Below are 72,089 nucleotides of genomic sequence, written 5' to 3'. Positions count from 1 at the left end.
TTCCCAACTTTGACTTTTGTCTTTGCTTTGGGTTTAGATGTTAATTCTTAGGTTTTCTTGGTTTTGTCTACACTGGTTTCTTGACATATGAATCATCTCCTGATCCATTTTCAATTTTACCTACATGATCTGCAGTTTTTCACCTCTTCATCAATACAATTTTTGGATGTTGTTTACATTGATTGCACTATTATTGTTATTTTTGTTTATTGTCATTGTATAACATCACTGTTTCACCATTTTTTGGGCTTCATTGTTTTCTACTTAATTGTTATGGCTGTGATACCCATTGACGGTCATGAGACTCACTCCCTGAATCTATTATACTGTATAATGTGATGTATATATGTGTGTATGTACAGTATATATACATATATATATATATATATATATATATATATATATATATATATATATATATTATATATATATATATATATATATATATATATATATATATATATATATATATATATATATATATATATATATATATATATATATATATATATATATAATGTGTGCTGGCTTCTGACTATTGTCCAAGCTTTGGATTCATTACTTAAAAAATAACAATTTCAGGAGAGTTCAGTTAGGAAAATGACAAGACTGTATGAGGCCCTGAATTGTGACCAAAAATTTGGGATTTTGTTTCAAACTCTGCTGATGTACTGTTCGTGTTACCAGACTTTTCTTTGTGTCTTCCTTTTCCCAGTCAATTTTCACTAAATTTATTCTTTAGACAAACCAGTTTCCACCTTACTCATAATAGTGGCTAGTCCAGTTTCTCTTAACCTTAAAATGAATGCTGTTGGGTTGATGGGAAACTTGAAATTGTACTGATTTGATTGTACGTATGTACGTACGTACGTATGAGAGTGCCTTAGAATGGGCGTGTATTTCATTCATTCCGGTTTATTGCATATTTTGTGTCCATTCCTGCCAACTGATTTTAGAAAAGATATGAACAGATCCATTTAGCTAAGAGGTCTGCTGAAGAAAGTGTGGCATGCAATACATCAGGGATAAAATCCAACTGAACACTTGGAGGGAAAGTGGGGATCTGAGCACTGGCAATGACATCACAATGTATTTATGCTCATCCAGGTTAAATTACACCACCAGAGTAGGGGAAAGTCTGTAAGTATACTAATTATCCTAGAAGAGCATTAGGCAAGACCAGCAGTAGAGAAAAGACAGAGAAGGAGAAAGACAGACAGCAATCACCTAGGATACTAGAAGGCAGCCAACCCAGCATGTGGCAAGAATGACAGAGGGAAGGTGGACCACTGAAGGGAGATTACCTTCTGGCCAATAGAGGACAGCACATGATCCCAACTTGAGAGGGAATTTTGTTTTCATTTTAAAGGTGTGGTCCAAGTCAACTGCTCAGAGGCCATTTTTGTATCTCATTCCTATTAGGAGGTGGAACGAGGTCCCCAAGTACAAAATGTTAAGTACAGTTTGCTGTATAAATTAGGCGCACTAGAATGGTAGTTCTTTATCTTTTTTGGTCTTGGTACCCAGTTTTACTTATTTTTGTTCAGTGATGACTCTTTATTAGCAGTAATCCTAATGTAAACTAGCCAACATTTTGTGGCATACATTAACAGTAAATACATATTCAACATTTAAATACCATTTGCATAATAGATGAAATACACATGGTACTCATCTAAAATAATAACGTGGCGAGTGTTTAATACTGAATCAAATTTAGCAGCTAAGGCTTTGGATGTTAAACACCAATGTTGTAGGTTCAGTCCAAGCCACTTAACCTGTTTGTACTTTAATTGTATAATACACATTAAACAACTTTGCTACATCTAAGTCGAAAGGTGTTATTAAAAATAATTGTTTTAGCATTTTAGTCTCACATTGCCCAGACACCTGGATTTAATTTAAGCCTACGGGCCTCTGTGCAGAGTTTGGATGTTCCATACATTTTTGAGTGGTTTTCTTCACTATACCTTGGGCATCCACACAAATTTTAAATACATGGTGTCAGATTCACTGAAATCTTTAAACTTCTTAAATTAATGTGCAACCCTGATCACCTTTAGCAGGATACAAAACCTGAGTCATTAGGACTATGTTAATTTTACAGGTTTAAACAGGCTGTTATCATTGTCACCCAGGGAGTGTCTTGGGAACCAGCAGTGCCTGAACTTGACACAAGATGTTCTACAAGGCTTATGTACTCATGGAGCTTTATGTTTCTCCAAAGTTCAATTAATTTTTGAGCTTTTGTTTTTCTCTCCTCTCTACACCTGACCATAATTAAGCATTTTAATCATATTTTATGTTGCTTTTCCATGTAGTCATTTTGTCAAAATTTATTCTGTTTTGCTTTTCTAATGCTGACTCACAGTCTTTGTTCTACTTAGCATTTAACAGTCTATACAGTGAGCTAACCTACTGTGAAGAGCATTACGCAAAAAATAAAATAGAGTTGAACTGAACTGAATTGCAAAATGAGATATAGAGCATAATGAAAAACCTTGGCAGAGAGAGTAGAGTACTCTGTCTGCCTGTAGACTTCTATTCCTGGACCACCACAACCATAATTAAAAGTGACAGCATTCCAGGCCCTAGGCTAACAGTACTGATTAATGATTAACTGTGTACTAAAAACTGAAACTATGCGTAAAAATCATAATCCTCTGAGTATGAAGAATGAAAAGAATAATTTAAAAAAGCGATTCCTGTCAATATGAATTTATGTACTTTCTTCATTTAGTAAATACATTTTAATTTGATAAAAAAAACTGCACAATCAACAGCTTTCCTATGTTGCTTTCTGGTGATGTCAAAGAATATTCTCAATCCTGTTCAGGGTCACAGGGAGACATATTTAGAATCACCACCCATCTTTGGATGTGGGAAAAAACTGCAGTATCTGTAAGAAAATTGAGACAGACAAAGAAAGGACATGCACACAATACACAGAAAGCAATCCAGCACAGGATCTGTAAGGCAGCAGCACAAACCACTGCTCCACCAAGCTGTCCATGAAGTTGCACCGCAACATTTTTAATACAAATATGCAGGCATCTCCCTCTCTGACTAAAGCACAAATAAAGAGGGTGTCCTGTTCGAATTTCCTAAGATACTTTTAACCATATCCCATTACTCAGATTCTAAATATTTTCATTTTCTTCCTGACAATCACTGTTTAAACATGTTGTGTTAATGCAAAGGACAGTTTAATTCCTTAAAAACATCAACCAAGTAATGCAATTAGATATTTATAATTTAAAGACCTTTTTAAATTTGCTAACAATTAGAACAAGGGTTTTCAACATCAGGTTCAACTCAATGGCTGCAGGTTTTCATCCCAATTGCCTCTTTAAATTGGACTCCTCAAATAATTATCCAAGCTGTTATATTCTAGTTACTGAACTAGACATATTAAATTATTACTGGATAAAGCAACCATTTATGTGTGTTGGAAATCCTTTTTATCTTGCTGTTTAGCATTGTATTCTTGTTTTTAATGTTCAGGGTATTTAAATCATTATTTGTTAATAAGTACACAAGTGGATAACACTGAAGTTGAGTTTAGTGTCATTTGCACCCATGTCTTCTTCTCTGTTCATTAATTCTAAGCAGTTAGTTATTCAGTTAGCAGCTTTCATGTACAAATAAGAGAGCAAAATCACAACAGAGGGTGAATTGAATAGAAAATAACAAAAACAGAGTTAAACATTTAAAGTGATGACAAAAAATACATTTTATAAGGTAAATGTCAATCCCACACTTATGCACTTTTCTGAATGCAAAATGTGAACAGGAAAAGAGTCACCCAATTAAACAGTAGAATCAATTAAAGACAGCACGACTGATTGTGAAGCTGGTTGGGATGAAAACCTGCAGCCACAGAGACTGAATTTTAAATCCCCTGAGTTATAAGACAACTAAATAAAATACGTAAAGACTTTCTGAGAATAGTTTAAGGTTAATTATCCTCATCAGTGGCTTCTCAATAACAGAGGTTTGGGTCCCTCCCTGAAAAAAAGCCTAGGCAACAGAAGTCTTCCTAACATTCCCATATTTAGCATTTTCACATGTTTAATGTTTTTTTAATGCTATTGTTGACTGAAGAAGTGTGAGTCATTTAATGCCATGTTCACACAGTAGTTAAAAGTGACTCTCCTGATTTCCTTTATCCTGATTTTTGCCTCATATCTGTGATTTTTTTTTTTTGACATCTCAGATAAATTTTGTTACTGATCCAAATCTGTCTATCCTGAATGTGTCCCACATGCATAAAATCATTAAAACAGTTTTGTCAGACAGAGGCAAATTAAAAGGTGCTAGTTGCTTGTGTACTTCACATAATTTCAGTGCAGGACATGTGCAAATTCATCAGCTTGTGATGGCAAGGAAGGACTGGTGAGAGTGATATAGACATTTTGGAGGAAAAACAGGTACAGCTATAGCAGCATAAATACTTTCTAAAGAATTTTGATTCTGTTACATTTTTTACTAATCATACTGATAAAATTTGTCATACATGAGCAAAAAAAAATAAAGAAAATTTGAGGTGCTGTTTGAATGTAGCCTTCTTTGGTTTCAGTTATTAAATGTAAGGTTGTACGCTGTGATTTATAACAATGTTCCTCTCAAGAGCACGTCAGTGTCCATGACAAGGAATAATAATCGGAAACAACAAAAGTAAAAAAAATAATTCAACAGATTAAACAGACCCAATCAAACTGGATGATAATTATGAATCCTAAAAATAACTGCAGTGAAAATACATAGAGACATCCATGAAAACAGTGAACTTAGATTCACCAACGATATTTGTTTAGCCTAATAATATACAAAATAGATTTTTTTTGCAAAGTTAAATATAGTTTTGAAGGTATGGTGAGGGGTTCCTTTAGATCTGAAAGTCCCCAACCCCAAATCTGGCATCCACTAAGCCAATGACCCTCATCAGTAATTAAGTAGGAAGACCAAAACCATACAGGTAAACTTACACAAAAACAACTGATGTAACTGAATAATTAAATCCTTAATTTCAACCTACTTTCTGAATATAGAGGAAAAATTACAAATCAAAGTATTTACACCAAGAAAAATATCACTTTTAATTATTAAATTACCTCATTTTTGAAAAAAAACAAGAAAAAAGGGAAACTGAATTAGTTCTCAAAAAATGAAAAACAACAACTCAGTACAGAATAATCCATTCAGTACTTCCATGTAAATTTCACTTTAGTGATAACCGCAGGGAATCAGTCAATTAAATATTTTACAATGAAATACAGCTGAATGTATTGTGTAATAACATACAATCAAGCTCATTATCTTATATAATATGTATTATGTACACAAATAAATGTAGATTAAAATGAGCAGGAAAATAAATTAAGCTATCAAATTCAGTAGTGTTTATTTTAAAAACTAAATACATTGGGTCAAATGAAGTAAACAAATGTCATGGACTGACAGCTTGGTACAGGGGTGGCTTAATCACTACATCCACATCAACCTTTACATCTCTTTTGTGTTGTTTGTGTGTGTGTTTGTGTGTTCATCACGGACGAGGCTACAGGGGTGCCAAGCAAGCCCCCCGAATTCAGAATTAAGGCCATGTCCAAAAGTTTTTATTTTTTACTTATGTTAATTGCTAATTTTCAATTATTTTAGTCTCCCCACTGCCAATGCCCTTAGTTCAACTGTGAATAAAGCAAGCTGGTCTAAACTTTAACGTTGCCACCCCTGAATGGCTTATTGCTTGCCCAACCAGTTGTTTCCAAGCCCATCCACTTTGCAGTTTCTGGCTTTGCCACTGCATCTAGCTCTGGTAGGGCAAACAAGCTGTCAGCTCCCTTCACTCACAAATTTCTTTTGAGTTTGTGAATGTGCTTGTGCAAATGCTCACACTTGTGTGTGCCTCTGTGAGGTGGTACATGTACATTTAAATAAAGGATGCATCTAAAAAACTTCTCATGCAAATATTTTGCAAGTCAATAGACTTGGTCCCATGACTAAACAGAACAAATTATAAAAATCCTAGTTAAATTAAACAATATTCTGCAGTTATCATTAGACATAGGCCAAGCCATTAATGATGATATTGAGATAAGAACTGGACAATACTTGTTTGAAAAATATAGGTCAGTATTTCTGGAAGTTATCATTGTACCCAGGTTTCCACAGACACACACACACATACACATAAACAAATATCAAAATAAACATACAGACACCATGCTAAAATTAACTTTTCTCCAGATTTTGAACATTGTAGAATCAGAATCTTAACTTAAAAGTGAATTTTTGAACCCATCACCAAACTTGAATGTAAAGAAAAAGTAATATTTACATGGAAGTGAAAAGACGATTCCTTAAAATTGTAGAAATACCAAAAACTGGATTGAAGTGAAGTTTAAACGTAATCAAAAAACCTAAACCAAAAAATCAGATGTTAGCTAGAATAACAGGGCCCAGTGTTTGCACAGTGCTTAGAAGCTTGTGACTTTTCCAGTGCTTTTCAGTCAAAACTTTCATTTATATAATCCTAGAGGGTCAGAGGCAGTCTGTAAGGCACTCCCTTGAAGGCCAGTCACCTAATGGGACTTACACAATGACTCACTCCAACTGGTCCATGAATTGCTCTGTTTGATTTTGGGAGGGCTTGTGTGAATGAGGGCTGGCAATCAATGAATGCTCAGCCAGAAGTACAATGCATTTAATGCAGTAAGGAGGAATAAGGAACATGGGGGCTTTGGACCTTACATGTCTCATGTTTTACGTACTGTGACAAATTGGAAAAAAGAAAAAAGGAAAGGGCCAAGATTACTGCTGAACTTGCTGCAGCTGTAAAGCCTTTGTACAGTACCGGTACAGCACCGGCTCCATCAGGCAGCATGCTATTGGCTGTCAGGAAAGGGGGAGAGCATGACTGTGCTGGATGCTAAATGTGACATGGCCAGCGAATTTCAATCATTTAAATTGACATGGTCTGGTGGTGAGATCAGCATCTGTGATTGGCAAATCTGACATATCCCAGGACTGCAAGTCTTGTAATATGACATCCGCCTAATTGAGCTACAAATAAAATTAATTAAGCACAAAAGGAAATTGGTGAGCCCAGTATACACAATTAGACTCCATTCTTAAGTGGCTTCAAAAGCCAAAATCAAAAATAAATTATTTGTAGTAGCAAATAAATATGGATTGTAAAGCAGATGTTTAACAATTCAGTACTGTTCACTGACTCGTTCTATGATCATGAACAAGTCATTATACCTGCCTATGATCCAATAGTAAATGCTGTAAGTAAACCATTGTACTGTGCAGAATTGATCCAGCTTCTTAATCCCACTCTGTTCAATGCTTGTATGGACTGGGTGTTGGGCAAGGTCGTGGGGTCCAGCGGCTGTGGGACATCTGTTGGTAATGAAAGATTCACGGATCTTGACTTTTCTGACAATGCTGTGATCTTCGCAGAGTCAATAGAGGCTCTGATCAGGGCAGCATTTACACTGCTTTAGGGATTAAGGTTAGGGACTAAGATCTTATCCCTTCTCAATCAGTGGTATTCAGACCATCTGTCTGTCTTTAGGTCTACCACCTCTCTTTCTCTCCCTCTCTCACATACTGTATTCAGACACCATTAGAGTAGTCCAGGATTCCTACCCCCTAGTGTCCTGAAGAAGTATTGCCCTGTTCTACACATTAAACCACTGTCGCTCAGCTATGGGGTAGCAGCGCAAACAACTGCACCACCATGCTGTCTAACAAATCTCCAAAATTTGCACATGGAGACAACTGATAATTGTAAATTTTCTCCATAATGAAGTTGATTGTGCTCAGCAAATGGATTGTAATGCGTAGATGGTTCCTGCCTTTCACACAGTGTGGGATAAATTGCACCTCTCCACTACCCTGTAATAAAAAATAGCTTTAGAAAACTAAAATATTATCATAACCACCATTGCAAGAAAAATCCAAAGTACATGTACTCTTGCTATGTTTTGCCTACTCTGGTATGCAATGCACTTTCGACTCCCTGGCCATTGTTTTAATGATGAAGAATTTTATTAAGCCACACATAACTCTACAGCTAGCTGGGCAGCATCTCACAGTCCCCAAATGGCAGACAGTCCAGAAGGTACAGTATCTGAGACATATGGTCCTTCAGTGGCTGCAAAGGTTGAGAGGTACATCAAGAGCAATTAGGAGAACTTCTGTCTGGGTTTCCCTATAATTGAAAAAGAGCGTCCCCAATACCAGAAGTGAATACGAGGTTTGGCAGGACGTGATCCCAGCAGATGAGTTTAAAGACATTTAAAGCTGAGAGCTGAATTGGGGAAAAGGCTTACAGCATGAGGCAGGATCCAGAGTTGTGACAGAAACAGAGAGGAGATAAGAAATTAACTTAGTTGGTGGCTAGGTGGTGGCTAGGCTGCATAAACTGTTCAGGAAGACCCGGAATATAAGAACAGCTTTTTTGCACTTATTTATTTTAGTGTATTATATTTTCCATGCTTCACTCCTTTTTATTTTTTATACAGCAATATATATATTTATATTTTTTATGTTTAGCCACTTTCAAATAATTGCAGGTGTAGTTGTCCCTTTGCTGTTATACTCTAAGAACATCTAGTCTTTCTCATAGCCTGCTCTTCATTTAAGGTCAAGCTACTGAAATGCACATTGGTGATCTTTGAGCTGCTGTTTATAGTATTATGACTTGGAGGCAGTCCATCTTCTTATCAGTTAGGGTGTGCCAGGAACAGAAAAAGAAATTTACTAAAGGTACTGTGAATATTTTTTGTGAAATGCATAAGTGAATATTAGGTGAGTTCAGCTTGCCAAGAAAGAATTGTAGCTGCTGTCATTTTTTAAAAGATTGCTTTAGAGTTTTGCAAGAAATATTCAGGCTTCAGTTAAAGGTCATTCCAAGGTAATTATACTGGTAAATAAAATTCACCTCTTCACTTTAAATGACATTTCCTCCAATCAGGAAGTAGTCTTCCTGAAATTCTTTGCCGTCTGTGTGTTGCACAAATTTTATTCAGACAGTTAATGCTATGTATTGCTTCACTAGTCTAAAAATAACGTGGGCTGGACCATAAATGTGTTTATAATCTGAGAGAAGAATTAAAAGAAGAGCAAGGTCATCAGTATATTTAACACCATTGTAATTGCCATAATCTCTCTGACTATAATTTTTATAGAGAATAAAGAGTTAGATAAACAATATACAACCCGTGCAGTTAGTGAAAGGTTGCGTCAGCGTGTGTCTGCAAACACAAAACAGTTGAAGATTACTCTCACACTTAAAAAAGATGTAGAAAAAGTTTCAAGACACAACATTTTGGTTGTGTAGGTTTCATAAGGTGAATGACATTGGAATACACTATCAATTTAAAAAAAAATTAGAAAATCTCATCTCTTTCAAAGGATGAATTATATCATTGTCTACGTGGAGTATCCACATTTTCCATGTCTGTGTGTGTTTCTTTGCAAGTTACTCTGGTTTGCCTCTCACATCATAAAACATGTGTTAAGTCAATTTACTGTTTTGTGATGTATGCAATTACAACATTAGAAAATGTTTGACAAGGAAGGTCACTTAGCACACAAAAAGCTCGACAATCAATCCTATTAAGCTAATTTCTCCAAAATAATATCAAGTCAAGTCACAAGTTTTGAAGGTCCCTAAAGTCCTACTCTCTGTCACACTATTTTTCAATTTATTCCTTATGTCTGTTCTCTGGGGAAAGAAAAACAAAATATAAATCAGTGGACCTTACTCGAAAATTGTGCAACATATCATTGAGGCTTCATTGCAAAGTAGAGTGAGCCACCATAAAATTATCTCATAAAAAGCATAGCTGCATTACAGGCTGTAAGTGACACAAACGAAAGGGATGCATCCCCTTCTTCTTCTTCTTTTGGCTGCTCCTATTAGGGGTTGCCACAGAAGATCATCTTCTTCCATATCTTTCTGTCCTCTACATCTTGCTCTGTTACACCATCACCTGCATATCCTCTCTCACCACATCCATAAACCTTCTCTTAGGCTTTCCTCTTTTCCTCTTGCCTGGCAGCTCTATCTTTAGCATCCTTCTCCCAATATACCCAGCATCTCTCCTCTGCACATGTCCTAACTAACACAACCTCACCTCTCTGACTTTGTCTCCCAACCGTCCAACCTGTGCCGACCCTCTAATGTCCTAATTTCTAATCCTGTCCATCCTCGTCACACCCAGTGCAAATCTTAGCTTCTTTAACTGTGACACCTCCAGCTCTGTCTCCTGCTTTCTGGTCAGTGCCACCGTCTCCAACCCATATAACATAGCTGGTCTCACTACCATCCTGTAGATCTTCCCGTTCACTCTTGCTGATACCCGTCTGTCACAAATTACTCCTGACACTCTTCTCCGCCCATTCCACCCTGCCTGCACTCTCTTTTTCACCTCTCTTCCACAATCCCCATTACTCTGTGTTGTTGATCCCAAGTATTTAAACTCATTCACCTTCACCAACTCTACTCCCTGCATCCTCACCATTCCTCTGACCTCCCTCTCATTCACACACATGTATTCTGTCTTCTTTCTACTGACCTTCATTCCTCTCCCCTCTAGAGCATATCTCCACCTCTTCAGGGTCATCTCAACCTGCTCCCTACTCTCACTACAGATCACAGTATCTCAGGAATGCATCTCCTAATGAAGGGCAAGTTCATTTTTTTTGCAGAATAAGGGAGACATAGCTCTTTGAACTTGAATAAAGACGATTTGTTGGGACATTCAATAATCTAGGCATTCAAACGTATCACATATTTTAATAAGATCTATGATACTTCTCAAACTTCTTAAATGTGAAAGTCACATTTTATGGATTTGAAAATAATTTTACTATAAAGTGAAGTTAATTCATGACTGAAGCAGTAATCACTTTACTTCTTGACATGGGTACTTATAGGAATATGAAAGAAAATACACTATCATGTAAATGAAACAGATGATATACCACATTTTAAGAAGTAAATAAATGATATTGTCAGAACAAGACTATAAATAAACCAAATTAGGCTGATTGATGCCTTGCTTGTAAGTCATCGTATGTTGTTACATTCTGATATTTAAAATGTTTTTATTATTTCCACCATTCATTTTTAACAAACAGTTTCACTGAACCGATGAATTCATTTAATTCTTTAAAGCTGAGAGAGTTTGCCATGAGAAAAGTGAAGCTATCTAAGTACCTGGGCAAGGAGACCTTGGCCTACAGAATAGCTAGAACCTCAAAAATAGGAGACTTCATGTCAAAGAAGAAGACTGGGATCTGTGTAGTCAGACATAAGAAAACGATTGTTTTGTTTCTGAGTGAGAGACATGTAAATGTGAGGCAGCAAGTCATATTTTCATGTAGAGATATCTTTAAATCAATTTGAGATATTTTTAAAGCAATTCATTTAAATGATATAAAGATATCTCAAAATAATAATTTGGCATGCCAAAGAACTCAAAGGCTCACAAACACAATGAATGTAGGCTGTTGCAACACCAATAATTAGATTCACTAGCATGACCGCTTTATCAGGACAGTGCTGGTTTTGCTCAGTGTCCCATATTCTAAACCTTCTTTTTATATCATAGGGCTGCAGAGAGGAGCAATCTCTCATATAAGAACTATGTACAATCTTTTAATGGACTGTCTATTAATTACAGGGCATACATATAAGCATCACCACACTCATTTAGACTGGGCAAACTCAGAATTACCATTTAACCTAAAATGCATATTAAAAATACAGACTCCACACACATAGTGGCCAGGCCAGTAAAGTTAAAATGACTTACTGCCTCTGCTTTCATTCTCACTTGCTCCTACTCCACACACTTATTTTCATTATGATCAAGATTCTGGCCCCAGTAGTTTGCAAGCACCATCTGGCTGCTGTGCTGTACACACCTAATACTTAACGGATACTGGTGCTGTCAATCTTTTTTCCTATAATTTAATCAGAGCCTGCAATTTGCTTCATGCTCAGCAGATGTCTCTGCACTTCTTTTTTCTCTCTGTCATGTCACCTTCATGATCAATTTGCCTATTCAGTTTGCTGTAAGAAAGATAAGAACCCTAATAACTTTGTTGGGGTTGCTCGCAGCCACATTTCAAGAGTAAAATACAGGTTGTTGGCAGCCGATGCCATAACTGTCCTTGTTCATCTGCGATTTACTTCACACTCAGTGTACAACAAATGCTGGGGCTGTCCTTCGTCCTCTTCCTATCACACAAGCAGTTCCCACAATTTGCTTCATGCTCAGCAGATGTTGCTGGTCTTCTTTATCTCTGTGCCATATCACCTTCTGCCATCAGTTTGCCTTTAGAAAAATGTGAGTCCCAATAACTTCTCTGCTGTTGCTGCCAGCCACATGTTGTGCTCTACCAGCGCATATCATGCCATAGGCTTTCGATTATCTATCTATCTATCTATCTAAGACAAGATCAAGGTTGTAGTCCTAGTGGTTCACAAGGCATGACATAACAGACAGAAACAAACCGTAGCATTTTATGTAGATACATAGATAGTTGTGGATAGATTCATTCAGATACCATTAACTTTCCATTATTGCTGAAATGATAGATGTAAACATCTACCCATCTGATATCACTCTCAGTTTTTGTCCACATTAACCCCTCACAATTCTTGCAAAAGGAAGTTCACATATATGCAGTTCTTATTCTCACAAAAGCTAGTATTTAGTCATAACATTCTTCCATACCTAAGTCCTACAATAAATTTGTTTTCTTCTTGCTTTGGAGGCATGTATAATTAATTGTAGAACCACGCTATTTTTTACACATGTAGTTATCGTTTCTGTTTGGTTTGTTATTCTAAACAATCACCATTCTTCCTTAGGCTTTGTACTATGCTGTTTTTCTGGAGTTTTTCACAATAACTGCAACGTTCTTTCTATTTTTAATTCTTAAATGTATTGGAGACTTTTTTCCGGCTGTTCTTTTAATTTAATATGCGTGAGTCTATTAATACTGGTGCCGTTATTTATAATCTGATGGCAATGTACCAACTGATTCGTTCACTTCACAGCTGCAAACTACAACTCCCAGGGTGCACCGGCTTCGACGCCGCTGTCCATAAGACGTGTTCACAACGAAGGAGGTTAGTTTGTGTGCCAAATGAAGCCGTCCCTTAGCAAAGAAGGTGAAGTGAGCGAAGCGGCTGAAGAAGACTTTACCTTCTAATAAATGTTACCGTAAGGCGTAGCAACGTTTGGTATACTTTCACTAGGATAAATAGCAAATGTAAAATGGGGGAAAGACAAGAGTCGGGCCCTTTAACCAACCGTAAGAGGAGATCTACAGTTTCAGGAGGGAGAGTAAGTTTAAAAGGGAACAGTAAATCGGGCGGAAACGGCACCAGCGAAAATGGTCATAGCCACGGCGGCAGCAAGAAGGCAAATGACGAAAAGACAACACACAGCACCACCAGGAGTGGGAAAGAAAAGGGCAGAAGCGACGAGGGCTACGAACGGCTTGGGTAAGGCTGCGCCTGCATGTCCTGTTTTAGGGTTTGCACGAATTACAGATGCACGCCTTCTTATTTAGACGGTCGTCCAACTAAAAGAGTCTGCTAGTGTTTCATTTATAAATGTTAAGGAACGCTAAATCGCTATACACGAGACTGTCTCTAAAATGTGTGTAACCTTAGACAAGTGGCTTACACGCCTACTTTTGTAGAGCGTCGGTATTTCAAACCAGAACCACAAGTACGAAAGAGAAGGTGAGGTATCATTTTGGAACTTGTTGCAGATCTCCGATAAAATCGTTGAAATTCAATGGTTTAAATAATACTTCTTTCATGTTTGGTTTTACAGTGTCGCCCCTAAATCGGTGCGTTAATGGCCATTCTTTTACAGGGTCAAGCTTTTTGGGCATCGTGTCTAATAGTTATGATCCTCTGCTGCTTTGATATTTGCTATCACCCGTGTGCCCTTCCGTATCTGTATTGCCCCATTCGTATGACACAATATTCTTCATATTTAACAAAATAGTTTGTTTTAGGATCTGTTACTTGATCTTGAGTATTGGAGCAGCATCATAGGAAAAATATGTAAACACCACAAAAAGTAAATGAAACTTCAAAATGTCATGTGCAGTATGCTTTCTTTGTGCCCGGAGATTATAGTTAACTCCATCTCTATACTGTAACAAAATATGATCAACAAATCTTAAGTCAGTGGCAGTCCCATCATTTTATAGTACATAGCTAGAGTGGTGATTTTTATAAGGCAACATGCTACCTCCAATGAACAGCCCATAATGAAAAAGAAAAATCCAAAATTGAATTACCAGTAACACAAGTACAAAGTGTGAAGAAACTGAAATTAAGCTAACCAATGGAATAAAGTTACATGCATTTTGAACCCACTTGCTTCATTGTGGAAGGGTAAGGGACTCCCTTACCTTCCCAGTGATGTATTGTGTGTGCTTTGTGATTCAGTCCTACTTGCAATCGATGGTTAACCTATCCTTAATGATTGTTTAAAAATCCTTTTAAGAGTTGTGTTTTTTTTTTTTTTGGCAAGAAAAGCAATGCATGTGAGAAATGTTCTAGAAAAACATGGATGTAAAAGAGTGTGTAGGATTTTCAAATTCCAAGATGCACATGGTAGGTTGACTGATAAGTGTAATGTGCCCATTATGTTTGTGGGTGTGGGTGTTATTGTGTGCTAAGAGGGGTTGTTGCTGCCTTGTGTTCCGTGCAGTCAAAGTAGGCTTCTCCTTCCTGTAATTCAAGAGGTATGTGTTATTGGTTCAGAATCTTGATATTTAGATGGTAATAAGATCTGATTAAACAAGTTAATTCAAACTGAATGAACTGATATTACATTCATAATTCTGCCTCCCTTACCTTTCATTATTTACTCACTTTTCATTGATTTTAATTGAGTATCACTGTGGCAACAGGCTAAATGGGACAAATAAGATTTCCGTATCCCCAGCAGCAGTAGCCAGTTTCTCCTAAGAAATTGATGGATGCTCCTAGACTTAGTTTTTCCATTTAACCTCATGTCTTAGTTGAACTGCTGAATCTTTTCCCATGGAACTTAATGAGATTTCCAAACAATTGTAACTCATTCTGTTGCATAAAAGGAGCAATGGCTGTACTATTTACTTCACCCATACTGTCCGGGGACTTCACCCTGACATGGAGAGTAAAGTCCCCTCAGTAATTGTGGACTGGGGAATCGTTTGTCTGTCACATTCTGAGCTCATTTTGAAGAAATAACCTCCATTTCACCACAACATGGTACAACATTAGCAGTATACTCTAGTGCTGCACGTGGAACAATTGCTGCCTCTATTTCTAGCACAGAGCAAACCACTCTTTTCCAAGAAAGCATTATTAGGCACTTTACCACCACTGGAACTTTTTAGAAACTCGGGAACAGTTGTAACATTCCTATTACAGGAATTCTGGCCGTTTGTAGTTTGTGATACTCTCTTTTCTCTCTCCTTAAGCTCCTAATCCAGGGTATGTACATGTTGTTCAACCAGTAACTATCATGGGTGGAGCTGGGGTGATGGGTTGTGTTGATTTGTTGTCTACAAGCACTGGCTTCATCTTACAAATATGTTACTAGTTTAGACTTAAGAGAGTTATTGATTAAGGTGGATTATAGCACCATAAACTGCATCGAAGTTATAATCTCCCCGGTGAACTCCCGATTGCGCCAACTTCGCACCACATTGCTCTTTATAGCCGCCTTCATGGTGTACCATGCAATACAACATGTTGAGACAATAATATTCCCCCGTGAACTCCTGAACATGCCTCACTTTGCATTGTATCACTCCTTTGCACATCACATATTTTGTATAAAGGTTATAATTCCTGTTGTGTGGTGGTGAGGCAACATATGAAAGTGGCCAGGCACCACGCATGGCCCAGGGCCTGCTTTGCACAGGAACTTATTGGTTCCTGAAAACAAATTTCCTGCGGTGGGAAAGTGCCTGTTTTCTTCACCTTTTTATGGCATAATCGGAACATGGCTTTTATATCCAATTTATGAGTGTCTCGGCTATCGGCACATGCTCTCAACCTCTCTCACAGCTTAGCTTTTGTATGTGTTATCTTGATCTTTATTCTGTTTAGAAAGTGCAAACATGGCTGTTTATCCATAGAATTGTTTAACATTTTCTGTGCAGTGCTGTAATTCATTCAGGGGAAAAAAAAGCTTTGAAGTCTTTCTCAACTGGCTCTGTCCTCTTTGAACTGTTTTGTTTTGAAATAGTAATCTGTGAAACATCTTTCAAAGTTTAGACATTTGTGTATGCTCTTTTACCATCTAATATTCCTGGCTTTTTTACTGCAGTGCTTAATTCTGTTGAAGTATTATTATTTAATTAATAAGTTGCTTTCAAAATACCGTAGAAGCTGTGATATCTAGGAACTTAAAGAGCAGAAAGATGCTAATTAATTATTAGCCATTTTACACATTCAATTTTAGACAGTTTATATATGAAGTTATTTGGGCAGGATTGAGAAACAATACACCCACTCACTACAACAACAACAACATTTATTTATATAGCACATTTTCATACAAAAAGTAGCTCAAAGTGCTTTACATAATGAAGAAAAGAAAAATTAAAAGACAAAATAAGAAATTAAAATAAGACAACATTAGTTAACATAAAAAAGGGGTAAGGTCACTAGAATTATGCATGCAAGTTGTCAAAAAATATGAGATCACATTATTAAAACCCACAATGCCCCAGACTGAAAGGAAAAAACATTATTTTCTAGCTTATACTAGAACTTTTTTCCATATCAGCCATGTAATAATACTGTATAACGCCATGAAACTCGGGTCTAATATGAGAATATTGCGTAGTGCTTCACGCTGTGAATTTCTGATCATTCAAACAGCAGTAGTATATGCAAGTCAGTGAGTTTTTTTTAAAATTCAAGCACGTTAATGTAAATATTTCATTTGTGGAAGACTTTCGCTATTTTTTTTTCTCCCAAGTGATTTTTTTTTTATAGTTCTTGCAGATATGTCCATTTATACAGTGACTTGTCATAATACAGCTCCCAAAAACTCTTAACTGGCCCACCATTTTAGCTGAAATTTAAATATTGTAGCATGGCGATAATATTTGGTTGACGTATTGTCTTATGTTTTTAATTCTGTGCCTTTTAATATAAATGTCTCAGACATTATCGTCTGGCGGTAGGCATTTTTTTTATCATGTACTGCAGAATGTTGTTTACAGTACTTTTCTAGGTAAACCTAAAGCATCTAGCTGCAGAGATCTGTCCTTAGGTGCCTTGCATCTTTTTCCCTTTCAGCTTCTTGCCCCAGTGTGCTCATGGAACCCTTTTAGGTAGGCTGTCATCAGAAAGCTTTCATTTATAGTAGAATGAATATTCTTATTTATTTTTTTTAATGCATCATATATTCAGTTTAATGCTGTTCAGTCAAAACTCAAGTATTAAAGATAAGCATTGTATTTCATTAATGGTTTTTACAGCCATGCTTGCCCCACAAGGCAAATATAAAATAAATGCACACCTCTTCTTCATTCATTATGTGATTTGGGGATCTGGTCTTCTTTAGAATATCATTTCTTTACACTGCGCTTCAGTACTGACATTTTTCCTTAGATAATATGCAACAATTGCAGCCCTTGCCCATTCTCTCACCTTAATAAAAGGATGCATTTGTTTCCATCCAGTTGCTGTGTCTCTGTCATTCCAATAGATGGCACATGAAAAACACTGCTTTTAAAAATCCCATACCAAATGGAGTATAATAGAGACACATGCATTGCATGGTGCACTGCAAGTGTTAATGCTGAGGTCTATGTTGATGTTGGTCTATGTTGATTACTATAGCACTGCTTATATTTAATTAAATGGATATCGGATGATCACTGGTTGCTTTTTTTTTTTTTTTTTTTAAACCATATGCTCAGAATAGAAAGTGAACATGAGTACTGATGGTGTTTTGATTGATTTTAGTAGCATTTCAGTGGAGCTAAATAAGTACGAATGCAGAGTAAACATTGAGTATTTTTAGTTTGTAAAAATATAACCATTAAAAATTAGAATTTAAAATTCAAAAGAGAAACTGGATCTTTACAGTGCCATTTTTTTTACATTCATTCTCTTCACACTTTACGCCAGCGTTTCTCAACCTTTAAGTATTTGCGTCCTGAGTTTTCATTACAGTTTTAATCGCGCCTCCCTAAGGTTTTTTGAAAGGAGCCCACTAATACCAATTTGTTCTTTTTTAATTAATGATCTATCATAGATGCATATTTTATGATACCTACTTAACTTTTATCTGCATTTATCTAACTCTATATTTATTTAGTATCTGAATTTAGTTTAAGTTAATTTGTTTTGATTTCAATAGATGTATTTTTCATATTTTCGATTCTTGTTTTCTTTTTTTCCACATCTTCGTGCCCCCCCTTTTTGTTACTTCGCACCCCCCTAGGGGGGCCTGCCCCACAGTTTGAGAACCACTGCTTTAGACCATCAAATTAAACAGGAGGGCAAGTTACTACATCATTGTACATCTGATAATATAAGGCACTTAAAACAACAGCGTACAAATTCAAATAACATATTATATGCTATTTACTTCCATCATGTATGGTACAATTTAAATTTATAGGTTTTAGTAAGATGATAACTGGCTGGTTTATGTGCTTAGTATGTTTGGATTTTATCTGATCTTTTTTACCATGTGTTGTCATCTGCCCATATTCTCAACCTTCCTTTAACATAATGACTATACAACAGACAATGCCCTTGAAAAAATTTCCTTTCCCCTGACTTAAAGTAACATGTGCTGTCAAATGATCCACAGTTGTTTTTTTGTTTTCGTTAGCATTCTAATCCATCTCTCAGATATCACTATCAATGTACAGTAGTTGAAGTTTCAACTTCTATGCCAGCATCACTGTACCTGTAAAAACCTCAACAAGTGAAGCAGTTTTGTCACTGTAGTATCTTTTTACATGTATATCAGTAGTCTGTTCCCTTTCAATGTCACTGAGCCACTATAATAAATAGCTTCTTATAACCATAATTTTAACAAATCTTCCTAAGCATGATCAAGTATGGATTGGTTAATTCATTTCAATGGCCTTATCTGTGTTGAAGCACTTCTTTCTGTTTGATTTTATTAAACCAAAGCAGCAACCATGTGAGTAGTGTAACTGGCAAGAACATATTTTTTGTTTAGTAATTTGTAAGGCTTGTGAGACAGTAATCCATAATTATTCATCATATGTATTCTTGATAAAGACCGCTTATGCTTATGGTTACAAGTGATAAAAGGAGATATACAGGGATAGATATTCTTTAAATTCCTATATGACATTTTTAAATTGCCTTTCACAAAGGGGACTCCTAAATAAAGACTAATGAGGCATAAATGTTAATTTGGAGTGTCAGTATGTAACCCTACAAAAAATCCACCTACACCTCATCATGTTAAAAGGGTGTCCAATGGTATTAATCTGCAAAATTTGCCAAAAGGCAAATACAGTGAGTATTCTCTATTTGCAGGTGACCTTGTTCGCTAAATATTTTCCTGTAAATAAACTATGCCTAATATCAAATCTCAGTCAAGACTCTTCTTGTTTGGCTTATGGCTGGTAGAACAATTTGCCCATCTCCATTCGAATTTTGACAGCCTTAATGTGTTTAAGAAGCATTTAAAGACTCCTTTGTTTCGGGAATTTCTATTAGGAATTGTTAGTAGCTTGTATATTTTTATGACCACTTAATTATGATGATCAATTTTGTAACCTTGTCCTGTAACACTTGTTCAGGAATGGTTTGAGGAATGTGATAGAGTCCAAGGTGTTGACTTGGCCTCCATATACCCCAGATCTAAGTCTGATTGACCATTTGTGAGTTGCGCTGGAAAAACAAGTCTGATCTCTGGAGGCCACACCTCACAACTTGCTGGGTATATAATTTTTTTTTTTTTTTTTTAAAATTATAAACCTGTTCCTATTACTCTTGACACTGTTTGCATTGTTGTACTAGGAACATTATTTCTAATTCATGGTGTTTTCTCCTTATTTCATGCAGCTGTCATAAACTGCAAGAATCCCTGCTTAGCTCAGCGAGTGGATACAGTAATTACAGAGGAATCCTTAACTGGTGTGTTGTCATGCTGGTGAGTGTTTATTATTTGTAAATGTACTTCTGTGGCATTATGGTATCCTACGCATATTTCAACTTGGAATCAGGCTTGCTCTGACTTCCTCAAATTATATTATTTGCAATTCCAACAAGTTTTTTTTTCTTATTCTTAGAAAATGTATTTATTTAATTTCATCACTTGCACATTCAAGTATAGGGTCTCAGTGGAGCTAGTGCTGACTTTCCCTGTTAAAATCAGTATTAATGTCAAGGAAGGGTTTTTGTTTGTACAACAGACACAACTTGTTTGAACAAAAGGAGGCAGTGTTATAAAGAAAAAGTAGAAGGAGAGAAGATCAGGTTCGTAAAGTGGCAACTCATTTATTTATTATATATATTAATCCTCTTTAATAAAATCCCTTTGTGCGTCCAGGTGTCCGTGTGTGTGTGTCTTCTGGTGAAGTGCGCATGCACGGGGCTTCTGGTGAAGTGCGCATGCACGGGGCACGGTGCGATGCTCGATATTACTGTGAGAGAAAGTTACAGGCGTTTTACCAAAATACAAACCTGTATTACTGCGAGAGGAAATTAAAGGTACACAATACAGTGACGCATATTACAGCCACATACAAGCCAGTATTACTGTCAGAGGAGATTAAAGGCATATTACCAATGCGCACGCCTGTATTACCGGCAGAGAAAATTAAAGGTATATTACGGACGTACAAGCCAGCGGACATACAAGACAGTATTACTGTCACAGAAAATTAAAGACACACAATACACGGCGGCAGCCCACGAAGAACGGTCAGCTCAGCAAGTAAACATCAACAAAAGAAAAATACGACCAAGAAAAACAATGAGGTCAAAGTCCCTTGCCATTTAATATAGACTGTTCCTACTAATGTTTATGCACTACTGTTCTAGCGCCCGTTATTGTAACGGGCTAAATGACTAGTATATTATAATATAAAAAAGTGTGTGTGTATATGTGTTCAGCTTGTACAATGAGGGCCGGTTTATACTTCACTCTCAGAACGCATGTGCACATGAATCATGGCTGTCGGGCATTCCCAGCGTTTATTTGATGTGTCCTCTGAGTACTTCCTCAGAAATTCACGCAACGTGTGCACGAGTTGCAGTACCAGCAAAAAGTCGGGGGGTGCAATATGATCAATGTGAAGTGAGAGTCTCTGTTTAAAATCCGTGTGTGAGAGAGAGGTGCTTTTGCAGATTGTATGGGATCAATGTGCGTGCTTCAATATCTGATGAATGCTTTGATGTAGTGAAGCAAAATGCCAACATACAAATGCATTTGTGGTGCTTTTATATTCAAGTGTTGAATATTCCCCAACGTAATCACATGATACATATTAAAGGTCTCACATACCATCATTTTTTAGCACCTTCATGAAAGCATCAGAATGAATGGCAGCATATTTGAGCCACTGAGAAAAAAATTAGGGACTTGGTGAAAAGGTCTGTTTTGTGATTAAAGTGGAAATTTTGGCCTTAATCTTTTTATGTTCACTTTAATCTCAGTTTATTTTTTCATTAAAGTAGAATGTCGTAAATGTTATCTTAAAACTGACCCAGTTGTTAATCACTACGTGCTTCTGGGGCTTCCTGCTGAACTGACAGCAGTAGCAGGTAGCAATTGTCTCACAGAACACATTAAATGTATGATATTTCAAGTCTGTGCACATTTAGAATCCTTAGGTTTATACTTGATATCACTTTCATGATGAAATGCATTAAAGTATGTACAGTATATTACATTTTACAGATAACAGTATTTATTACTTAAATGATTTAATAATTACACATGTGGAGGCGGCACGGTGTTGGAATGATAGTGCTGCTGACTTGCAGGGTGTCATGTCCCTGGTGTTCCCTACCTACAGTTTGCATGTTTTCCTGGTGGGTTTCCTTCCAAAGACATGCAGGTTTGGGGATTTGGTGATGCTAAAATGATGCTAGTGTATACATGAGCTTGTATGCACCTTGAGATGAGCTGATGCCCCGTCCAAGGATTGTTTCTGCCTCTGGCTCGATGCATGATGGAATGGGTACATCCCTGGATTGATGGATGTAATCATTAAACATCCATACTTTTCAGAGATATTATGACAAGGTGTCCTTGGAATTTAATGGATGTTTCAGGCAATTCACAACACAGGGAAGCCGAACGTTTACTGTCCGTGATGATATCTTGCACTGCCACCTGGTGGAATCTTCCAGATTTATATAAAGTACGTACGCAACTATAGACAGTACACCGCTTATGTAACAGAAGTGTCCACAGGATCATGTGTTGCGTGAAGTATAAACCCGGCCTAAATGAGTACTGTAAATGTCTCGCTGGTAGTCCAACTGGAATTTTTCATATCACATGATACTGAAAAATTATATTCTTTTGTAAACAGTACTTGGTAGAGAATAAATTAAAACATAGAATTAATAAAAGAGTTGTGAGTTCTAAAATGGGGCATGATTGTTGAAACAATCTGGATAATGTACTGTATATGTGTGTATATTGTGACTGTATTGTTTATAAGAAGCCAGGTCTGCTTGTTAATTTTCCATTTCTGTTCATTTTAAAATGTCCTTATGTTGGTTAAGAAGTTGAACTGAAGACAAAACTATTAACGAGTTTCTTGGCAGGATTCATCATATATGTCTTTGAGAAGTGTGCAGGAACTAAGCCAACACCAGCATGATTCAAAGTTGCTATATTACCTTTCAACAGAAACCACAGTATGTTTAAGTTGAACAGGAAGTAGCTTTAAAGCAGGAATTCTGTCACTTGCTTCCATGTACAGTATCAATCTTTTTAAAATGGTGGCATGGTAAATGAGAGAATGTTTTGGTTCAGCTTTGTGGTAAGACCTTAGTTTTCAACCTTTCTTCTAATCTTGAGGGATGAGGGAGCCGTATTAGTTTTATCAAACAGTGAGTTGATGAATTTTGACATTTTAAATGACACAAACTTAATGAAGCATACATTTCCTTTGTTGTGCATGCTTTATTTAGCTAATTCGGTGAAATGAAGCTGACATTATTGCTGTTTTATGTATGGTAATCTCCAGTTTGTGGGAGAGGAACTTGTTTTTAATGTTACAGTTTCTGGCAGTGTGTGACTCATTTGTTCATTTTTAAATACTATATGTATCAAGGTAATACAGAAAATGGCATTTTATGCAGTTATTGTTGCACATATACATGCGTTTTGAGTGTCATGTATTCACAAAGGTCTCCTCCAGAGTTGTTTACATTCACAGCCCACATACAGTACATCCTGTTGCATTTTGTACACAACAGATAACAGTGATGCGATTATTTATTTAAATGTTTTGTTTACTATTTTTTTTAGATGTACGGTTTGACCTATAATGTGATTCCAGTCTTGTGGTGCATGTGACAAAAAATATTATTAATGGACTGTCTTCCTATACATGAATTTTTGTAATGCAGGAGAAGTCTGTACATCTTTGGGTCACAACTAGGCTGAACATACCCAAATTTAACATTGATGTGCAGAATGTCACCTCAGAGCACACAGAGTATCCAACTTTGTCTTGTATGGGCTACAACAGCCAAAGATCATGTTCAATGCCAGGTTTGCCAGTGAATCACTCAAAGCACTTCTTCAATGGGCACAGAAGTATCAAAAATCAGCCGTGGAGAAAAATGTTGTTTGGTAGGACAAATCCAGGTTCCTTTTGCATTATGCTGATGGAAGGATCAGAATTTGGTGCAAGCAACACGAGTGTATGGAGCCATCCTGTTTGGTGTCAACAGTGTAGGCCAGTGGTGGCAGTGTAATGGTATGGTATGGGGAATGTTTTCTTGGCAAACATTAAAGCCCTGTTTACCCACTGAAGAACTTCAGAATGACAAAAACATCTGAACATTGTTGGTGACCAGGATTATCCCTTAATGGCTACAACTTATGCACACACTTGAATGGATTCTTCCAGCATGATCCTCTTTAATAAAACCCCTGTGTGCGTCCAGTGTCTGTGTGTGTGTGTCTTCTGGTGAAGTGCGCATGCGAGGGGCACGGTGCGATGCTTCAAAGCAGATGCTTCAAAGGCCGCCTGACTCGTCACACAAGACAGAGAGGGCGGGACCTATAAAATATCGCGTGGCCGATCCAATCGGATTTCTGGAAATGAGGTAAGACTTGAAACAAAAGGCATGAAAAATCCAAGCGGGTACTGAGATGCGGAGACCAGCTTCCCCAAAGAGGTGGGATTAGTGTTTGTGGTTGTGCAAGTTTTCACTCTGAGGATGTCAGATTTGCGATTAAGAAGCCTGGCCATGTAAAGTGTCAGTCGTTGAAGGGGTTTTCCTAAACATACGAATTTTCATGATATTACAATAGGATGACTTTTAAAAGTAGATTCATTTTTGCGCACATAAAATCCGTTGCTGGAGACCCCACACATACAATAATCAGCTGCACGCCAGCACAGATTAAAATACTTGCTGTGGAACTGCACAGTACTTGCTGGAGAGACGCCACAAGCACGATTATCAACTACACGCCACACATTACATCAGTTGCTGGGGAGAATCTGCTGATTGCCCACTGTTGTGTCAGAAAATTAAATGCATATTACGGACATCAAAGCCAGTATTACTGTAAGAGAAAATTAAAGGCATTTTACAGAAATACAAACCAGTATTACTGCGAGAGAAAATTAAAGGCACAAAATACAGTGACGCATATTACAGCCACGTACAAGCCAGTATTACTGTAACAGAAAGTATTACGGACTTACAAGCCTATATTACTGTGACTATCTACTAACAACATGCCACCCCAAAAAAGAAGAAAAAGATAATGAGCGTCAGAAAAACTCAGAAGAGCAAATAGATTTATAGAGGAACAGGAGAATGAGCGTAAAGAAAATTCTCAAATAGAATGCACTTCTGTTCTAGTGCCCATTATTGTAACGGGCTTAATGTCTAGTAACATATAATGTCACAAGGCACATATTGTCACCAATGGTTCTGATAACATGACTGCGAGTTTTCATTGTTTCAGTGGCAAACGCAATCAACCCAATGAAGGAAGCATCTTTGCAATGAGGTGACAACGCCTATGTGTCACAAGACTGTGCTGCCTTCTAATTTGCAGCAGCTGCACAATTCAAAAACCATCATTTCTGTATGGTATGGTTTTCCTGATATTCTTGGACAATGCATCTAGAATCTTGTAGAATCCAGGCCCAGACAAATTCCTGCTGTTCTGAAGGCCAAAGGCAGCACAGTAAGGTACTTGATAGATGCACCTACTAACCTGGCAACTCTGTATTTGAAACAGTTTGACAATGAAGAATTGCACTTGTGCCCAGTAATATATAGAGTAAATATTTATTGGTATCTGGTAATACCTGATAGAGATGGTTACCTGAACAGGTAACGTTTCTCACGTTTCCTGAGAAAAGCCTACCTTCCTTTCTGTTTTGGTAATAACATGCTACTGTTTGTTCTGAATAAGCAGATGGACTTGTACCTGGGAGCTATGGAGAAAGTGATGATTATTTCAATGATTGTTATATAAAATTGAATTAGCACAGAATGAAAAAGGTTAAGCTTTTTAAGATGGCGAAGAAAAAAAACAAATGCTGCTGATCTTTTTTGATTAAAGTGCTTAAAGGAATACTCTACTCAAAAGTGATATTTTTCCTCATATGTTATGTACCCCTTATAGTTTTGTAGTAATTTTTAATCTCCTGTTTTGTGGTAGAGAGGAGATGAATGTTTGATATAAAAACGGCCATTGATGAATAATGCTGCATAATGGGAAACAATATGAAAAATGACCTCAAAAAAAACAAAACATTACCAGTTACTTGTGTTGCATAACCCATATGTCAGCTATCTAGTCGTAAGCTTAAAATGTGCAAAATGCATGCTTTTTTTTTTTTTTTTTTTTTGATACAATGTTGCTAAATCTATGCATTTGGGAAAATCTGTGCAAATCATGCCGTTCTCATGGGACTGAGATGATCAATGAATGAGTGGCAGAGGCAGCTCTTGAATTCAGAAACTGTTTCTTTTTTCCCTCAGAATTGACAATTCTGATGTGAATAGTTTTGATTTGTCCTTCACAAATTGTGTCATTTAAGATTTAATAAATAGGCAACATATTGCATTTTTACTGATTTGTACAATTAGTCAACATCAAAAGCTATAGTTAAGTACAATAAATAATTACACCTGTACAAGTAATACCTTTTTGTTCAAGATGTGTTTGGCTTTTAGATTAAACAGAAATAGAATATTATTTCCTGTTTGTCCCAGCTTGACAGCTTATGGAGGTGCAAGTTAGGGATGCATGTAATTTGCAGTTATTATGGAAATTGATCTGGCTGATTGCTCTAGTAATGTTAATCCTGAATGTGTATAGAAGGGTGTAAAGGCTTGAACATTGAGTGTAAATTCAGTCATTTCCCACCAGAAAATAGCTAACTTGTTCCACTATAAATGTAATACCCAATTAAAGTTAAGTTTAACTATTGATTAAGTCATGATACTGTCAGAGATCAGTCATATTAAAAGACTTTGTGCCAATGTAAAGGAATGTATTTATATTTTAATCATATGAATGTGAACTTTGCTTAGAATTGGCATAGTACTGCCAACTTGCTACAATTCATAACCTCTGTTGTTGCTGAAAGTAAAAATAGATACACAATTGTATAAATTATTTATTTATGCTTGTGTTTTCATTAATTTATTCAATGCAGTGCACTTTCCCAGTTAGATTGTTTTTGCTGTGGTTGTTAAGGTTTGAGTGTGTAATGTTAAGCTGAATTTTTTATGTTGGTGGCTTCTATTACGTAGTCATGTTTGACACTTATTGAGAAGTAGTAAGATTTAAGAGGATCCTGCCTAACCAATCTGAGTGGTGTTTTCTTCTTTACACACACTTGAATTCAGCTGAATTTAGTGTGTGTTCCTTTGTTATTAAAATTGTTACCTGTTTTACTTCTAATCCAGTAATTTTACATTTATCAATATTTAAGTCAGACTGTACCAAAGAAAAAGTATATCCATCAAAAACAATTGGATTTTAGATATTGAGTAACAGTGTTCACAAACAGTAAATTAATAAATAAAATGTCACTTCTATTTTGTTAAAAAAAATATGTATGGCTTCTACAACTACTTTCACAACAAAAAGAAAGTAGTTAAAATGCATAAACGAGATCTTGTAGTTGGAGACACCTGATCTAGAGTATAGGGTTAAGAAATTTTGTAAGATTATAGTAAATAAAGACATTTGCAAGATTATATGTCAAAAAGATCTCCCAAAAACCTCTCCCTTTGCTGTTTAATACAATGTACACAGGAGGTAAATCTTGGGACCTTCAAGGTAAATGTTTCTTTTGTTAATTTTACAATAATTAATACATATATGCTGTACTCTTTTTTCCCCCCTATTTAGGTACTGAGTAATGCTCGACTTTTCCTGGAAAATCTCATAAAGTAAGTATTAAAAGGTACTTTTTAAGTTGCTGTATTGTTTTACATATTCAACATTTAGTTGCAGTCTTTTTTTTTTTTTTTTTTTTTTATGTATTTTGAAAATTTGTAAGAATGTGGATATATAAAAGTTTGGATGAAATCTATGGATGTGCTGAATGCAGTTACACCACTAAGTCCTCTCATTCCCCAGGATTACATTTCATGTTCTGGCACATTAATTGGATATTACTATTAATAATTAAATGCTTTGCGTACAATTGCATTAAATGTACAGTGACTGAATTCATCAGTTACCCTTTGGCAAGGTTAGGTTTTTATTGTGCAGTCTTCAGGTTAAAAAGATACCTTTTATTAGTTATCTATTTTCCAAATTATGATTAGGATGTTTTGCATGTAGAAATCTCTGCTCATTTATAGTAGAGGTGAAAAAGAAATTACCAGGGAGCGTTTTTATTTCGATGCACTGTCATTGTTTGTTTCCAGTGTGTCTGGTCCACATCTCCTAGTTTTTGTAGCTGCCTGTCTGAAAATATTTTTGTAAATAGAAGCCAAAAAAAAGGTCTGACTTATTCTGGAGACTATCCAGTCCACATTCAAGTAAGATTATAGTATAACTAGTGGCTTGCTTGTGTGGCATATTTTTGTCATCACATATGTTCGATTTCTTAGAATATATGCAACTACAGTAAGTTACTCAGTTACATTTTACTACTTGAGCTATTTGAAAATTTTTTATGGCATCAGTAGTATGATAATCAACCTAACATTATTTTTACTTATTGCTTGAATTCACATGCAAACATTGGTCTCTAGAAAAATGAGTTTACAAAGTATGAACTTGTAAGGAATCAGATTTTCTTAGAGTGCATCAGAGGTACAGAGTTAATGTAAAAGTATATATTTAAAAAAATAACTTAAGGCACTGAAAAGACATTGATTCACCATTCTGAGATATACAAAACAAATGGTTTTTAATAATGTTCATGTAGCTTAATCTAGCCCTTTTATTTATGCTGTCTAGTATTAAATATAATTAGAATCATTACACTGAGTAAATACTGTATATAGTTGAAAAAAGTAATTTGAATGAATTGCTGTTGGATATAAACTTACAAAATACTTTATTTTTACAGTGCCTACTTCTGTTTTTAACATTTTATAATTTAAGTATTATCAGTATTCCATATTAATAATTTAAATTGACTCTTTTGTGCACTTGGGTTTTAAAAGAAGATTTTGCTTTTGCTACAACATCTACAATAAGTAGTTTTGTAACCTAACATTCTTAAACTTGAAGGCTGGAAACCGCTGTAAAAAGAGCACCCGTCCTTCCCAGGACCCAGTCGTATAAACCAGCACACTCGCCTAGATTGTGTGCATGACTTTTTGAATATCAGTGTAAAAAAAAAAAAAAAAAAAAAAATCCAGAAAACCCAGAGTAAAAGCTGTTCAGTCACAGGAAAAACCCGAAGGCTGTTCAAACAAGGACAATGTGTTAATATGGGATTTGAACGCAGGACTTCAGATTTCTAAGGCAGTATTGTTACCTAATATCCCCCATGCCATCCATGCTGTAACTTCATTTCAGCTGCTTCATTTTTATATAGCACACTTCATTTACAAGTCCATATTAATCTATGCTCTCCTAAATATTTAATATAGTTAAAGTAAAAATCAGAATAACCTGCAGCAAAATGAACACCGTGCATATGTACAAATGTATGTGTGTGTTGTGTATTCTTCAAAATAAAATTAAGTTGAGACCTAATGGATCCTAAAGTGCTTGTCTCTACCAGGTTATTTGGTAATGTTTTCTCTTTCAGAAGACAAAATTTCAAACATTGTAAAATATGCAAGCTTCCCTTAAGTTTCAAACAGTATTCTTCTGTTCATCTTGAAGAATTTATTTTAAAATATCACCAATGATTGACTGTACTACTTCCCTTAGTTATGTGAAAACTTGCCGTATGTTACCACTTAGTCTGCATTTGGAGGAGCTGAACTCTTTCAGTTGAAGCAATCTTTCATTGTGGCTCATTCAACCTCAGTCCCAGATCCACCCTAGTTACTTTTCTGTTTACTTTCTCTAGCACTGCATTGGCTTGTCTTAATTTTGACAGTACTCCTGGTGAGGCCTTAAAATTGTGATAACAGAACTTAATCATAACCTCATTTGACTTGTACTGAACATATTATGCTGTATAACATAATGTCCTCTTAACCTTCTTGATCAATTCTGTGCACTGTCTGGATGTAGTTAGTGTATAGGCCGCAATAATTCTTGGGTCCTTTTCATAAGTTATACTCAAGTTTCTAACCTCTGATTATGTATTATGTAACATTTTTACTTCCTATGTGTAATAGCATACATTTACTTATACATACTTTCATCTGCCACATACGGTATATGCCCTAACCTGTATTCTGTTCAGGTCTCTCTGAGAGGAATTGGCTCAACTTGTTTTATCTGCCTTTCCTCCTAGTCTAGTGTTATTTGCAAACTTTACGAGCTTGTGGCATTTCTAACCAAACTTCTACCAACAACCAAGGAAAACGCATAAAAGGAAAAAAAAATCTGTCTATTTAAACTACATTGTTTTGTTGATCTGATTGTTCAGCTACTTAATGGGCACTTTTATATATGTTTTTTCCTAGATATGGCATATTAGTGGATCCAATTCAAATAGTGTCTCTTTTTTTAAAAGACCCTTATAGCTGGCCTGCACCATGTCTTGTAATCGGTATGTAAGATCTTATTTTTGCCGTGTTCTATGTTACTGTCAAAGAAATGTATTTCTCATGAGTCTTTCCCAAATTGATGCTGTTCTAAAGATATATTTTTAACAACTGTAAATGCATGTTTTGCATTTTGTGCGTAATTCATACATGAGCATACATCTTGCTTTATACAATTCCATTATATTTTGTATGCATATTATGATTAAAGAAAACATTCTTTTCTTGCAGCGTCAAACATATTTTCATTGTCTGCTTTGTATATAGAAAAGAGGCTTGCAGTGGTAAGTACGCCAAGAATTTTTTTATTTATTTGTTTCCAGGCATGCCTTTTGTGGAAAGACTAAAATGTATGCAGAGTATGCATAGATAGTACAGTATTAGCAATGCATCTTAACAGAGCTGTATTTTGTTCTATTTATAATTAAGAAACAATGTTTTGTAGTTTATTTTTGAGGATCATAAGGTTTTATAAAGTGAAAATGTTATGCAAGGTATATAGTTTTCTTTGCTTTTTGTAATGTATGGTGACTTTTAATGGAAGTTTATGCCATAATTGTCAATATATTTTTGTAATGGTCTATCAGTAGAAAAGAAGTGCTAGGTACCTATGGAACTGACCTGCACTAAAAACACTTTCAAACCTCACAAAAACAAACCAAAGTCCCTCTTTTAAAACTTGGGACATAAAAAAGTTTATTCTTTTTAAACTCTGCAAGACCAACAGTAATTGGTCAGTTCTTTAAAAGTCCATTATTTAGTCTTTCTGGCTTATATATGTGGGTTTTCTGACAGGCTGGAAATCCTCTTGCTGTTGTCAGTTTTTTTTCAATTCGTCACTGCCACTACACCATCCCATCTCTCTCAACACTGAGGATGCCCATGTTGCCCACAGCTGACATTATTCTCTTGAGTCCAAGACATTGAAAGTCATAAACTGAGGGTGGAATGGGCAGTGAGGGCACATAGCAACAAGAGTTGGTGCAAGCAGTAAATTATATTTTTATTTTCAATCCAAACAAATTAAATGGAAGTTCAGAACAATACTGCTTGCTTTGAAATGGAGTGAGAGTTGTTGCTATGGTGGTGGGGGAATCATGTCATTGCCTAACGTCAGTGGTCATTAGTTACCAGGTCAACCTAGTAATGACAAGTGAATCCTTCTAAATTTCTGGGACTATGATGTTGTAGCCTAGCCTATGTTTCAAGGGTAAAATAATTTTTGTTGGCAATTGTACAGTACATCTGTACACAGAATGATATACATTTTGCAAATAGTTTAAATTTTTTCTTCACATAATATAAATATTTCAGTTTTTCCTAGTTGCTTAATTTAGTTTGGTCTTTGTGTATATCAAATACTCTCATCCATCCATTCTACTTATTTTTTTTTTTCCCTGTTCAGAGTTCTAGATTACTAGGGATCTAAAGTCATTTATTTAGTTATTTTATTTTATTTGTACCAGTAGGTCTAATGGAAAAAATTAACATTCCTGGGCCTTCCAACCAATCAGCAAACCACAAGTACAGATTTTGTAGTCGCCAAGCCCACCTTCCATTTAATAATCCATAAATGCGTACAGTCTTCCAATTTGGAACTGTGTTATACCCAATTAAATATTAACAGTTTCTTCTAAGTTTGAAAGTATCACAAACTATGACTAATTTAGTTTAAATCATATTTATAATTTAGGTCTTCACCACATAAAAGACTGAAGTAATAATTTTTCAACAGCACGTTATTTTACTTGCACTTTATAAATGGTGACCTTTTTTATAAAAAATGGCAAGTTATGAATGTTTTGTTAATAAAAATCATTAAGAATACAGAATATGATTGTTCATATTCAAGCTACTTCAAAATTAACAGACAACTTTAATGGCAACAGTAACATTGATTATTTATTTGGTTTCCATTAAATAGTAGAGTATGGTTTAGTTTTTTTCCCCCCATTTCTCAAATATTCCCTTTCTTGACCTTGGCATTCGCTTTGACAATAACAAGCATTTTTCTTTTTGTTTAATGTGTAGCGGAGGAATGCTTAAACTTTTTTCATTTAAAATAACATATCAGTAAATTATCACTACTGACATGATTTACTTTTTGTTTTGCAGGGGTCTTTTTCAGAAAAAGTTGGATTAATGCTTCACACCATGAATCTCACTATAATCCTTTGTTTTCCTGTAGCTGTTGTGTGGTTTGTTTCATCAATGACTCCAGGTAATTTGACTTGTTAAAAAAGAAAGTACTGTAGAACTTGGTAAAGGATTTGTTTGCATATTGATTTTTATATAAATGAAACCTGTTTAAATGGATGGACATGATTTAAATATTATTTCATTTCTGTAGACATTATTAAAGAGAAATATAATCCTTGTAATGTTTAATTTTACCCAGTTGTCTTTTCTTAGTGGACGTTGTCGTGCTTAGTATCTTTAAAATCCTTTAAATTTAAAAATCCTTTAAAATCCTTGAAATTAAGTACAGTATCTCTTGTAGCAGCATTTGCAGTCCAGGAAAGCCTTACAGTATCTTGCTGTTCTCTGAAGAGCAAGACAAGAAACTACAGTGTTTCTCTTCAAGTCTTTGTCATCAGCTCTTAACCGTTGGGGGGGCTGGGGGGGGGGGGGGTGTTGTGTGATGGCAGAATGATCTGTAAAATGAGGGCTTTCTTTCTAAAGTGTTGGGTTTTTTTTTTTTTTTTGGCAGAGAATTTCCTGTAGTGTAAACAATGAAAGTCGAGGCTTTCGGAGACAGAGAGGCAATTGGAATATTAGCCTTTATATTAAAGAAAGTGGAGTAATAAACTGAGAAAAATGAATCAGAGATGTGTGCAATTAGACTTAATGGCAAGAACAGCTACTTTAACTTTTTTTTTTGTCTTTTAATTTAAAACTGACAGACAAGCAAACTTGTTTTATTTAAGTGCAGTATCTTACATTTTTAATTGGAAAAAGAAAAGATAAAGATGAATATGAAATTGCTGGTTAGTAAACAATAGGCTTGTTAGTTTAACAGGAACAAAATGCGTCTAATACTTGTAAACTTATTAAGCATGTTAGCTTTATGTCTTCTCGATAAAGCCATATGTGTGGCGCTTTTAAAGATTTGTACTGTTTATTGTTTGTTGCTATGTCATACAGTATGAGTTTTTGGTAAGAAACCAGTACTGCATTATTAAAATGGTAATCCATATTTATATTAAGACCTGAACAATTATGAATATCTTACTGATACACTGAAGAAAAAAACAAACCATTATAAACATAGTAAATGTATACTTTAACAATAAAAAAGCTGTAGTGCAATTAAGGATTTCAAATGATTAAAAGCTATAAATGCGGGTATATTTACATTTAAGAAGTGTTTAATTGCCAATACTATTTGACTATGCATCTACAATGTGTGTGTGTGTGTGTATATGCGTGTATATATAAGGGCTGGGACTTATTTGAAAAAATCAACTACATAATTGCTTGGAAATTAATCACATCTAACAAAAAAAACCTGTAGACATAAATACATTTATCATGAAGTAAACATACACCGAATCACAAAATTAATGTAGAATCAACACAAAGGAATTTTTAAAAATTTAATGGCATGGTTCAAACTCAAACAATAAACTGAAACCTGACATTTTAATCAAATACTATTTGAGCAAGTGTAACCTGAACTGGAATGCCTTCCGAAAAAAAGCAAGTTGAAAAGCATTAATTCTCAAATTGGTATAGCATATGAGACACAGACATGTCAAATTACAATTTAAACAATCGAAACTGTAGAGTTTGAATGCACTTATAAAGTCTGACTTAGGGCTGTATGGAATCTGTTTTATTTTTTCACAAATTCCTTTTTTTTGGTCTTGAGATAGATAGATAGATACTTTATTAATCCCAAGGGGAAATTCACATACTTCAGCAGCAGCATATTGATAAAAAATATAAAGAGTGATAAAAATGCAGGTATAACAGACAAAAACTTTGTATAATGTTAACGTTTACCCCCCGAGTGGAATTGAAGAGTCGCATAGTGTGGGGGAGGAACGATCTCCTCAGTCTGTCAGTGGATCAGGACGGTGACAGCAGTCTGTCGCTGAAGCTGTTTCTCTGTCTGGAGATGATACTGTTTAGTGGATGCAGTGGATTTTCCATGATTGACAGGAGCCTGCTCAGCGCCCGTCGCTCTGCCATGGATGTCAAATTGTCCAACTCCGTGTCTACAATAGAGCCTGCCTTCCTCACCAGTTTGTCCAGGCATGAGGCGTCCCTCTTCTTTATGCTGCCTCCCCAGCACACCACACGTAAAAGAGGGTGCTCGCCACAACCGTTTGATAGAACATCTGCAGCATCTTATTGCAGATGTTGAAAGACGCCAGCCTTCTAAGGGAGTATAGTTGGCTCTGTCCTCTCTTGCACAGAGCATCAGTATTGGCAGTCCAGTCCTATTTATCATCCAGCTGCACTCCCAGGTATTTGTAGGTCTGCACCCTCTGCACACAGTCACCTCTGATGATCATGGTGTCCATGAGGGGCCTGGTCCTCCTAAAAACCACCACCAGCTCCTTGGTTTTGCTGGTGTTCAGTTGTAGGTGGTTTGAGTCGCACCATTTAACAAAGTCCTTGATTAGGTTCCTGTACTCCTCCTCCTGCCCACGATAGCAGTGTCATCACGTGGCAGGACTCTGAGTTGTATTGGAAGTCCGATGTATATAGGCTGAACAGTATAGTCCCCTGCAGCGCTCTTGTGTTGTTGACCACAATGTCAGACCTGCAGTTCCCAAGACACACATACTGAGGTCTGTCTGTAAGATAGTCCACGATCCATGGCACACTAGCACAAGTGAAGCTTATTTTGCAGTTCCATTCATCAGGTAAGAGCCCAGATCCTCCATGATGCTGTATGCTGAGATTGCAATAGGATAGTGAGTGCTCTCCAGAATTCTAATTTATTCCTGTGGGAAAGATATGAAATAATCTGTCCTCTTAAGAAGGCCTTTAGAGTTTCCCAGAGTATTCCTGCAGAAACCTCTGAGGATGTATTTGTCTCTAGGAAAAAACTGATTTGTTTGGATATAACTTTTGTACAGTTCTCGTCTGCTAATATACGTGGGTTAAGACGCCATCTTCGAGGTCAGTGTGTGGGGCATAGTGACTTTTTAGATCCAAGATCAGAGGTGCATGGTCGGAAATAACAATTGCATCGTACTTGCAAGATTTAATCGTAGGCAAGAAACTATTATCTATAAAGAAATAATCTATTCTTGAGTAGCAATGATGTACTGCTGAGTAGAACGAAATATGTTCTTGAGCTTTGGTTTAGAAACCCCCAGGGCTCTGATAAGTTGTGGTCAGTTACAAACTGTGCAATTATCTTTGCAGTGGTAGATGTCATCCCCCCTGTGACATGAGTCCTATCTAAGAGTGGATTTAAAACACAATTAAGGTCCCCAGCCATTATAATTTTATAAGTGTTCACATTGGGGATGGATGCAAATATATGAATTCCTTATCATCGACATTAGGTGCATAAACATTTATCAAAATCATTTTACAGTTAAATAAGTTGCTACATGACCATCACATATCTCCCTTCTGGATCAGATACTACATCTGATGCTACAAATGAGACTGTTCTATGCATGAGAATTCCCACACCTTTTAGTTTTCTTTGTAAAACTAGAATGGAACATTTGGCCAGACCAGTCCTTATGCAGACAGAACTAATCCTTGCTTAGTAAGTGGGTCTCCTGTAAAAATACTATTTTAGTGTTTAAACCTGTTAGGTGAGAGAGTACTTTCTTTCTCTTCAATTCGTGATTCAGGCCTTTAACATTCCAGCTCACAAAGTTAACTGTCCCATCATGGAGATATTGATTCTGAGTTTTTGATGTCATTTTATAGTCTTAACTGGAAATGAGACAGCTTTAACCTTAATTTCCTATTTCCCCAAGAGTTATTGCCATGCAGCTTATTGTTACGTCGGTAGTTATAACTGTAAGAATTAAAAGGATAGATTAGATATAGCCTGCTCTTTCTCTCCCCACCTTATTCCTCCACTGCCTCCCCACTTGAGGCTGGATCCCACTTCACAAAGTCTCGGTCCTCTGACATACCTAGAGACAGAGCACGTCCAAAGCAAAACAAGCCCCCACGCAGCAACGTTTTAGGGTTAAAAAGTAGAGATATCTATTGCCAATATAGTCTAAATACTATATGCCTAAAATATAATCATTAACAAACTATGATTATATATAATCATTAACAAACTATAAGCATGAAATATATAATATAGTCTTCAGCAATCTTAAAGTAATAAGATAATAAACCCAGGGGATGGTGTTAGAAAGTGGTCCAGGATAAGCATAGTAAGTCTTAATGCAATAATAACAATAAACCAAGGGTATGATGTTAAACAGTCTCCTTAGGGTAGTAAAAAAAAAAAAAAGTTCTTCCACACACACGTCTATAACTGTAATTAAAACATAAACAGAGTCTGAGTAATGAAAAGTATGTATAATTATAATACCCGCATCATTACAAGTGGATCAGACAGCAGGTGATACCTCCTTGCTATGCCATGACAGGATCCATCCATCCATTTTCCAACCCGCTGAATCCGAACACAGGGTCACGGGGGTCTGCTGGAGCCAATCCCAGCCAACACAGGGCACAAGGCAGGAACCAATCCTGGGCAGGGTGCCAACCCACCGCAGGACACACACCAAGCACACACTAGGGCCAATTTAGAATCGCCAATCCACCTAACCAGCAAGTCTTTGGAATGTGGGAGGAAACCGGAGCGCCCGGAGGAAACCCACGCAGACACGGGGAGAACATGCAAACTCCACGCAGGGAGGACCCGGGAATCGAACCCAGGTCCCCAGACCTCCCAACTGCGAGGCAGCAGCGCTACCCACTGCGCCACCGTGCCGCCCATGACAGGATGCGATTCACTATTGTGTTTCAGAATAGTGTCGGCATCAGCTTTTCTTAATTCCTTTCCAGCTTCCTCCTTGCTGGAAAAAACGTAGTATTGGCCTTGCACATCCACGTTCAGTTTGGCAAGGTACAAGAGGCTGTATTTGATATCGGCTTGCCATAACCGCTGTTTAATGTTGTAGAAGGCTGCACCTTTAGCAGCTGTTGTGGGAGAGAAGTCAGGGAAAATACGAATGTGATTATTTTCAAATATAATCTCTTGCTTGCGTCTAAGGAGTGCCATCACCTCTAGCTTACATAATAACCTCTCGAAGCGGATAATAAAAGACCTAGGTCTAAATGTATTTGATCCGTGTATGCAATAAGCTACTGCTATCTCGGCATGTAATTTAAAGTCCTCTCCAATTATTTTAGAGAATAGGTCAGCTAGTTCACTGGGTTTGGACTTTCACGATTCTCAGGTAGACCTTTGATTCTAATATTATTCCTTCTGATTCCATCTTCCAGAGCAGCAAGTTTGTCTCTGAGTTTTTTGCATTCGGAACTGGCAGCTGTTGCTTTTCCATCAGCGGTAGATGCTAGATTTTTGGCTATTTCAATTTGAGTCGTAAATGCCTGCTTAACATCCTCCAGCTGACTGGCAAATGTGCTCAGTTTAGACACGTTTTCCTGAATGTGCTCCTCAATTTTATCCAGCATACCAAGGCGGCCTCAAAGCGGATATATACGCGTTTCTCCGAGTCTGTTATTCTGCCGCAGCTCTTGCCGGTGTTTCTCACTTGTCTTCTCGCTTATCCTCTCGTTTTTCCTCTCGTTTGTCTTGAGCATACTATTTATTTCTTTCTTTATGTCATTCTTTATCTCTTGTTTGAGCTCAGCGATCATCGCCTTCAGTTTGGACAGATCATTTAAGCTTTCGAGCAGTGTACGTGAAGCGGTGGGCTTTATTACAGCCGGTGTTTCCGGCTCTTGTGGAGTAGGTGAAAGCGCGGACTGCAAGGCCTTTTCCAGTTTCAAATGATCTTCTCCAATCGTGACCTGCATCACTCGCACATTCGCTCCCCATTTCACTGTCAACTGGAGACGATGCTGTGGACTGTGGTCCCGAGGAGTCTGGGCTTTTGCCCATCTGTTCCAGGTCAGTCTCTGAAAGGCCGTACCTTGAGTTTGAACTTGGACTTGTCGGTCTGGGCTTGGATGCAGCTTTAATTTTCTTTTCCATTTCTTTCTGAGCCCTTTTCTTGCAGACCATGTTTATATATGCAGTAGTAGAACCCTCGGGTTGGATAAATACAGGATATCTCAGGATAATAAGGAAATAATATAAAAAATAACAGCGCTGCTAACAGAGCTCCGCTTCAGACATCCATCTCTCGCAATGGACGAGACCAACCCAAACAAACGTTTTTCAACTATTACACAATGAGACTTACCCTGGTGTGCCATATAGGACTGCCTGCATGAGCGGGCAACTGAACAAAGCAGCTGGAGAAAATGCATCCAAAGTGCTCACTAAGTGCTGTATCTGTGAATGCCAGTCTCTGATATTCCCACCCCTTAGGACAGTTTAGCAAATGTAAAGATTTAATTCTTTTGTGGTTGGTAGAATCATGGTGTGCCTTGGAATTTTTTGGGTTACAAAAATGTGCCACCACAGAAAAACAGTTGGCAAACACTGCTCTACTTACACCTTTGGTCCTGGCATGCTAAAAAAAAAAGTTATCCATAGCTGCCATCTCGCTTAAAAACTGTCAACATGCATTACTTGGGTGGTTATGTTGTGTTCTTTCCATAAATTAGCAAAGATGCTGCAAACTGGAATAGTGGGTAGGGATAATCATTAAACTTCTGTTTCATTGAATTTTGTCATTAGGGCAGTCTGCATTGTAAGCTGGTTGTCAGATTGGCAAGTTCATACTTTTTTTTTTTTTTTTTTTTTTTTTTTTTTCTATTATTGTTTCATAGTGTTAACAAATAAATAAAATGAAAATGATGCCTTGACCAAAGCACTGGCTGATGCAGTCGTATTGTTGCCAGCCCTGATTAAACAGGCCACATTAATGGAAAAAATTAATGCATTAATTTTTTTTTTTTTTTTTTTTTTTGTTAGAGAAATGGTGAAAACTACTTTTTTAATAAGCTTTACTTTAGATAGATATTACAGCCTGTAATTATGAAAAGTATTTTATTTTCTTTTATGCAGTATGTATTTTGGATAAATATTTTTGTACATAATTTATTATGTATTTTAAAGAAATTTTATTTATTTTAGTATCTTTATGGTCACTGAACAATAAGCTTACAGTATTTCATTTTGTTAAAAAATCAAGTTATTAACACCTGTGGACTGTGGTTTAATCATAAAACTATGCTTTTGTTATAGCACATAAGACTTCTATGCGTTTGGTTATGCAGGAGCTTAGTATAAGTTTTTTTTTAAAGGGGAAATAAATTGGTCAAATCCAATACTGATTTCAATCAAGTAATAATGAAATCAGTAATTGGTATTGGCCTTAAAAGACCAGATTGGAGCATCCTTAGGGATTTGCAAAAACATTTAAGATTTATCCATTCTCCAACCCGCTGAATCCGAACACAGGGTCACGGGGCATTTAAGATTTATATTTATGAATAATTTTTAAAATTTTCATTAATTAAAAAAAAAATATGCAGCATGTTATTTTTCTTTGTCAAAATGCAAACTTTTTTTTTTTTTTTTTTTAAACAGTTGGTGGTGTTTTTGCATTATCAATCTACACAGTCCTTTTTCTCAAGCTGTACTCCTACAAAGATGTGAATAAATGGTGCAGAGAAATAAGACAAGCTAAAGCTCGTACATTGTCTCGGTCACTGTCTTGTAAGTATTCCCGACAACATCTTATTATTGTCACTTGCCAGTTCCTCAGGGTTCGTACAGCAATAGTATTTACTTTTATGCTGCATTCTTATCAGTTATATAAAGCTTCTTGACTAGAACCTAATACATATTTAAATTTTAATTATTTAGAGTATGATAAAGATTTTTTTTAATTTAATCAGATGTATGTTTTGGTAGGAATCTTAATCTTCTGTGTTCTTTGTCCTCTTACTTTTAGTATATCCTCTTAAATGAATCTTTGTGTTTAAAAATGAAGAATTATGTATGCAGTTTTCATGGTAGATAACTTTGTTACCCACTTTGCTTTGGAATGTCTTTTGTTCTTTTATTCAATAAGCAAGCTTTAGACTTTGCTGCCCTCTGTGGATTTTGTGATAAACTGCATATTTATTTTGGACTAAACCAGCGTTTCTCAACCTTTAAATATTTGCGACCCGAGTTTTCATAAGTTTTGATCACGCCCCCCCTAACGTTATTTTGAAACCCTAATAAAATTTATTCCTATATATTTTGCTGCCGATTCACCACTACAAGTTTAAAATTTCCCTATGAATAGCGAAATTACGCCACATATGGCAACATTCGCGCCCCCTGGGGGTGCGCCCCACAGTTTGAGAACCGCTGGACTAAACTGTCCTCCATCCTTACCTACTTTCTATGTGGTGCTAAACATGATAAGTAATGTCCATGGAATATACATGTTTAAATTAATTTCCCTAATATTTATTGTTTGTTATCTTGATTAGCTGTGCTACCCGTCGAAGATGGTTGAAGTCCAAGTAATCAATGTAGACTCCATTGTTAGCATTTGCAGTGCACCATGCAATGCATATCTCTGATATACCATATGCCATTTGGTATGTGATTTGTAAAAGCAGTCTTAATGTTCGTGATGCTCCATCTTTTGGAGACATAGCAACTGGGCAGACACACAGACACTTTTTATTAAGATGGATAATTTTAACAGACGGCTTGGAACATCTTTTAAAATCATAGTAGTAACTGATCAGTTCCTGCATCCTCAGCAAAGCTATTACACCTTTCTCTTCATATGAAAGAAACCCCTATACATATGGCATTCCTTGGTAGTATACTTGCACCTCTACAACCTGAATTTATAATTAAAAAAAAAAAAAAAAACTCAACCAAATGCTAACAGTATGGATATTTTTTTTAGATGAATGTATAAAATTTTTACCTACTTTTTGTCTTTCTTTCTAGACCCAGTTGTTGATAAGGCTAATGGAGAGGTCCTTCAAACCCAAGTGACCTATCCTGGAAACCTCACACTCAGAGGTAAGAGTACAGAATTTAGTTTTGGTTGTAATTTTGAAAGAAATTAAGTATATCAGCAAACAATTAACTTTATTTTCTCACACAGATTTATATTATTTCATTTTTGCTCCAACTCTTTGCTATGAGTTGAACTTTCCAAGATCTCCACGCATACGAAAGCGCTTTTTACTTCGACGACTTTTCGAAATGGTGAGTTTTCTTCTAATTCCTATGGGGCCATGGGGTGGGGGTTGGTTTTTCCATACTCCCAGGAAATGTTTTTTTAAGATTTTTCTTGTTTTAATTCATTCAGCAGATGGAGTTATTAACTGATGGGAGTAATATTTTACTTTTCTAATACGAGACACATTTCAAGTTTCTGTATTCTTTCTAAAATGAACTTGCTGTAGAACATTTTCATATATAAATGATATATTTTTTCTTTCTTTAGCTTTTCTTCATGCAGTTATTGATTGGCTTAATACAACAGGTAAGGTTTGTTTTTCTGCTTTTGTTGCTTCTTACATTAATATTTATGAATTACGTAATTTGTATTGCCTCTGAAGTCCTTGGGGATTCTGTGCAAGAGAGATTTTATACATGATTGTATATACAGTAATCCCTCCTCCATCGCGGGGATTGCGTTCCAGAGCCACCCGCGAAATAAGAAAATCCGCGAAGTAGAAACCATATGTTTATATGGTTATTTTTATATTGTTATGCTTGGGTCACAGATTTGCGCAGAAACACAGGAGGTTGTAGAGAGACAGGAACGTTATTCAAACACTGCAAACAAACATTTGTCTCTTTTTCAAAAGTTTAAACTGTGCTCCATGACAAGACAGAGATGACAGTTCAGTCTCACAATTAAAAGAATGCAAACATATCTTCCTCTTCAAAGGAGCAAACAAATCAATAGGTCTGTTTGGCTTTTAAGTATGCGAAGTACCGCGGCACAAAGCTGTTGAAGGCGGCAGCTCACACCCCCTCCGTCAGGAGCAGAGAGAGAGAGAGAGACAGATAAAAAAATCAATACGTGCCCTTCGTGCTTTTAAGTATGCGAAGCACCGTGCAGCAAGTCACTTCACGAAGCAGCTGCAGAGAAGGTAGCCAATGTGAAGATAATCTTTCAGCATTTTTAGACGAGCGTCCGTATCGTCTAGGTGTGTGAACAGCCCCCCTGCTCAATCCCCCTACGTCAGGATCAGAAAAAGTCAGCGCAAGAGAGAGAGAGAGAGAAAAGTAAGCTGGGTAGCTTCTCAGCCGTCTGCCAATAGCGTCCCTTGTATGAAATCAACTGGGCAAACCAACTGAGGAAGCATGTACCAGAAATTAAAAGACTCATTGTCCGCAGAAATCCGCGAACCAGCAAAAAATCCGCGATATATATTTAAATATGCTTACATATAAAATCCGTGATGGAGTGAAGCCGCGAAGCGCGATATAGCGAGGGATCACTATAATGTTTAAAACATAATGCAGTTGACATAAATAACAATAACTGGATATGGCATTTATGTCAAATGCCCTTTCGCCGAATGTACACAGAATGAATTGATCACTTATTTATTCCTCTTATTTGTTAAACTGGGAATATTTAATCCAAGAAGGCAATTGTGATCTGAAGGGAGGATTGCTGATAATGTGTGTTTTTTGTTTTTTTTTTTTTTTTTTTTTTTTTTAAATTATTTTCATTAATCTTCTGTATATGAAACATAAGAAGATTAAAAATTTAAGACTTTATGTCAACATATTGAATTAACTGTCCTCACCTCAAACAGAAGTATGGTGGAAATGTATAATCAATAAAAATTAGTCTATGGCATAAGAAAGTGTTTCTTATACAAATTCAATATAAGATTTTCCTCTGTATAACAATGCAATATTGCTATAAAGAACGGTTAAGGTCATTAATAGAAGAATTTTTTTACTTTATTTTTACCCAGTCTGGGTGCACAAGTATAAAAACATGAACATGTTCTCAACAATAGTTTATGGCCATATCAGGTAGACCCTTTCAGCTACTACCTGAAAGAAATGTTACTGGACTTTGCTGTAGAGAGGTTGAGTGGCTGTATACCTGGCACATATGCTGTGCAGCCAAAAAAAACACAGAAATTCTTGGCAAATTAATTATTAGACATTGCAATTTAGTTTTGTGGATAAAGGTGTAAAAAATGTGTTGAACTTCTCACTTAATCTTTTTACTTCTCAGTGGATGGTTCCCACAATTCAGAATTCAATGAAACCGTTTAAGGTAGGTAATGGAAGTTTTGTTTTAAGTAATAGCTGTTGATTTTTTTTTTTTAGTAGATTTATTTATTCATTGAATTCTGTTTTAGGACATGGATTTCTCAAGAATAATTGAGCGTCTTCTGAAACTTGCAGTAAGTAATTAATACAAGATCAGTAATCGTATAAACAGTAATTGAAATGCTAAGATGTTCCCTCCTTTTTTTAGGCATTTTTGGAAGTTTTTTTTTTCCCCCAAACTTTTCTGTGAGGTCTTAGATAATAAGTGAATTGGTTCTAGGGGTTGGTGCATTTAGATTTTTACCTGTTTTACAAAAAAATAAGTCCACTTCAGGAAATAATACAGAAAAAGGTCACAGAATAAATTAAATTAAGGAACCACACTGAACATCTGGGACATAAAAATGATTATTAGATTCATCACATTTCTTGTAACCAAAATAGAGAGATTCTAAGGATAATTTGGTATTAGGATAAAGTAGTAATACTTTCAAATACTAGCAACTTCCTCTCATGACAAACCACATCATTATCATAACCTTCTTATCAAAAGACTCTTTTTCTGTTTAATTTGGTTTTTATGCTTTTTTAATGTCAGTTCAAATATATGAACCAACTGAATATTTTTTTATAAACATTTTGTATATGTTATGAAGAATTGTGTGCCAGGTCTAGTTTGTTGGTCTCCATTTATGTAAAGTTTGCTAATACCTGCAACGGCTTTCTCCTTAAAAAAGGAATGAGCCAGTCTTGAAACAAGTCGGTCATTAGTCTGGCTGCTACTGCCTTATTCTTGAAGCACCTTTATCTAGAAGGTGAAGGCCAGATATTTTTCTGCTTTATTTTGGGCAATCTGCTTGAGCTATTAATGGATAATAAAAATCTCTGCTGAAATCCAAACTTTTATTGCACTATAAATAATGACTCCGACCCCGTGGTTTCTCTATAGAATTGATTCAATAGACAGCCAATAGTGTGCCTATCAAATATACTTCATTCTGCCTGTTCCCTATTGTGATGGATTCAATTCATTACATGTTTCATTGTAGTATTTAGTGTTTTCTTCTTGGCCAATATTTACTATCACTCGTATCTCAAATATTTTTGGCTTGTGATAGTTATTTGGTTTATCAGTCAGATCAATTGCAGACTAAATCCATTTGAAAATGTATAGATGCTGCTGTCATAGCTGCAGTAGCTTCAGCTTCTTAATTCATGTAATGAAATATTTTAGGAAAAGGTTTATTTTTCATCCTTTCCTCAACAGGTTCCTAATCATTTAATCTGGCTGATATTTTTCTATTGGTTTTTTCACTCCACTATGAATTTCGTAGCTGAACTCATGCAGTTTGGAGATCGTGAATTCTACAGAGACTGGTGGTACGTCAATCATTACCTTTTACACAGAAACATTGAAGTATTCAGTGTGGAGGTGGAGGTGGAGGGGAGGGCTATTAGATTTCTTGTGTAGGTGTTTTCTTTGTATACATCCCAGCATTTACTGTATGATTAAAAAAATTCTGTCACCTGTTGGATATATAATTGCCAATCGCATTTTATGTAACTATGTAAATATTTTTGTTATAGTTAATCATTGTTGTTTTTGTCTACTTGGGCAGTGATGAAAATATTTGTGAATGACAAAAGGTGCTTGGGCATGTGCGTCAGATTTTTTATGTGGCTGTGAGTTGTGGATGTATGTGTGCCCTATGACAGACTGATTCTCTGTCAAGAGTTTGAACTTGAATTGTACCCAATGCTATCTTTGTAGTTGCTTGCTCTGCATGACCTTGAACTGAATAAAGGGTTGAAAGCTGTATGAACAGATGGTGTAAATGGTAAAATTAATATGATTATTCATAAAGCTGAAGCATGATTTTGTTAAATGTTTAAGAAATTAGGTTGAGAAAATTCATTTTAAAATATCCTTAGATTGGAAATATTTTTACTGCATTTATATTTTTTTCATGAAAATTAGAATAGTTGTCAGTATACATCCAGATTTCAAATTTTTTTTTTTTTTTTTAATTTTATTTATTCATTTTATTGTAACCATTCCATACAAATAGATCAATTTATACAAAAAAGAATTGAAGACAAATCAATCCCCACCCTTGAGAAGGAGAGCATGGCCAAAGGAGAATTGCTTAGGGCTTTTTAATAGGGCAAAAATAAACAAAAGAAAGGATAAAATATATATAGGTAAATAAAAAATGGAGAAGGGAAATAAATGTGGAAATAATTATTTCTTCTTATTCTAAAAATTATTGATTAGATCCTGCCAGATTTTGAAAAAATTCTGTACAGATCCTCTAACAGAATTTGATTTTTTCCAATTTCAAATAATATAAAACATCGGTTTCCTACTGACTTATCAGAGGAGAGTTAGGATTCTTCCAATTTAACAAAAGTCTGCGTGCCAAAAAGTGTAGTGAATGCAGTCACCGTGTGCTTGTCCTTCTCCACTTCAAGTCCGTCTGGAAGAACACCGAACACAGCTGTTAATGGGTTAGGAGGGATTGTGACACTAAGGCTGTCTGAAAGGCACTTAAAAATTTTGGTCCAAAATGATGTTAATTTGGTGCAGGCCCAAAACATGTGCCCAGTGAGGCAGGAGCTTGGTTGCAGCGTTCGCAGGTTGGATCTTGACCTGGAAACATTTTGGACAGTTTTAAGCTAGACAGATGAGCTCGATATATAATTTTTAGTTGAATAATTGTATGCTTTGCGCATATGGAGCTCGAGTGAATTCTCTGCAATGCTACCTTCCACTCCTTTTCTGATATACAGTATTGATTAAGAGATCTTTTTCCCCAATGTCCTCTTGGATCTTTGAAAGGAAGGGACTCAAGTAAGATTTTATATAATGCGGAAATGGTGTCTAATTCCTCGAAATTGAGCAGTATTTCTTTCCAGCATGGTAGAGGGTACGAGATGAGGAAAATTGGGCAGTTTCTGTTTAACAAAGTTTCTAATTTGATGATAGTGAAAGAAATGTGTAGCTGGGAGGTTGAATTTGGAACGTAATTGTTCAAAGGATGCAAAGATATTGTCTATACAAAGATCTCTGAGCAATTTAATCCCAAATCTTTTCCAGGTATTAAAAACTGGATATGTTTGCAAGGGTTGAAAGAGGTGGTTCTCTTGCAGAGGTGCCAGAGATAAAAGATTTTCCATCTTAAAATGCTTTCTAAGTTGGTTCCATATTCTGAGTGAGTAAAGCACAATTGGGTTATTAGTATATTTGCGATAACTTGCATTTATTAGAGCGCAGAGCAGGGAATATAAAGAAGTACTACAGAATTTTACTTCAATTGCGGGCCAAGCCTGTGTGTGTTCATTTTTTTGTGTCCAGGTTTTTATGGCTTGTATGTTTGCTGCCCAGTAATAAAACTGAAAATTAGGTAAAGCCATGCCACCTTCTGCCTGAGGTCTTTGTAGGGTTGCTCTTTGGATACGTGAGTGTTTTGAGTTCCAAATAAATGAGGTTATAGTTGAATCTAATTGCTTAAAAAATGATTTATTGATATATATTGGAATGTTTTGAAATAAAAGTTTAGGAAGGATATTCATTTTAACAACATTAATTCTTCTGACTAGTGTGAGATGAAGGGTTGACCATCTATGCAAGTCTTGCTTATTTTTTTCCATACAGATGGCAAAATTTTGTTGATAAAGAGCTTTATGTTTACTTGTGATATTTACCCCAAGGTATTTAAACTGATCAGCTATGGTAAAAGGTAGGGTGTCCAATCTAATATTATATGCTTGTGATTTCACTGGAAAGAGTATACTTTCATTCAGATTAATTCTGAGACCAGATATCTTTTGAAATTCTGTGAGTGCTGTTAAAACTGCAGGCACAATGTTTTCTGGGTCTGATTATATATAAAACCATATCATCTGCATATAGAGAAATTTTCTGTTCCAGTCCTTATCTGATAAGAATTTTGACAGTGAACCGCCAGTGGTTCAATAGCGATTGCAGACAGCAGTGGGGACCAGGGGCATCCTTGTCTGGTGCCACGTTCTAGCTTAAAGTAGTCTGAACAAATGTTGTTAATACAAACTGAAGCTTCTGGATTGGTGTACAGTAGTTTGATCCATGCACAAATATTCGGGCCAAACCCAAATTTCTCCAATGCAGTGAAAAGGTACTTCCATTCAATCATATCAAATGCTTTTTCTGCATCTAATGATAGTAGTATCTCTGGGGTGTTTGACTTTGCTGGTGAATATATTACATTAAACAGGCATCGGAGATTGGAAGATAGGTGTTGGCCTTTAATAAATCCAGTTTGATCCTGTGATATTACAGAGGGCAGCACTTTCTTCATCCTTCTAGCTATAATTTTTGAGAGTATCTTAACATCATTATTCAGGAGTGAAATTGGTCTGTATGATGCACATTGTAACAAGTCCTTATTTTGTTTAGGAAAGACGGTGATTAATGCTTGACGAAAAGTTTGAGGTAGAATTTGATTGTCTCTAGCTTCTGTAAATGTTGCCAATAAGAGGGGAGCTAGCCGAGTGGAGAATTTCTGATAAAATTCTACGGGATAACCATCAGGGCCTGCTGATTTCCCACTTTGAAGTGACTTTATAGCATCTAGTAATTCTGATAGGGTCAGAGGTTTATCCAGTTCCTCAGCACTTAAAGCATCTATTTGTGGTGTCTGTAATGTATCCAGAAATGCATTAGATTGTGTGTTGTCTTCTTTGAACTCAGTGGAATATAAGGATTTATAATAATCTCTAATTGTGTGCATTATATTTTTATGGTCAATGATTTCTTCTCCATTCGTGTTGGTGATTACTGGGATTGCATTGCAAACTTCTTGTTTGTGAATTTGTTGAGCTAAAAGCTTATTAGCTTTTTCTCCGTGTTCATAGTAATGATGTCTTGACTTATAAATAAGTTGTTCAGTTTCTTTAGTTGTCAAGATGTTGAGTTCTGTATGCAGAGCCTGCCTTTTCCTATGAAGAGCTTCACTTGGACGCCTGGCTTGTTCTTCATCTATTCTAGTAATTTTGCTTCTTAGCTCTGACGCTTTCATGGTTTCTAATTTATTTCTGTGGAAAAGATATGAAATAATCTGGCCTCTTAAGAAGGCCTTTAGAATTTCCCAGAGTGTTCCTGCAGAAACCTCTGAGGGTGTATTTGTCTCTAGGAAGAAGCTGATTTGTTTGGATATAAATTCTGTGCAGTTCTCGTCTGCCAATAGAAGAGGGTTAAGACTCCATCTGCGAGGTGAGTGTGAGGGGCTTAATGATTTTAGCTCCAAGACTAGAGGGGTATGGTCAGATATAACAATTATGTAGTATTTGCACGATTTAATCGTAGGCAAGGAATTATTATCTATGAAAAAAAAGAATCAATTCTTGAGTAGCTATGATGCACTGGTGAGTAGAACGAATATGTTCTTGAGTTTGGGTTAAGAAACCTCCAGGGGTCTGATAAGTTGTGGTCAGTTACAAACTGTGTAATTGTCTTTGCAATGTTAGATGTCGTCCCCCCTGTCACCGGAGTCCTATCTAAGAGTGGATTTAAAACACAATTAAAGTCCCCAGCCATTATAATTTTATTAGTGTTCACATTGGGAATCGATGCAAATACATTTTGCATGAATTCCTTATCGACATTGGGTGCATAAACATTTATCAAAATCATTTTACTGATAAATAAGTTGCCCATGACCATCACATATCTCCCTTCAGGGTCCGATACTACATCTGATGCTACAAATGGGACTGTTGAGAATGAGAATTCCCACACCTCTAGTTTTCTTTGTAAAGCTAGAATGGAACATTTGGCCAGTCCAGTCTTTTTGTAGTCTGGACTGATCCTTGCTTAGTAAGTGGGGTCTCCTGTAAAAATACTATTTTAGCGTTTAAGCCTGTTAGGAGAGAGCATACTTTCTTTCTCTTTAATTTGTGATTCAGGCCTTTAACATTCCAGCTCACAAAGTTAACTGTCCCATCATGAAGACATTGATTCTGAGTTTTTAATGTCATTTTATAGTCTTAACTGGTAGTGAGGCAGTTTTAATCTTAATTTCAAATTTCCCCACGAGTTATTGCCATATAGCCTATTGTTACGTTGATATTTATAGTTATAAGGATTAGAAGAATAGATTAGGTATAGCCTGCTCTCCTTCTCTCCCCCCTTTTATCCCCCCACCCCCCCCCATTTTGCCTCCCCGCATGAGGCTTGATCCCACTTCGCAATGTCCCAGTCCTCTGACATACAAAGAGACAGAGCACATCCAAAACAAAACAAGCCCCCCACTCCTACCCCCCCACCCCCCCACGCAGTGGCGTTTGAGAATTAAAACAAAGTAGAGATATCTATTGCTATTGAAGTCTAAATACTATCTGCCAAAAATATAATCATTAACAGTCTTTAAGCTTAAAATAATCTTCAGCAATTTTAAGATATTAAGATAAAAAAATAATGAACCCTGGGAATGATTTTAAAAAGTGGTCTAGCATAAACATAGTAGATCCTAATGCAATAGTAGAAATAGCAATAAACCAAGGGTATGATATTAAACAGTCTACTTTAAAGTAGAAAAAAAAAAAAACCCTACTTTAATTACTTCCACACACTCACGTCTATAACTGTAATTAAGACATAAACATATAGTGTCCAAGTAAAGAAAAGGATGTATAATTATAATACCAGTCTCTTTAAAAGTGGATCTGACAGCAGATGATAGGTCATTCCCATGCCATGACAGAATACGGCTCCTTATTAACTTTAAAAAGTGTCGGGAACAGCTTCTTTACTTCCTTTTCAGCTTCCTCCTTGCCTGAAAATGCATAATATTGGTCTTGAACTTCCACTTTCAGTTTGGTGGGATACAAGAGGCTGTATTTGATATCGGCTTTCTGTAGGAGCTTTTTAATGTCGAAGTAGGCTGCGCGTTTTGCAGCTGTTAATGGTGAGAAGTCGGGGAAAATACGAATAAGATTATTTTCAAATATAATCTCTTGCTTGTGTCTAAGAAGAGCCATCACATCAAGCTTACATCGTAATCACTCAAAGCGGACAATAAAAGACCTAGGTTTGAATGTGCTTGATCTGAGTATGCGATAAGCTGCTGCTATTTCGGTATCTAATTTAAAGTCATCTCCAGTTATTTTAGAGAGTAATTCTACTGCAAATTTTACTGGGTTTGAGCTTTCTCGTTTCTCGGGTATACCTTCAATTCTTATATTATTTCTTCTGCACTCATCTTCCAGGGCCGCAAGTCTGTCTCCGAGTTTTTTGCATTCAGAATTCGCAGCTGTAGCTTTTTCATCGGCGTTAGACGCCAATTGTTCCGCTGTTTCAACTCGAGCCGTGAATGCCTGCTTAACGTCCTCCAGCTGATCTGTAACGTCATTCATCTGATCGGCAAGTTTTTTCAGTTTGGATCTATTTTCTTCAGTGTGTTCCTCAATTTCTGTAAGATGCGTTTAAAGGTCGCGTCAAAACGTTTAAATAGACGTATTTCCCGGTCTTTGTTATCCTTCTTAAGCTCCTTCTTAAGCTCACTTATGGCCGTAGCCGTGGCAGTGGCCAGTGTAGAGATCATATCTTTCATCATCTCTCTCAGTTCAGACAGTTCGCTTCGGCTGTCGTGCTCCACGAGTTGGATTGCAGCTCCTGTTACAGCAGATGCTGCGGGCTCGCGATGAGTAGATGAGAGCACGTCCTGCAGGGCCTTTTCTAATCTCGAATGATCCTCAGAAATCGACGATCCATCGTGACCTGTATCGCTTGCACCTTCGCTCCCATTTTCACTCTTGACTGGGTCCTAGGAAATCTGCGCATTCGTCCGCCTGTCCCAGGTCAGTCTCCAAGAGGCCATACCTCGCACTTGGGCCGGATGTCTGTCCAGACTTTGATGCAGCTTTAAGTTTCTTTTCCGGTTCTTTCTGACTTCTCTTCTTGTTACTCATGCTTATATATTGTAGTGGAAGTTCCTTGGGTTGGGTTAAATACAGGATACCTCTAAATAATATGAAATACGTGGGAAAATAAAGCCGCTGCTAGTGGAGCTCTGCTTCAGACGTCCATCTCCTATAACGGATGAGACCAACCAGATTTCAAAATATTCTATCATCTGATAGTACAAGGCTTTTATGTGTTTTATATTCAGTTCAACAAATAGGGACATATAGGTAAGAAAGAAGAAAATCAATACATTACACAGCAGCATAAACAGGTTTGCAATGTGTAATCTGAACAGTATGATGGCTTTAATGTTAAAATATCATTTGATGCTACAGCTGTTTATATCACTTACCACTTTGTTATTAAAAAAAAACTGTTTAAGCTTGCTGGCCTGAGATTTGATGGTGTGCTGCCACCTGCCTAATTGCAGAGATGTGAACAGTTTGTGACCAGAGTACTTGAAATCCTTTCTTTTGGCACATGTTTCATTTTAGCAGCTTTCAATGTGGACCTCTTTAATTGTCAATAAGCAACATACTGTGATTATTGTTTTGTTTTTGGTCTGCTATTGCAGCCTGTCGGGTGGCTTTTTTTTAATTTAGTGGCTATATTGTGCTATCGCATAATGATGTCTTGAATCTGAGACTTTCATTTTTTTTATCCTTTTCCCAGTTGCATTAGAAATAGTGACGTGTACAGAGTACAGTGAAATTCTTACTTTCATGTCCAACCAGCATGTCCTGGCCTGAATTTTACTTGTAACATAGACTTTCCCTCCAGTGTAACAACAAATAGGAGATATTAGATTTGGAATGTACTAAAATTCACTGACATATTTTTTTAAGTTATTGAAAATAAAAATTGAAATATTATCATAGTGTCACATGAATTAGTGAAGACCAATATCCTTCACAAGCTTAATTTGTTCAAAATCATTACAGCTGCATTAGTAGCAACACACTTTTTTATAATCAGTTTTGTTAGGAAGTCATTTTGTCAGGGTTGTGACATTTGCTGTTGTGAGATTTAAGTTTGTGTCACTATGTGGAAGATATACAGTCTTTGCTGTTTACTAACACTTGTTAAATGGTAATATTCAGTGGATAGGTCTAATTCAAATATTAATATCACAAACTATTGATACATTTATTTTATTTATTTAACAAATATCTTCCTCCTTTTTTACGTTTGCCCTAACATTAAGGTGACCTTTGTGCTATCAAACCTGTCAAATTCAGATTAATCAGATATTTAAGAATTGTAAAACCAGCCTATTTCTGGTTATTTTCAAGGGGATTCATGTAAGTGATCAGACTTGGTTGTTGCTTAAGTCAGTGTCCATTGATCTTAACTGACCTTAATCACTGCAATTTATTGGAACTGAAGGGTGCATCTCATTTGCTCCCATATCATTTTGTATATGGTTACATTTATCACATTTTAGTTATGCTAATAAACGTTACTGTCAGAGATTCAGATAATGACACACGTTCAGTGTTTTCTGATTTCTTTTCAAAGTACAGTATGCTGTTTTATAGGTTCCTCTAACCACACACCTCTGTGATTATGTATTACTATTAACTTGTACACCATTTGCCTTGTATGTTACATTTGAGCTGATTCACACAAATTTATATCCAGTAAGGAGGTTGTGAAACACTAAATGCTTTTTATTTTAAAGTGAACTTTTAGTCGGTCACAAGTACAAAGAAAGCCATACAGTTTGAGGCTTGCATCGATTTTTACTACTTCACACCCTGTGGGAGCAGGAGCCTATCCTGTAAATGTATGTTAGATAAACCATTGAAAAAGTGGATGGATTATTGGAAGGACAACTGTAACCCTATATATTACATTAAGAGGATGCATTGATTTATTTCTAATCACATCATAATCATGCATTTTATGTATTACCTTTTCCAGGCTTTTCAAATGTGCAGTGCTATGTGTTAAAATAATTGTAATTCACAACTGACTGGTTACCTCTTCATGGCATGTACAAATCATATTTTTTAATTTCTGTGCTAATTTTATAGTGGGATTAAGCTATAACAATAACATGCAATTGAAAGGGCAGTGGGATTTTAAGTTAAACTGTGCAGGTTTTTTTAAATAATTAGCACAATTCCCACAATGCTGTGATGAAATTCAAGTCTTGGTCTCTTTTTTCTCTTTATGCAGTTGATTAATTAGGCTAATTGTTCACAGAAAAGAAAGTTAACTGTAAGAATTGTTTAACACAGAAAAGAGGCACAAGGTGCAGCTGTTAAGAACATGGGTTTATTTTTGCAGGAAACTCAGAAGTCTAATTAAGCTTACCTCCAAAATGCCTACTCCAGCAGGTGTGTGTCATCTTGTGAAAATCGCAGCTCTGAACGTATTGTAAATTATATGCATTTTAATTTGACTAAGAGAACAGGATAAAAAATAGGAGGCCAAGTGGATTGGGTATAGTGAACTGCTAGTTACTGCTCCTTCCATAAAAGTATCTGGCCAATACCGTTGCAGTAGCCAGGTTTATAGCCAAAGGCAGCACTTATAAAAATTGCTGAGTAACAGTACAAGGTCCCCAAGAGACTGGGACTGTTTCTGTAGGATTGGACTCAAGGGAAACTGTAACATGCCAGTCCACCATTGAGCATCACACTCCCACACACAAATACTCAAATACCAGACTAATTTACAGTCCCCAATGATCTTAACAACATGTCTTTGTCCCATGGGGGAGAAAATTTTGAATTCTCATTTTTATCTTGTGATTCCTAATTAAATAAACTTAAACAAGAGTAAAGAATGAAATAGAAAAAAATCTTTTTTAAAAACAAAAAAAACCCTTTGCTCAGCAATTCAGTTAAGCAGCACTTCACATTCTTGTCTGTTCCTCATTTTCAACCCCCAGAGCATTCCTAAGGTGTTTACTTGCTTAATATTTTCTAGTATATCTATCCATCCATCCATCCATTATCCAACCCGCTGAATCTGAACAAAGGGTCACGGGGGTCTGCTGGAGCCAATCCCAGCCAACACAGGGCACAAGGCAGGAACCAATCCCAGGCAGGATGCCAACCCACCGCAGGACACACACAAACACACCCACACACCAAGCACACACTAGGGCCAATTTAGAATCGCCAATCTACCTAACCTGCATGTCTTTGGACTGTGGGAGGAAACCGGAGCGCCCGGAGGAAACCCACGCAGACACGGGGAGAACATGCAAACTCCACGCAGGGAGGACCCGGGAAGTGAACCCAGGTCCCCCAACTGCGAGGCAGCAGCGCTACCCACTGCGCCACCGTGCCACTCCTAGTATATCCAATTTAAATAATATATTTATGTAACGCTTTTTGACCAAGATCTTATAAAAAGACATAGTAACAACTAATAATTTACTTTTGTTCCATAGAATACATTTGATTTTGGTTAATTTTTGTAAAATGAATACACTAAATCAAAAGTGATTTAAAATAAATAAATAAATAAAACCATACTTAAGGTAAGATTTCATCCTCAGAATACCTGTCTTCACATCACAGTTGTATTCTTTCTCTGCCAGGCAGCACATTACTGACCATCAGAAAAAGGTGCTAATACAACATTCTTTAGAAGTGTGAAGCTATGTTAGGAGTCTTTATGCAGTCATTATGGGTATTTTCTGTAATCCCTACCAATTTCTAGTCATATAGATTGACACAATCAGGTGTCAAAATCAGCATCCGGAGTTGCTGAGTTTGACATATCCTCCAACTGCAAGTCTTGTAATGAGACACTGGCTTTACTTAACACTACCAACAAATATTTCTAGTTATTTAAAATACCTTAATGCAAAGACGAACCTGGTATTAAAAAGCAAATTCTGAATAAAGTAAAGCTGATTATAAATCAAAATACTGCTATTACAGTATGTCTTAATTTTATAAAATCCACAACAACTTCTGCAAATGTCTTTAATGAAAAATCATATTTTTTTTATTTGCATGTTTTTGTTGTTAATTAATAGCATCATTCAAAAAGGCACGTGTGGTTTAATACAGAGTTTAACACATTAATTGCAAATAATAAATAAACTTCAAACTAATTGCTTGGAAATAAAGATGACGTCGGCCTGTCTGCAATCCGTGGCTTGCTGCAGTAAGCAATTTCAACATGTGATTTTTATTAAAACACTTTCACAATGTTATATTGCTTTGTGGATTTAAAAGTTTTTAAAAAAAAATTTTCTCCTTAGGTAGAAATAAGTGCTTGATTTGTGATGATGAAATATTAACAAGTCTGTTTTGCTATTTACAAAAAGTACATTGCCTCTGCTCTTGAGGACTAAGGGTCCTTTTTTAATTTAGATGAAATAACAAATTTTATCTGAGTTTAATCTAAGTTGAAGAGAGAAATTAGTGGTAACCTTTGAGAAGATGGTTCTCTTTGTATTTGTATGCAACATATATTAAGTTATTCCTTCTTGGTTTATGAATGTGTGGAATCCATTTAATGAATTCTATTCCCATGTTTGGTGGTTTACTCTCTTTCTTAGGAACTCTGAAACTGTAACCTATTTCTGGCAGAATTGGAATATTCCTGTCCACAAGTGGTGCATTAGGTATGTCTGAAATTTTAAAAGCTTTATTATAGGTGATTCTGGATAATGGGCAATAGAATGAAGTGAGCAATCGCATACTGTTCAGGATTAAGTGTGCAAATAAAGATCTTTTTTGCAGAGGTACTCCATTGCAAATTGTAGATTTGTGACCTTTTCATTTATCGACTTTTTTATACTCTAGGTTTTCTGGGGCACTTCTATCACAAGTATACATAACATCTTTCTTGATGGGCTGTGTTATCCTAAATTTTGCCTTGGAAGCTAACTACAATAAATATCTTCATTTTTATTTTTTTTTTCTTGTCTACACAAATCAGCAAGTCTGTTTGCTAACTTAGTACATCAAGACAATATATGTTCATGACAGCATAAACAGCAATACCTAGAGTGGGTAGTGCTTTATTCTGGTGCTTGGCAAGTGCCATACAAAAGCCCCTTTCTCACATGCAACCCAGGAATTTCACTGGGATAACCATCTGAAAAATGCACTGGGATGTGCTGTTCTGCACATAACCTGGTAACTCAGTAATTTCTTCGATCTATAGATCTCACACTGAGACTCTCAGCTCAGATAAGGAGTTGGGAATTCTGAAAGGTGCACAAACTTTTTACCTCAAAAGAAAATAACATTGAATAGCAATGGTGTAGTTGAGTTGCAACTACATTTTATTGTTTCAGAAAGATGTATAGGCCCCCTGTTTCCACCACCAGCAGCTGGCACCACAAATTTTCATGGTGGTGCTGCGAAGTACAGCGGCCATTCTGCCAATCTAATCGGGCTGTGTGTTTACTTTGTGTTAAGTGTTGTTTTATTCTCTTTTTTGCACCTGTTACTTTGGGTTTCATGAGTTATGATCGCCAGAAACTCATAAACATAGGATGCAGATTACTCACCAGCTCACTGACTCAGCTAGGCCAAGTGAAATCCTTTGGGGGGAAAAACCAGTGACAACTGCAGCAAACACACACAAAAGACACGAAGGAAGTGCAGCGTAGTGTGAAATAGACTGAGGGACCGAGCACAATGACTGCCTTGGCCCAGTGTCCTACTGGTACCACTGGAGAACAAGCTGGACAACATCAGAGCAAGGAAATAGTTCCAAAAAGACACTGGGGACTGTAACATATTTTGTCTCCGTGACATGGTTGACTTTGTTGGTGCTAGATCACATGATTCGGCCTGGTAAATCTCTGTTTACCTTATGGACTGAACAGAAGCGTCTGGCAAATTGAAAGGTGGAGGTGTATATCCCATTGACAGCAATAACTGGTGAGACAGCAGGGACATACTACTTCTCACCAGATCTGGAGTTCCTGATGATTAAATATGGATCATTTTATATTCCCAGTGTGTTTACTTCAGTCATTATAAAGGCGGAACACTGACACTGCTCACATGAAACTTTATGAAACTCTCAAATCACCAACCGAATAAAAACTGAAATATTGTCCTCATTGTGGCTGACAATTTCAGCAAGGCTAATCTCATAAAGGTTGTGCTGAACTTTTATCAGCACATTACATGTTCCACCAGAGGAGACAGCGCAACACTGGATCAATTCTCTACTCTGTGTAAAGACCCTATAAAGCACAGATGCTACCTCTGGTGAGCAAATCTGACCATGCTGTCATCTTTCTTATTCCCAGATACAAACCAGAGGTTAAAGGAAAAAGCTGTAATCAGTCCAGCTCCAGAGCTGCATGAGGTCACACAGTGCACAGACCAATCAGGCCATTCTTCAGGACGCACCGGGTGTTGTTGACAAGAATGTGTTCAGATGCAGCTCTGATGACGTCAGTGTGTTTACAGAAACTGTTTTTTGTTACATTAGATTATCTCCTAAATGAAATGTCATCAAAAGCTGTCATTAGGACTTGCCCAAACCAAAAACCATAGGTGGACAAAACTGCACTGCAATAAGTGTACACACTGCTGCATACAGCCCAGGGCTTGTATGGACAATTACAAAGCCACCTCATACAACAAAAGGAGAGCTGTTTAAGCCTCTAAATGATGATATGGGGAGAAAATGAAGAGTAACTTGAACAGCCCAATCATAGGTGCATGCAGCAAGGTTTGTGGACAAGTAACGGGCTATAAAGCAGCTATTGCTAGCATGGTGAATGCTTCCACCTCTCTTTGTGTGCGAGTGGTAGTGACGACAGCCAGCAGTCCAACTCATCTGTGATGGGAAGAACAGCTCACTGAGCAAACAGCGCTTACCTTGTTGAAACGTGATGTACGGAAAGTGAACACTAGGAAGGCAGCAGGTCCAGAGAGCATTCCAGGATGTGTTTTCAAGATCTGTGCTGATCAGCCTGCACTAGTGTTCGTGGTAATATTTAACCTCTCCTTAAGCCAATCTGTTGTACCAATACACTTTAAAAGATCCACCATTGTTCCTGCACTTTTGAAATCACATCCAGCCTTCCTGAATGACTATTGTCCCATCACACTAATGCCCAATTGCTCCCGCACATCAACAGAGGATGCTATCACCTTGATCTTTCATAAAGTATTGGCCTACCTGGACATGAGAGGGAATTATGTGCAAATACTATTTGTAGATTATAGCTCTGCATTTAACCCAATAAACCCCTTTAAACTACTCGCCAAGCTCGGGGATCTGCATCTGTGCACTTCATTGTGCAGCTGGATTTTTAACTTCTTGACAGGCAGACCCCAGATGGTTCGAGTAGCCACTTTTCAGAGAAGGTTACTCTAGAAAATAAGTAAACCTATCCAAAATGATCAAGTCAGTCACTTCAGCCTCTTATAACTGATTCACTTGCAAACATCAGCATGCCTTTGTTCACACATCCATCCATTCAGGAATTTCCCAAAAGCTACGGTAGAGCCTGATTAGGAAGTAATTGACTTCACTTTTCTGAAATATATTGATTCAGCTTTGTTTCATACCTGCTGTTGATATTAAAGGGCAGACAGATGTTTGTTTTATCTGCAAGAGATGTTCTTCTACGATGGCATTCAGCAGGCTATTTTTTTGACTATAGCATATAAAGGGGACTGGTTTTTCTAGACTTTGATTAGGCAAGAATGAATCTGCAAGGTGTATTGATCTGTAGCGTTAGACCTTCAGTGATAACACAATACTTGATTTTGGTTTTTGGTATCTTGGTTGACTTGCTTCGGAAACCATTCGCTGCATAGCACAAATATAAGAAGCTTGTAATACCGTACATGTATTTTTGTACACGTGAGCTAACAATTTGCAAAATCATTATTCTCTTAGGTTCAGGCTCAAAACATTTTCGTCATCTCTCGTATGTCACTTTTACTCCTGTCTGATTACATGTCTACATCTTGTACTATATATAGATAATTCTCTAAATGGCAAGGTGTTTATAATATAATGCAGTGGTTCCTAAATTTATTTTTGATATTAGCTTAGTTTTGCAACTTCCAAATATCATTTTTTAGGCCAAATTTGTGTTAAAATGCATTGCAATTCAACTGTGTAATCAAAGGAGAAATATATAAGTGCTGTTGTAAACTTCACATTTTGCTAATTATTTCTCTCTTTTATTAGACATTTTTACAAACCAATCCTGAAGAAAGGAGTTAATAAATGGACGGCTCAGACGGCAGTCTTCTTTGCTTCAGCATTTTTTCATGAGGTTAGCTATGATCCAGTTCTATTTCTTTGACATTGTTTCAATACGATACTACATTAATTTTTAAGAATTTTTTTATATGATTAATATGATGTATAGCTTAACACAAGTTGTTCCAAATATATAGCTAACAGTATGGTAGTAAGTAGGTTGAGCTGTATGTCTTGAAACAGTCCTTCACAAAGGATGATAATTTCAATGTTCTAGCATGACTCTGCATCAGGTATAGTGCTAAAATTCTAAGACAGGTGTATATTTGTGTATGTGTATAATATCTCTCTATTATTATATAAACAAAAAAAAAAAAAAAAAGGTTGGAAGGAGACAAGACGTGATTTTCTCAGAGAGACACTTTCACGTCCCATGAGATGAGTCTTTGTGACAAGAGATTTAACCATGCCTGGGGCCGGAAATAAAACAAAGAGTAGATGACAAAGTAATACGTTGTAAAGAATTCAAAAATGTTGGCGCAGTACACATGCAGAGCAGGTTAAAGATAAAGGAAGTACGAAAATTTGAAAGTCTCAAAAAAAAAAAAAGAAAAGGATAGTAAAGATCGCATTAGCATGAACAAATGGAAATAATTTCTCGGTGAAATAACAGAACAATGAAAAGAGATTGAATATATTGTTTGGATTTAAATTTTAAGTCGGAGACTTGTAGATCTTGTAATTCGTGTTGCCATCAGGGGGAAAAAAAAGTAGTGTTTCTTCCCAATGAAGAGGCGTATCCGTGAGAATTAAAAGATTTGTTGTTTGGTGAAAGTGAAATCCCGCGAGAGAAATCATTTCTCATTTGTGTGAATGCTATTGTCAGACACATTTCTTGTAGAGAGAAAGAAACGATATTCACTCACGGGCAGTTATACATTGTGTTGCCATGATGTAATTTCAAACACGGAATTAAAATCCAATACATTATTGATGAAAAGGTAAAAGCGAAAAGAGATTGAATATATGGACATAGGTGATATGACAGAAGTGTGTTAATCTTGAGAATGACTCTGGCTCAGAATTGTAGGTTGTGATGGTTAAACTCGATGTCAGACTCAGGGTGATGTTTAAAGATCTGCTTTACAGTGCAAAGCTAGAATAATAATAATTTTGAGGGGAAATATGTAGTACTAGGGTGTTGTACCGTGTTAGCCATTATGAATGTAGAGAAAAGCCAAGCAAAATGACCTTTTATTGGCTAACTAAAAAGATTACAATATGCAAGCTTTCGAGGCAACTCAGGCCCCTTCTTCAGGCAAGATGTGCCTGAGTTGCCTCGAAAGCTTGCATATTGTAATCTTTTTAGTTAGCCAATAAGAGGGGAAATATGGAAGTCACTAAGCATTGCACTGTGGTAGTCTATAATAACGCAAGGGTTGTATTGATCATGCAGATCAGGCACTGACATTATATTTTATCCTCATTTGCAAGCAACAGAAAAAATTTTACAAGAAAAGTGTGCAAAGAAACGTGCTTCTGTTTTCTCAATTGTCATGTTGGAGTGTGTGTTGGTGACTTTTTGAAAACATGTCCCACGAAGAACTTACACTAAATATGCATCAGTACAGTAGTACACACTGGGCATACCTTTCCTACTGTTATTTATGTTGATGTTTTAGTATTTGCATGTTTCAGTTACACTAAAGAACATTTTTCTTGTTGAAAAATTGTTTTCCCAGGGGTAAACATAATGCTAAGGAGGCTACAAAAAATCAATTTATTTAAATATGAAATGCAAAAAGAATTTAAAAGATTTGAATATAACCATTAACCTTCAAGTTCCTAAATCTTTATTTAACATGTTTTTTAGTATTTGGTCAGTATCCCATTGAAGATGTTCCGACTATGGGCATTTATGGGAATGATGGCTCAGGTAAGGTTTATATTTATTCACATATAAAGTTCATTTGTGAAGAAAAATAAAATTCACCTTAAGTAGTTGGTGGGGGTGGGGGAGGAAGGGGTGGCTGGGGGATACTTGAGCTCTCTTTAAATTAGTCTACCTTTTTCCCTTGGGATGAGTTTTTTTTTCTTTTTGTGTGTTAATGTCTTGTGTGTACAGTAGCATGAAATCTGCTGCACTCAAATTGTAATTATATTTTTTATTGTAAAAGTGCACTTCATGATTTTAACCATATAATTTAAAGATTTGTCATTGATGTCCTATAGCAGCCTGTTATCTAAGGTATGCCAAAGCAACAGATAGAAATGCAAAGCTTTAATTTTCTAAAGCATATAAGGCTCTCTGTGCTCAATTTAAAAAAGGAAATGTACCCTCCTATAATCAGTGAACCTTCTTCATGCTTGATTTGATTTGTTGTACTAATCACAAGATACCAAAATTACTAGCAGGACTAGCAGTTGGATTTGGAATTTTCACAACATTCTTTTTTTAAGTCATGATAATAAAACAAAGACACAGTAAAAATAAAAATGTGCATACATTTATTAAGAAAATAATGCATCATACTCAAGATAATACTCAAAAAGAATGTTAACCAAAGATTGTACTGTATGCTCAACAAATATTACAGTACACTAGGGGCTTTGAGTATTGATGTAGTGTTGTGTTTACCACTCAAAAAGAAAACAATTTGTCTTTTAAGATAATTCTGTTGTGCAGGTACTGTAACTCTCTGAATTCCAAATTATGTACATAAAATCTTGCATGCATTGTATTCACATAATACAAAGAAAGACTTGTTTATGCATCAGTAATAAATAACATTTTTATTCCACTGCCCATTTTCATATTTCTGCAATTTTGTTTCACTTAAGCTACATCCTGACAGCAGGGTTGCTTGGATTTGGTTTTATTTGACTCTATTTATTCATTTCAAAAATAGTTGGCTGGAATTTTTCAGTTTTGTAAATCACACTACATTGATAAAATAAAAATGTTATTTAAAATCTAGTTCTAATTTTTGACAGTTACACATTGTAAAAGTATAAAGCCTTGTGACTATTAAATATTAGGTGTACTACAATTATTTTTGAATTAATGCCTATCTTTTTTTATTATTCTTATTCTAATTTTTCCTTGATTATGTTGTGTTCCAAAATAAGGATTAGGCACATTGCTGTAACTGGAGTATTAACCTTTTAAGTACAAACCTCTAAAATTTCTAATGTGTACATTTTACTTTATCATTGATCCTTTATTTGTACTGCTTGTTTTTTGCAATCACTTTATGACCAAATAAGAGAACTGCAAGTGCTCTAACAGCTGTACTTCACATTTCATATGATTAGTTGATTTATATACATTCTATTTCTTATCCGTAGGGCAGATTTTCTTATTTAAATATTTATTAAGGTGATTCCCCCCATTTTGCTGTCTTCTAATACAGATTCCTCTTGCCTGGTTGGTGGGCAGATTTCTAACGGGCAACTATGGCAATGCTGCAGTGTGGATATCCCTCATCATTGGTCAGCCCATTGCAATTCTAATGTACTTTCATGACTATTATGTTCTCAACTATGAAGAATCACAAGTTGCTGAGGTGGCTTAAGATTGAAGTGGATAACAGAATGGAGAATTCATGATCCTGGAGTCTGGAATACAGCATATTAAAAGGGAAAAAATATACCTTGTGAACACTGATACAATAATATAATGCTGTGTTGTTTTTTTTTTCTTCACAGGAAAATAAGGGAAAGTTATTTTTAGAAAATTTAGATAAAGGGTACGTTCTGAAGGGAACGATCTATCAAATACTGAATCCTGGGAATGTGATTTTTTGTTTAACTTTAAAAATGTACTGACTTCTAAGTAGACAACAATATGAATAATAGGCTGCATGAGTACACAGGAAAGTGTGCTATAATTGTACATTTTCCAGTCAAAGTGGTTCATGGATCTCGATTGAAGCTTTCCAACCAAAGCAAAACATCCTCTTTCGCTGGTAATCAAGTATTTTTAGATTCTGATCATTTAGCTTCAGTATAGCATGCATCTTCTTGACTCCTGTAAATTACCTCATCTTCTTGAATTATATATATATATATATATATATATATATATATATAATATAAAAACAAATAAACTGTATAGGCATTAATATCAAAATGGTTATAAAGAAATTTGGACACAATGAATGTGATATATTAGGAGATTGTGACATCCAATGTTAAGGAACATGGAAGGCACAGATATCCTTTGACCTGTTAAATGAGAATACAGAAGGTAGAAAATGGTGTTTTATACACTAAGTTATTTGTGATGGAAGACTGGAACGTAGTGAATGCAAGAAAGTCAATGCTGTTGTCGCTGGTGAACCAACCTGGCATCGCATAGCTGGGAAATGTCGAAACCTGGAAGTAAAGGATGTGTTCGGTGGTAATCTGGAAAGTGCAATTGCAATAAGGAACAAAATGAGAACTTGCTCTCTTTGCTTATGTGTAGTATTTGATCTGTAATAAATTACATTTTCTAAAATGTAACGAGAATAAATAGAAAAATTTATATACTGTATTACTAAACATCACATCTGCCCATGCAAGGTTTCAAAGCAACAATTACTGTATTTTGAGTTTCTCCACATATTAGTTATTTGTGAAGCATACTGCTTTGGTTGTTTAATATCCTAGTTGTTAAATTTTTACTATTTTGTGTAAATTTTAATGCCACTGTCTATTTGTTTTTTATTAGTGATTATTTTGTACATTTTTGATACTTGCACTTTTTCAGAATTTCAGGTTTTTTTTTTTTATTATTTTGTGTGTCCTTCCATGTACAGTACAGTATGTGAGGATGTGCGACACATTTTGTCGTGTGAATGCTCTGTTTGAGAATTCTTTGTATTGTATAAACAATTCATTTGTGGATGCATCTTTGGAAACCTTTCTCTGCTTTTCTGTGTATAGTAAATGCAAAGGATGGTTGAATAATTAGAAACAACGATTTCACGCATTTTGGATGGTAAAGAGTGTAGAGTATTACTCCCAGTGTTCGTTTCTTTTAGACATTTGTTGTTTTCCTGTTCAGCGTATCCGGGTTGCATATGTACAGTACTGTGTTACAGCCAGTGCTTAAAAAAATGCCTACTATACATACAGTATTTTGTGGTATTTTTATTAAAAACATTTTACATTGCAATGTTTGAATGGAAAGTTACCCTTAGGTGGTGCAGAAAATTGTGAAAATTATATTTGATTCTAAAAATCATAAAATACTTTATGTTCAGTCTGATTTTTTTTTTTTATTTTTAAGATACTTGAAATAAGCCCATATGTTAAAGATTTTGAAACAGAAAATTAACAGTATTTTATTCTCAAAAAAGGTAAATTTTTCATATTAGTTAATTGCAAATTGCACTCTCGTTTTGGGGAAAAAATGGATAAAATCCAATTCAGTCTGTCATCAAAGCATCATATTGTTGGCACTTGCTGCCTTTGTAGATGTGATTGACAGAATCTTTGACTAAACTTTTAAATTGGTATATAGAGCAGACTTGCGTTGTGCCACTTAACTAAAATGCTGGATTTCAGTTAATGTTGGTATCCAGTAATTGTTTTGTCATTCAGGGCTTTGTTGGATTTTATGGATGTTTTTAATAAAATTTAAAAAAATCTTTTTTTCTATTCATTGATTTTATCTTAAATATGTTTACCTTGCCAGGTGGAAATTTATACTTGAATGTGCTAATTTTTCCAAGGAAATAAATGCAATATGTGGCTGTCTCCATATTGTAAAAAAATGTACACCTAGTTATGTTTTACAAAGAATTCTAAATCCATGACCTGGTAATAATGAGTCAGTGCCTCTTTGCTCTTGTGTGTGAACAGAAAAACCTCGGCTCATTGCTGAAAGACCAGAAGTGGAAATGTTGTACCATTGCCAAAACCAACTAATCAAAGAACATTATGATGGCTGGAGTGAAAATGTTTTGTTCTGCTGCATCAGTAAGTTCTAATGAGAAGATCTAAAGTGAAGGAATGGATATAAAAAGAAAAATAGGAGACAATGGGGAGAAACATTGGCATGTCTCTTGTTTAAGATATTAGTGATAAGTCAGTTCTGTCAGTGATGGTGACCCATGGCTTTTTCAAGTTGTAAATGTTTGTGTGGAAAATATTTTAAATTTTGCTAAAGGAAAACATGTCCATGGAAAATTGTAATCATGTAAAATATGTAAATAACAGGGAGTTGAGATACTTCTTGATGATCTTTTTCCTCCCACACAATGTGTCTAACATTTAACATTTTTGTTTTATACCAGAATTGTCTCCTCTGCTTATAAAACCATCCCACTCAATCCCATCATGTAGACCAGGCAAATGTCATTGAAAGACACGTGTGCAGTGATATGTGGTATCCGTTTGGCCGAGGTGAAGATGGCCTTGCAGTCTACATCATTATATCCTTCCTATTTCCTGTCAGTGTAAAGTTAACACGATCGTGAATGATGACATTCAGACCCGCCAGCTATGTTCTGAAGAAGACGGATTTAAAAAGAAAAAAAAGTTACATTTGGTTAGTCGACATTGCAGAATGTCACTCCATATCATTAGAATGGTCATCTTTCACAGTGACAGGTTCTAAAAGTGAACTGCATTCACGTAAACGTCTATATCATTTTACAAATTTTCAAAACAAACTGAAGGAGGTGATTAAACAGCACAATGCTTGGAAAAAAATCTGTTTAAAACATGGCCGAATAACAGTCCGCAGCACTTGTGCATGTTTGAAAAGAAAAAAAATAAATAAGACTGACCTCCTTGGAAGTTTCCATGTTTTACTGTCATGTTCAGTGTTATATAACATTGAATCATTGTGGCTTTAGTTCAGCTTTTTTTTTGGTACTGATCAAGACTATTAAGAAAACTTTTCACTTTGAAGTTTAAGATTTAGTGGTCTAAATGAATTTACGAGTATAAAACACAAGCTAATTGATCACATAAGTATTTAGCGGGTGCACTTTTGGCGGCTGTAACGGCCTTGAGTCTATTATGCATAGGTTGCTACAGGTCACACCAGGGAAGTGGTTATGAAGAGTGATGTGGTCCAGTGTGACCAGGAGTTCACAGGGGGCTTCTTGGATCTTATTGCTTCAAAGTGATGGAGACTTCATGGTGGCGATTATTGCTTCGATACAGTGCATGGTTTAGTATACCACAGAGGCAGCTATAAGCATGATGAAGTTTGATGTTCCATCTTAACTGATAACACTCCACAGTCCAAACTACTAACAGATTTGTTAGATGGCACCAGTATTTGTGGTCAGGGGGAAAAGTGTCTCCAAAAAGCTTCATATTAATGTGCTCACTGTTGTTAATATTGTCAGAATGTTTAAGGCCCAGGCAACTGCAGCCAACATCTCTGGATGTGGCTTAACTATGAATATTGACCCAAGATGGTAGAGGAAAAATTGTTCAAATGGTGAGGAAAGAACCAAGGAAAACTTCACAACAGGTCCAATTTGCCTTCAAGCTATAGCAATTTTGCAGCAGCACCATCCGTCACTGTCTGTATGAAAATGTTCTTCATAGTAGAAGATTCAGTGGCTGGGTCCCTGAGACTGTATCTCAATGTCAGACTACATAGTACAGTACAGCACTAAATGGAGATGATCATCCAGTCTAAGTGCGTTTTCAGTGAACAACAGAACAAGATAAGTACCAAATTAGACTAATCTTAAACTGTTTTTATTTCACGTTTCTTCTCTGTTTGTGTAGCTGCTGGCAATGGAGGTGCTCTGACAGTTAACACCTTGCCCTTTCTCAATGACTTGATGCTATACATTTCTATTGAATTAAAGGGACTTAGCATAGGGGAAAAGTATGTCCTTGTGTAAATGTATTCAAAAATAATTGCACTCTTTACCTGTACAATAGACTGAAATAAGTGTTGCTGTTATTGTAAATGTTATTCACTTAAAGCATATGAAAAGGCCCTGAAATCCCTATATGGAAAGCAAGAACAACAAAACAGCAACCTTGGTACAATCAGATCTGAGGTATAATTGTCTCTCTGCAGCTCATGAATGGATCTACCATCGGGGTGACCAGTGTGCATGCCCTGGGACCTTGGCATATGTAAAGAAAATGTAATGCCCTGTTGGAGTGGTACCTCGCGCTGTTCGGTGCAATACACATACCCGGTTACTTTTACACTATTGTACCATCCCTTGCTCTAATGTACAAGTGACTTGCTGGCTTAAATCTCTGAGAGACCACCCTTACCACCCCATCTCTATTTATTTTTAGATGTGAAGTTCATGGAGTATAAATATATTTGTGAAATCTGGGGGAGTCTTAATTTGGTTTGGCCGTAACTAATTTCCCATAATGATAACTGAAATTAATCAACAGTTGCCAATGTGTATGAAATACCAAGTCAGTGGCAGGACAATAGTCATAAAGAATGTCTCATCACATTGCAAACTTCACAGGTGCTGTACAACACATAGTGTGGGAGGATCTCCTATCTGAACTGGCAGAACACTTGCAAAGATACTTCCATGTCACTCTGAAGGACTAGAACATTAGAAGAGACCAGCAGCACTGTCAATCTTTGTAGCACAATTTCTTAAGTAGGTACACCCAGGTCTGGCACTATAGGCTAATGCTGAGTAGGCACTGGCCTCAGGTGCCAAAGCTTCTCCAAGTACTCACCCCCACTCTTGTAGCAGATATGACATTAGCACAACTATGAATGCACTCCAATCTCCGAGGGGGAAATCCCAAACCGCTCTTTGATTTGATATACAAATATGATGCCACTCCAGATTCACAGGGAGAGAGGAGAGCATCCACTGACCACTGCCTAGGGGTGGCATGTAGTCTTGAGCTGACTCTAAGGACACCACCACTACTGTGTCTTTTACTGATGATTAATGGTTAAATGCATGTTGATCCATGTTTTTCTATTTCTTATATTACGTTCTATAAACATTTCCATGTAGTGCTGGTCTTTTTCAACCACACCGAGTTAAATAGATTTGATTCAGTTATCACACTATGCTTTAGCCGAAAAATATAAAATATGGTTTCCACATTTTTTTAATGCCATATTTCTGCATTTTCATGCTTATCACGGTCTGTCTGATGCATGCAGAATTCATTTTGTAAGATTTCACAGAGTGTTATGTCCATTGCACCTGCTCCCGAGGTGGTCTAGGTTAGTACACAACTTTATTCCTCTTCTCCACCTTCAAGAGGCCCATTGCAGCTGCACTTAAGTCTTCTGCAGTGGAGTCCTCAGCACTAAACTATTAACATTTAGTCTTGTTACCGTAAATACATACTAAGACCAAGGGATCATCCTGAGCTGACAGCACACTGCAACTGACACAAAGACCCCACATCTACAGCAGCTCTGGAGTTCTCCACAATGCATGTTGACAAACCACAGTCCTTCTGAGAGAATGTTCTTTGGTCAGATGAAAACAAAATGACACATAATACCAGCTCTGTGTTCACTGTGGGGAAAAGAAACTGACTTTAAAGGATAGACCATGATCCCTCCTGTAGAACATGGGGGGGGGGGGGGGTCAGTGACATCTTCAGGTAGCTTTGCAATAAAATCAGAAGACTATCAGGGCACTTTAGGGTAAAATGTACAGTGCAATGTCAGAAAGCTGTGCCTCCGTCACAGAGTCATGGGTCCCCCAACTGGGTAACGACCTGAAACATAAGCAACCAAGAATGAAGAAGAAGAAAACAATGAACCACCCCGAAGTGCCTTCTTACAAGTCCTTATCTGATTTCACTGAACATCTGTGGAACGAGCGGAATGTCACGGTACCCATCAAACATGAGAGAACCGACTAGGTGTGGGCCAAACGACCAGCTGAGAAGCGGATAAATCTCACTCAGGGCTATAGGAAGTAAGTCCTTGCCTCTGAACGCTTGCTACAAAACATTAGGTTAAGGGTACCAATATTTTTGTCCATTTTTCTTTAATGATTGAAAATAATATGTTCGGTCATAAATCAAAAGCAATGCATCTGTTCTATTAAATGGTATAAAGAATTGTGCATACAAAATACTTTTGTCAGTTTAAGCTTAAAGAAAACAGAATGTGCAAGCTTCACATTGTCAGCCATTAGGTGTGGGGTTCAAATTAAGCAGGTGCGATTTGTGAGCACTAACTGCTGCATCACCCTTATGTTTTAATATGGAAATTAAAACATACTTTTCTTTAAGAAAATAATGTGTTTTCTAAAGAACTGCAACCAAGGCAATTGTGAACATAATTAATTTGCTCATCAGTTGTGAACAGTATGTCTGGTGATCTTTTGAGGTCAAATCATGAACTAACTCCAATCTCTTTTCATTAACGTTGCTGCAGTGATGGCTGCAAAGCAGGAACTCGCCTGGTACGCCACTCTTCAGAGGGTCATGCGCATATCAAGGCACTTTAAGGGCCTGCTTCTGGACTGTAGACGGAACACGGAGAGACCATGCAGACAACATGCCAAGGGAGTTCACACGCCATACTGAACATTAAGCTTGTAAGTATTAAAAACTGGTATCTACTTTGCATCTAAACCTTTAAGAAAAAAAGAATGAAAGTAAACTGCAGACAAATTGTGAGGTTAGCATTTTTATGTATAAAACTTTTAATTGTGTACAGGATATACATAAAGTAATAAAAATGCAATCACATACCAGAACTTAATGTACTAAATAAATGTCACTTTTCCTAATTTCATTTCAGAATGGGGGAGATAAATATTTAACATCCAGATTCAAGATTTATTGCTGCAAAATAAAAAAAAATTAAAAAATTAAAATGCATTTCATATGAAAATGTAGATAACATTCTAATGTACAACAAATCTAAAGAAACTGTTTTAGACACAAACAAAATGTACACATTTAAATAAAAATGGACAATGCAGAAAATTCATAGCCTTACATGACGTCACTCATACAAACTGTTCACAAACTTTTCTAAAATGGACACCGTTCTTTTCTTCCATATTCCGTATATCGTCTTGAACTAACTCACGGCATCCCCAAAGTTAAATGTGATTTAAACATACAAGACGACGTCTACAGTGAAATACGAGTGGTGTTCAATAATTTGTCTACCTCAGTAGGAAAGAAAAGAGTTTTCAAAAAATGTTTGTTTTATTTTTCAAAATGGTCTCCCTGAGAGCTCCATACACTTCATCCACTTTACCTGCAATTTTAACTGTTTTAAATAAAAAATCTTCTGTTTGACCTTCAAAACAGGACGTCACAGCTGCCTTAACGTCTTCATCATTTGAAAACCACTGTCCATGGAGCGATTTCATCAAAACTCAGAACAGGAAATAATCGGAGGGAGCCCAGTGAGGACTGTGGGGTGGATGGTTCAGCTGCTGGATCCCACATTCTTGGATGGCAGCCTGCGACTGATGTGATGTGAACTGGCACCTTGTCATGAAGAAGCTTACTTGATTCGCACGAGGACTCTCCTCACCTCCTGTCTCTTGGAATGTTAGACTCGCACTGAGCTACAACTTTGCATGAGTAACCTTGAGACATGTGACAACCGGCCCAGTCTTGTTTTAACTTGCTTGCTACGTTCTCACTCACTCAGGTATATAAATTATTGAACACCCCTCATATATACACGTGGGCAAATAATAGCAATTAACACTTTATGGATCTCATACGGTTTAAGAAAAACAATAACTTCAATTATACTTCCAAACACCTAATTAAAATAAACACCATGAGTACTGTCATGAAGCCCTGCAAAGCCCACCTACAGTACCTAGAAAGAGTATTCACCCCCTTGGATGTTTTCACATTTTATTATTACACGACACTGAATCACAGTGGATTTAATTTGGCATTTCTGTCACAGATCAACAGAAAAAGACTCTTGAACCTCCTTGGCGTTGACCCCGACCATAACCTGGGCTTGGAATTCTATGTAAATACTGTTAAGCCAGAGTCACGACTCGGGGTGATATGTAATGATCAGTTTTACAGTGTTAAGCCTGAACAACTTTCTGGACATGTTCTGCTGCCAATTAGTGGATGAAATAAAAAAAAGAATATTTCTATGTGTTCTGCCACTTTATGGTAACTCATGATAATTAATAAACATGCATGCGATGAGTAAAGCCTTCAACCAAAAACACAATGGTGAACAAAAAGGTGTTTAGAATTTAAGAAACCGAACCATTGCTCAAATCACTGCAGCGATACTGAGGAAGATATGA

The 72,089-nt window shown here is 36.3% G+C and overlaps 2 protein-coding genes across 2 annotated transcripts in view; one reads left to right on the top strand and one right to left on the bottom strand.

Annotated features, from left to right (window-relative positions):
• Positions 1 to 13,111: 13,111 nt before the first annotated feature.
• On the top strand, positions 13,112 to 65,097 carry dgat1a (diacylglycerol O-acyltransferase 1a). Its single transcript, XM_028818096.2, has 17 exons — positions 13,112 to 13,537; positions 20,120 to 20,207; positions 27,636 to 27,676; positions 30,332 to 30,417; positions 30,644 to 30,696; positions 32,528 to 32,633; positions 40,083 to 40,211; positions 41,454 to 41,528; positions 41,614 to 41,717; positions 41,959 to 41,997; positions 43,723 to 43,764; positions 43,850 to 43,894; positions 45,028 to 45,140; positions 56,231 to 56,296; positions 59,848 to 59,935; positions 61,736 to 61,798; positions 63,276 to 65,097. The coding sequence occupies exons 1-17, from the start codon at positions 13,308 to 13,310 to the stop codon at positions 63,435 to 63,437; spliced, it is 1,530 nt and encodes a 509-aa protein (XP_028673929.1). The 5' UTR covers positions 13,112 to 13,307; the 3' UTR covers positions 63,438 to 65,097.
• A 5,361-nt stretch (positions 65,098 to 70,458) lies between these two features.
• The window catches only part of cfap20 (cilia and flagella associated protein 20), a 23,988-nt gene continuing 22,357 nt past the window's right edge, over positions 70,459 to 72,089 (bottom strand). Inside the window, exon 6 of the mRNA XM_028818097.2 lies at positions 70,459 to 70,632. Coding sequence (XP_028673930.1) covers positions 70,627 to 70,632 — 6 coding nt within the window. The 3' untranslated portion in view covers positions 70,459 to 70,626. The remainder of the gene's footprint in view (positions 70,633 to 72,089) is intronic.

This window comes from Erpetoichthys calabaricus, chromosome 13 (genome assembly GCF_900747795.2).
Source record: "Erpetoichthys calabaricus chromosome 13, fErpCal1.3, whole genome shotgun sequence".
Taxonomy (NCBI): domain Eukaryota; kingdom Metazoa; phylum Chordata; class Cladistia; order Polypteriformes; family Polypteridae; genus Erpetoichthys; species Erpetoichthys calabaricus.
Note: the sequence above shows the minus strand (reverse complement) of the source record. Positions and strands in the feature narration are given on the sequence as shown.

Coding starts and splice junctions, on each gene's coding strand:
- dgat1a (XM_028818096.2), top strand. CDS start 13,308: ATGGGGGAAAGACAAGAGTCGGGCCCTTTAACCAACCGTAAGAGGAGA. Junction 20,208..27,635: donor ACTGGTGTGTTGTCATGCTG/GTGAGTGTTTAT, acceptor CCCCCTATTTAG/GTACTGAGTAATGCTCGACT. Junction 41,529..41,613: donor TGGAAACCTCACACTCAGAG/GTAAGAGTACAG, acceptor TTTCTCACACAG/ATTTATATTATTTCATTTTT.